The sequence below is a fragment of the Triplophysa rosa genome, linkage group LG22 (genome assembly GCF_024868665.1).
Source record: "Triplophysa rosa linkage group LG22, Trosa_1v2, whole genome shotgun sequence".
Taxonomy (NCBI): domain Eukaryota; kingdom Metazoa; phylum Chordata; class Actinopteri; order Cypriniformes; family Nemacheilidae; genus Triplophysa; species Triplophysa rosa.
Genome location: NC_079911.1, coordinates 3,138,991 through 3,209,270, shown reverse-complemented (window position 1 = coordinate 3,209,270; position 70,280 = coordinate 3,138,991). Strand labels below are relative to the sequence as shown.

General features: G+C 40.2%; 6 protein-coding genes across 17 annotated transcripts in view; 4 read left to right on the top strand and 2 right to left on the bottom strand.

The window, feature by feature from the left end:
* Positions 1 to 28,782: 28,782 nt before the first annotated feature.
* Positions 28,783 to 39,960, top strand: skor2 (SKI family transcriptional corepressor 2). 3 transcript variants are annotated; one of them, XM_057320301.1, is made up of 10 exons: positions 28,783 to 29,003; positions 29,754 to 29,826; positions 33,247 to 35,089; positions 35,655 to 35,718; positions 35,931 to 36,008; positions 37,376 to 37,441; positions 37,595 to 37,693; positions 38,109 to 38,176; positions 38,885 to 38,947; positions 39,209 to 39,960. In XM_057320301.1, the coding sequence occupies exons 3-9, from the start codon at positions 33,278 to 33,280 to the stop codon at positions 38,942 to 38,944; spliced, it is 2,247 nt and encodes a 748-aa protein (XP_057176284.1). In that variant the 5' UTR covers positions 28,783 to 29,003; positions 29,754 to 29,826; positions 33,247 to 33,277; the 3' UTR covers positions 38,945 to 38,947; positions 39,209 to 39,960. The 3 variants fall into 3 exon arrangements, with proteins under 3 accessions (XP_057176284.1, XP_057176282.1, XP_057176283.1); XM_057320299.1 differs by having other exon boundaries at positions 37,373 to 37,441; XM_057320300.1 differs by lacking the exons at positions 28,783 to 29,003; positions 29,754 to 29,826 and adding an exon at positions 32,225 to 32,459 and having other exon boundaries at positions 37,373 to 37,441.
* Positions 39,961 to 40,687: 727 nt separating this feature from the next.
* ier3ip1 (immediate early response 3 interacting protein 1) lies at positions 40,688 to 43,177 on the top strand. Its single transcript, XM_057321759.1, has 3 exons — positions 40,688 to 40,809; positions 42,222 to 42,323; positions 42,519 to 43,177. The coding sequence occupies exons 1-3, from the start codon at positions 40,719 to 40,721 to the stop codon at positions 42,572 to 42,574; spliced, it is 249 nt and encodes an 82-aa protein (XP_057177742.1). The 5' UTR covers positions 40,688 to 40,718; the 3' UTR covers positions 42,575 to 43,177.
* Positions 43,178 to 44,621: 1,444 nt separating this feature from the next.
* hdhd2 (haloacid dehalogenase-like hydrolase domain containing 2) lies at positions 44,622 to 50,294 on the top strand. Its single transcript, XM_057321758.1, has 7 exons — positions 44,622 to 44,689; positions 48,103 to 48,216; positions 49,008 to 49,216; positions 49,363 to 49,447; positions 49,564 to 49,780; positions 49,921 to 49,984; positions 50,063 to 50,294. Exons 2-7 carry the CDS (start codon positions 48,116 to 48,118, stop codon positions 50,173 to 50,175), a joined length of 789 nt encoding a protein of 262 aa, XP_057177741.1. The 5' UTR covers positions 44,622 to 44,689; positions 48,103 to 48,115; the 3' UTR covers positions 50,176 to 50,294.
* A 640-nt stretch (positions 50,295 to 50,934) lies between these two features.
* Positions 50,935 to 57,127, bottom strand: katnal2 (katanin p60 subunit A-like 2). 5 transcript variants are annotated; one of them, XM_057321914.1, is made up of 17 exons: positions 56,985 to 57,127; positions 56,643 to 56,759; positions 56,382 to 56,452; positions 56,130 to 56,296; positions 55,977 to 56,013; positions 55,724 to 55,883; positions 55,536 to 55,634; positions 55,353 to 55,448; positions 55,198 to 55,275; positions 53,829 to 53,927; positions 52,810 to 52,873; positions 52,606 to 52,724; positions 52,423 to 52,514; positions 51,888 to 51,998; positions 51,635 to 51,797; positions 51,362 to 51,464; positions 50,935 to 51,254 (listed from the first exon to the last, which is right to left on the bottom strand). In XM_057321914.1, exons 1-17 carry the CDS (start codon positions 57,033 to 57,035, stop codon positions 51,115 to 51,117), a joined length of 1,767 nt encoding a protein of 588 aa, XP_057177897.1. In that variant the 5' UTR covers positions 57,036 to 57,127; the 3' UTR covers positions 50,935 to 51,114. The 5 variants fall into 5 exon arrangements, with proteins under 5 accessions (XP_057177897.1, XP_057177898.1, XP_057177899.1 ...); XM_057321915.1 differs by having other exon boundaries at positions 55,760 to 55,883; positions 56,985 to 57,125; XM_057321916.1 differs by lacking the exon at positions 56,643 to 56,759 and having other exon boundaries at positions 56,985 to 57,125.
* Positions 57,128 to 57,804: 677 nt separating this feature from the next.
* Positions 57,805 to 59,892, bottom strand: sigmar1 (sigma non-opioid intracellular receptor 1). The gene is made up of 4 exons (XM_057320547.1): positions 59,645 to 59,892; positions 58,992 to 59,192; positions 58,529 to 58,621; positions 57,805 to 58,439 (listed from the first exon to the last, which is right to left on the bottom strand). Exons 1-4 carry the CDS (start codon positions 59,787 to 59,789, stop codon positions 58,210 to 58,212), a joined length of 669 nt encoding a protein of 222 aa, XP_057176530.1. The 5' UTR covers positions 59,790 to 59,892; the 3' UTR covers positions 57,805 to 58,209.
* A 79-nt stretch (positions 59,893 to 59,971) lies between these two features.
* The window catches only part of galt (galactose-1-phosphate uridylyltransferase), a 161,480-nt gene continuing 151,171 nt past the window's right edge, over positions 59,972 to 70,280 (top strand). Inside the window, exons 1-4 of one of the 6 annotated variants that reach the window (XM_057320543.1) lie at positions 59,972 to 60,049; positions 61,294 to 61,463; positions 65,395 to 65,470; positions 67,010 to 67,058. In XM_057320543.1, the coding sequence (XP_057176526.1) occupies positions 61,356 to 61,463; positions 65,395 to 65,470; positions 67,010 to 67,058 (233 nt within the window). In that variant the 5' untranslated portion in view covers positions 59,972 to 60,049; positions 61,294 to 61,355. The other 5 variants (XM_057320546.1, XM_057320541.1, XM_057320544.1 and 2 more) reach the window with 5 other exon arrangements.

The following is a 70,280-nucleotide window of genomic DNA, read 5'->3' as shown; positions in this document are numbered from 1 at the left end:
AGTGGTGCGAGAGCCCGTCATCATTGCTTGCAGCTATATTAACTTATTGCCGGTGTCATTGGCTATGAATTGTCATTTGTCATGTTTTTTAAGCATACAGTATTTGTTACATAGTGGTAGTCCTAGATATATATACATATATATATTATGCAGACACAAGTATTAATTGGCAGGACTGTTAAAGGTTTAAGTGCCAGATTTACTAACAGGGCAAAATAGCACGAGAGAGCAATTTTAAAAAAGTGCAGATTGGAGTGGAAATTTCTGCGGGTGATTTACTAACAAGGCGCACATTAATCATGGAGGGTTTGTATTATATTTATATGATGTTGATTGTGTGAAGCGTTACACGGGCCGCGTGCACATATCATAAAGCTGCTGTATTATTAGCTGGCCATTAATCTTATAAAAACTACAGTATATTAAAAATCATGTGCAAAAGCTGTCTTTTTACATTTTTTTAATTCTCTCTAGGTTAAAGTTGGTAATTGGAAGAAATACATACTTTCCAACAAGCATATCAGCTGAGAAATGTAGTCCACATGATGTGATATATTCCAAACAGATTGACAACACGTCGGTAAAATAAAAAAACCCATGTGCAGCGGTCGAGGGATGCTCAGGCTCCTCAGACCAAAAGGTGAATGAATGCAGCGTGCCGTCTCCCTTTTATACCCGGATATCCGGGTGCGGAGTCCGGCATGCAAATTTCATTTGCCAAGTTCATTGGCCTTTTCTAGACTAGTCAGAAGTTGATAGGTTCTCAAGAGCGAACCCCATCTGTCGGCTCGACACAACGTCTCGTTCCCTCCATCAGGGAACTGAGGTTACATCCGTAACCAAGACGTTAACAGTAACACGGTAACAACTGCAAAATATAGGAGATCAGCAACTAGGTAACAGTGAGCTGTCCGTACTCACAGAGAGGACATGCGAGGCTAAGGAGGATACATCCAGCCTGTAGAATCTGGCGAAGGTGTTCTGTGAAGCCGCACAAAAGATGTCCTCAATAGAAACGCCTCTAGCCCAAGCCCACGAACAGCCCTAGTTGAGTGAGCCCTGACGCCGAACGGGCAGGCCTGAACAGCCGAAACCCGGCCGTACGATCAATGTAAGCCCTCAAAGCCCTAGCCGGACACACAGCCCTCTGAGTGTCAGCATCACACAAGGCAGACGACTCGGAAGACAAAGCAGGCAACGAAATAACCTGCTCTCTGAACGGGGTGGACAGGAATTTAGGCACATAATCCGCTTTCGGCCGGAGAGGGACACTGCAGTCTCCGGCCCCAAAACGAATGAAATCCACGCCGATAGAAAGTGCACGTAAATCCCCTATGCGTTTTGCCGAAGCAAGAGCGAGAAGGAGAACAGCTCCCTTATAGAAACAGCTTCCAACGGCTCGAACGGGTGGAGAGAGAGAGCCCTCAGCACCAGAGACAAAGCCCACGGAGGTACTGAAGGAGATCGCGGGGAAAACAGCCTCCGAGCTCCTCTCAAAAATCTGACCACCAATGCATGCCCACCGATCGATTGCCCGTCAACTGGGGAACGAAATGAGGCGATAGCAGGCACAAAAATCTTCAGCGTGGACGGGAGGCCACCATTATCCATCCTGTATTGTAGAAAATGTAAAACATCAGACACGGGACATGACACCGGGTCTATACCGCACTCAATGCACCACTTCTTAAATACATCCCATTTCAGAGCATATAAGCGTCTAGTGGAAGGCGCCCGAGACTCCGCAATAGTGTCAAGCACCCTCTGAGGGAGGGGTTCTAAGACCCCTGAAGCGGCCAGGCATGGAGGCTCCACAAATCTGGGTTGGGGTGCCAAATCGAGCCGTTCCTGAGGGGAATCCGCCACGGAGAGGACACCAGTAACTCTCTCAGGTCCGGGAACCATGGCTGATTCGGCCAAAACGGAGCAACGAGGATCACCGACGCTCTCTCCTCCCTGATCTTGCACAGCACAAGGGAAAGAATCTTCACTGGAGGAAAAGCCTAAAGCCGGGTGTCTCCCTGGGGGAGCGCGGCAGCGAGAAGAACAGCGGACAGTGTGCGTTCTCGCTCGTCGCGAAAAGATCCACCTCCGCCTTCCCGAAGCGATCCCAGATCATCCGTATTGAGTCGGGGTGAAGTCTCCATTCCCCTTGGGAAAGACCTCCCCTCGAGAGCATGTCCGGTCCGCAGTTCAAATGACCTGGGATATGCTCTGCCCTGATGGAAAGCAGGTGCGGGTTTGCCCACAGCAGTAGCCTCGCAGCCAACTCGAAAAGGACTCTGGAGTGGACCCCTCCTTGGCGATTGATGTACGAAATCACGGACGTGTTGTCGGTGCGAATCAGTACATGACGCTGCATCGGCTGTGGCCGAAAAGTCTGCAGAGCTAAGAACACCGCCATCAGCTCCAGCAGATTTATGTGCCAACTGCTCAGAGACGGCGACCACAGACCCGATGCCGGCCTGCCTTCGCACACTGCACCCCAGCCTGAGGAAGACATTACGCCGCCGTTACCACCGTGCGCGTTGTCACAAGCCCCAGGGGAACGCCCTGGCTGAACATGCTCAAGTCACGCCAAGGTTTCAAAGCACTGAGGCATCTGTGAGTTATCCGCATGTGCACACGACCCGAGGACCATGCTCTCCGCAGAACTTGAGTCTTTAGCCACAGCTGTAGAGGATGCATGTGCAAAAGACCCAGGTGGCAGAATGGTGATGCTGACACCATCAGTCCCAGAAGTCTCTGAAATACCCTCAGCGGAACGGATCGGTCCAGGCTGAAGGCGCGCAGTGCAAAGGAGATGCACTGAGTCAAAACATACCCCTAGATATGTTATGGACCGACTCAGCAGAAGCTTGCTCTTCGGCACATTCACCCGCAGTCCCAGGGATGACAAGTGATGAAGCAGCATCTGCGTATTACTGACAAGCACATCTTGTGAATGGGCTAGAAGCAGCCAGTCGTCCAGATAGTTCAGAATGCGCATAACACTCGCTCTGAGAGGGGAAAGCGCTGCGTCCACGATTTTCGAGAACGTGTGTGGAGCCATTGCCAGTCTGAACGGCAGCACAGCAAACTGGTACACAGCTTCGTCGAACGTGAACCGCAGGAAGAGCCGGTGGCTCTGGACTATCTGAACATGAAAATATGCATCCTTCAGATCCATGGACGCAAACCAGTCCCCGGGACAAACTTGCACCAGGATCTGTTTTAGCGTAATCATTCTGAATGCCCTCTTGTGAAGCGCTCGGTTGATGGGTCTCAAATCCAAAATAGGACGGAGTCCACCATCTCTCTTGGGCACCACAAATTACCGGCTGTAGAAACCGCACTCCACCTCGCTTGGAGGAACTCGCTCTATCGCTCTTTTTCCGAGCAGGCTGTGAATCTCCCATCTCAGCACCGGAGCGTTGCACGGCAATGTGAGTGATGGGACAACGCCGCTGAAGCGGGGGGCCTGCATCTGAACTGAAGGGAATACTTGTGTTCTATCACATATAGCAGCCACAGAGAGATACCTGGAATGGCTTTGCACACCAGAAAATTACCAGAAATCGAGCTTACTTTTAGCCGGCTCCTCCGGGGCGCTCCAGCTAAGGTCGAGCTCCTTAACGGCCTTTTCCAGCACCCTCACGAACTCCTCCTGGAGGTCTGGGGTGCTCTCCGAGTCAGTGCGGTCCCGCTCCGACTCCGCCCAGTCCTTCACTGAGGCCGAGATGGACATAGAGTCGTCGTCTTCCTTGTCGAGGCCGAAGGAAATGGCATCCACAACGGCGGGAGGGGACGAAGGCTCTCCTCAGTGAAAATGACCAGGGAACGAGGCGATGGCAGAGGACGGCAGCCCTGAGCCGGGTCGTCGTCGCTGCCGCAGCCGCCGGCCCACCAGCGGCTCTTTGGCGGCAGTGGGCCTCGACCCAAATAATCCTCGAGCAACGTTCCTGCGAGTCCTCAAGACACGCGCCAGCAGGTCAGCACAGTGTGCGCAATCAGACTCTCCGAATGCCGCCTCAGCGTGGGCCAGGCCCAGGCAGGCGATGCAATGCATCGTGCGTATCCTGCGGGTCAATGGGACCCGCGCAAAGACAACAGAAGGTGGCCATCGGATGAAGAAGCTTCTGATGATATCAACGATGGCTGCGTGAAAGAGAAGATTCTGAGGTATTGGCGCTGTGCACTGTATTTATACTGTCTCGGGTCGCCAGTAATTACATTCAGTTGCGAGCGCGACAATTGGCCAGTTTTCACTGGCGTTATCCAATAAGACTTCTGGAGAGGTGAGAAGGGAGCAGTTCCCATATGCGGAAGCTTCCGCAATGTCGAGAGACCGCTCTCGATAGGGAACAGTCATTTGCTACCACCTGCTAGCTTCATAATTAAAATAATCATTTCATACTTTATATTCAAAGTGCTGTATTTAAAATATTATTATTTTAAATGTATAATTAAGTTCATTTCTGAGGAAAAAAAAAGTTGTGGTAAATAAAATATGATTTTATTCTGTTTGGTACTGTGACTTGACTCGATTTGACTTGATCTTTAGCAGGACTCAACTTGACTGGCTTGGGGTAAGCAGCTTGGTTTGTTTGCACTGTGACTTGAGACTTGCTTGAGACTTGATGGTAGGGACTTGAGACTTACTTGAGACTTGAACATGTGTGACCTGCCCCCATCTCTGATATGTGAGCAGGAAACCGCACACCCAGAGGCAGTGTTTATTGTAACAGGGGACATCAACAAAGCTAACTTGAGAACAATAGCTCCAAAATACTTTCAACATATCACCACAAACACACGTGGGGACCGTGTTTTGGATCACTGCTTCTCTGCCTTCCAGGATGGCTACAAATCCCTCCCCCGCTCACCTTTCGGCAAATCAGATCGTGCTTCGGTTCTGCTCCTGCCCACTTACAGGCAGAGGCTAAAACAGGAAGCGCCAGCCCTAAGGACGATTCACTGCTGGTTGGACCAATCGGACTATATACTACAAGACTGTTCTGATCACATTGACTGGGAAATGTTCCGGTGCTGCTTCTGATGACGACATCGAGGCTTACTTGGATACCGTAACGTGCTTTATCAGGAAGTGTATAGAAGACGTGGTGCCGTCAAAAACAATCCGTATCTACCCCAATCAAAAACCTTGGATTAATGGCGATGTTCGAACAGTGGAATGGGCATCGGTAACATCACAGACTTCAGGGGGAACACAACAACCACTGCGAACATTGCTGCCTCTCTACCGGACAAGCTCAACTCATTTTACGCTCGTTTCGAAGCGCACAACACCCACTACATAGAGAGTGCACCCGCTGCTGATACAAATGAGGTCAATAAAGTTACACTCTCTATCTCCATAGCGGATGTAACCCGATCATTCCAATGGGTGATCATTCGCAAAGCTGCTGGTCCAGATGGCATCCCAGGCTGTGTACTAAGAGCGTGTGCTGACCAGTTAATCTCCCCCTCTCTCTGTCTGTGGTCCCCTCATGCTTTAAAACGTCCACCATTGTGCCCATCCCAAAGCAGGCTAAAATCATATGCTTGAATGACTGGCACCTTGTAGCTTCAACACCTATCTTCAGCAAGTGTTTTGAGAAGCTTATCAGAAACTACATCTGCTCTGTGCTGCCTGCCTCATTAGACCCTCTACAGTTTGCATATCGCAGCAACCGCTCTACCGATGATGCCATTGCCTTGACCCTACACACTGCTCTCTCCATCCTTGACAACAAATTCACATATGTGAGAATGCTGTTTGTAGACTACAGCTCAGCATTCAATACCATAGTGCCGACCAAACTTGGTTTGAAGCTCCAGGATCTGGATTTAAACAGATCCCTGTGTGACTGGATTCTGGACTTCCTGTCAGGCAGATGTCAAGTTGTCAGAATAGTTTCAGTTTATTGTTTATATAGCACACATACACACAACAAAAGTTGACCACAGTGCTTTACACAGTCTAAAACAAAACTCCAAGAAAAAGAAAGACAAATAACTAGATGTTAAAGGTACGGGACAACAGATAGACCTTTAGCTTAGATTTAAATAGCGGGACAGAGCACAGGGATCTCAAGTAAGACAGAAGCGAATTCCAGAGCCTAGCGTATGCCCGGTCGCCTCTAGATTTAAGGCGAGTCCGTGGCTGAGCCAGTGAGTGGCTATCAGAAGACCTCAGACACCTGCCCGAGGTGTTTCAATGCACTAGTTCAGCCAGTTAGGAGGGAGAAAGAACATTTAAGGAATTAAAAAGAAACATCAGTATCTTAAAATCAACTCTCAGACGAATCGGCAACCAGTTAAGAGCCATTAAAATAGGGGTAATATGTTGAGATTTACGGCCTCCTGTTACAAATCTGGCTGCTCCATTTTGCACCATTTGAAGCCTAGTAAAAGAGGACTGAGAGATCCCGGCATATAAAGAGTTACAGTAGTCCAGCCGAGATAAAACAAAAGCATGTGTGACTCTCTCCAGGTCTTTGGAGGACAGAAAAGGTTTAACTCTCGCTAGCAGTTTCAGATGAAAAAAAAAGGATTTAACTACTGTATTGATATGCTTATAGAACTCCATCTCTGAAATAATGACATCTTCTTTCTGGCTTCCGACATCTCTCCTCCAGAAGCCAGCTTCATTGCAGCAACTGCCTCCACAGGAGCCTGTGCTTCCATCTTCTCTCTGCCTCAGCAGACACCACTACCCCTAAAGTCAGTATCACTGCAGTTACTGCCCCCGCAGGGGCCCATGCTTCCCTCTTGTGCTCTGCCGCAGCAGACACCACTCCTCCAGAAGCCAGTATCACCACAGTGAAACACCCCCCCCCACATGGGCCCGCACCTCTACTCTCCGTTGCCTCAGCAGCCACCGCTCCAGCAGGAGCTCGCACCTCTACTCTCTAATGCATCAGCAATCACCGCTCCACCAGGAGCCCACATATCTACTCTAAGCTGCCTCAGCAGCCACCGCTCAAGAAGGAGCCCGCAATCCTTACTCCCCATTGCCTCAGCAAGCACCACTCCCTCAGGAGCCCACATCTCTATTATCGCAGCCACGACCGCCCCTGGGGGGGCTCGCATCTCTATACTCCGCTGCCGCAGCATACACCCCTCTTGAGGGACCCTACCCCTTCTTCCCGCTACCACAGCAGCGCGCGCACCCTCAGGGCCTAAATCCTCCTTCTCACACCCTACTCCGAATGCAGGCTACCACCACTGCAGCCTCAAGCCTTGCGTCTTTTGGGGGTATTCATCTCCCGGCTGCTGTCCCGAATGAGTTTTGGCCGTTCTGAGCTTGGTGCAGTTGTCCAGTCAGGGAGGAGTGCTCCGGGTTCGGTAGGAACCGGCAAGCTCAAAGCCTGCTCCCCGGACAGCAGGCCAAATACGCATACCATTTTCTACCCTTGCTGTATTGTTATTATCTGCATAGGCAAACTCATGAAATGAATGAGAAAAGTCTTATTGTAAAAATCATGCAGTGGGATGTAAATACAAAATTTTTGATCCAAATGTTAATTTCTTTTCTCTTTTCTCATCTTTCCAAACTCTGCTCACAGGTTAATAGTTTTGTTGCTATTGATTTTGGTCAAATAATTCTGTTTGTACTTCTCAAATCTAGTTTTAGTTCAATATGTTCCAGGCTCATTTTTTTGATAATGAATAATTGACAATAAATAGTATTGATTATAATAAATAATAATATTAGGCCTGTTGTGGGCTTATTGTTGTAAATGCTTATTTGTCTGGAGCTGGTTTAAACCTACAAACAGGAAGTGCGTGTAGAAGGAATGGAGAGAGATCAATATCAGAGACATGATTCCTTCTGTTGATTGGATTTATGCGTCTCTGGCTTACAGCCTGATTACACTTTGTTTTACTAATGTAGTTAAAATATATTTTTCTCTACAGATTACTGTTTATAACAAAAACAAGAGTTAACAATTATTTTCCTTATTGAAAAACTATGAAAGTGCACTGCTATTTACATATATATAATTAAATGGGCTTATGTAGATCTTTTATGTATCCACTTTTTCTGTACATACATACAGTATGTGACCTTGGACCACAAAACCAATCATAAGGGTCAATTTTTTTATTGAGATTTATACATTGTCTGAATGCTAAATAGGCTTTCCATTCGTGTATGGTTTGTTAGGACAATATTTGGCCAGGATACAACTATTTGAAACTCTGAGGGTGCGAAAACATCAAAATGTTGAGAAAATCACCTTTAAACGTTTCCATCAGAGGCACTGTAGCAGACCGTTGCTAAAAAGAAACAGGTTTGTTTTAAGACTCTTTATTGGCGTATTGCTGTTGTGGAGAGTAGATAACCCCCCAAAATTGGAAATTCTAAGCTTTACATAGATACCAAACTTCAGTGGGTAATTTCGAAAGAGCAGGCAGCTGTGAGCAAAGTTTGTAGGCGTGTTTATATTCATTTTTGTTCACGATTTTGCTGCATTTATTCACAAACAGAAGTTTTTATATATATTATATATTAACAGTAGGAAATTTACAATATGTCTTAATGGAACATGATCTTATTCTTTACTTAATATACTAATGATTTTGGCATAAAAGAAAATGGAACATTTTGACACATAAAATGTTTTGATGGCTATTGCCACAAATTTACCCTTGCTACTTAGGACTGGTTTTGTGATCCAGGGTCACGTATATAATTTCCTCTTCGACAAGGATAGGTTCATATCTTATCACTAATACAACATGAAACATTTTGGTCTAAATTAAACAAATTAAAAAAAAGGTTGTGTTTGAACAAATTTGACCCAAACAGATGAGTGGAGAAGAATGTTTCAAGCAGAGAGGGAAATGCTCTGATGCTCCACTCTGCTGACAATATGATCTAGTCCATCTTTCAGTTGTTTCATGTTTTCACTGCTTTTGAAACTATCAAAACAGTTCTGATATTTTTCTTTTGCGTAAATATTTAATAATTCAATTATAATTGTTTACAATTTGTGTCTTTGAGAGTCGTCTGTTATAGAATCTGTTATTAAAAGTAATCCACTTTTTTCTATACCTTTGTTTTGTCTTGTTTTATATCATTTAATTGCTGAAGAAGGCATTAACTCAACTGTTCTGTGGGCAGTGGACATATTCAGATTTATTTACATGGAACAACATTACTTAGAGCTGTAAGCTTTTAAGGCAACATCAAGCCAGCTCTCCTTATTTCCGCTTCTTTAAAGCCATAAACACCCTAGTTGTTTTATCATGTTTAAAACCCATCCCAAATGTTCAGGAGATGTTCTCCCAGTAGAGTTGCGGTCAGCTAGGCTGCACAAGTCTATCTCGCTTTTATGTTCTTAAATATTCATAAGTAGCTTTGCAACATTAATGTCTTAGATGGCTTACAAGAACACTTAAATAATGTCCAGTATGCACACACTGTGTAATGCACTGGATTGTTTTCGAGATGGTCTTGGGTATTAATGGAGCGTTTTAGTTTAGCTGTACAGAGAGTGATAAGAATGTAAGGGATGCTCTTAGCTGTGCCTGATCCCATGTGACTAACAATAAGCAAAACAAATGGGAGGGAAACGTCTCGGTTACGGATGTAACCTCGGATCCCTGATGGAGGGAACGAGACGTTGTGTCGAACCGACAGATGGGGTTCGTCCCTGAGAACCAATCGCTTCCGACTTTTTAGAAAAGGCCAATGAAAATTGGCGAATGAAATTTGCATGCCAGACTCTGCGTGCAGTCCAAGCAGAGGCGCAATGCGCGTACTGGACACAACACGGATGGGGTTGGGTCTTCCTCCCCGGTGGGGAGCGCCTGTAAGTTCACCACCTGGTGTCTTGGGGGAGTGGTGGGAACTTTGGGCACGTAGCCGGGCCGGGGTCTCAAGATAGCGTGAGAATAACCGGGCCCGAGTTCTAGGCAATCTGTGGACACGGAGAATGCTTGTAGGTCCGCTACCCTCTTGAGCATCCTCCCGAGAGCCGTCTTCATCGTGAAGTGAGAAAGAGCGGCATCTCCGAGGGGCTCCAGGACCGCATCAAGGTCGTAAGAGGGTGCGGAGCGTGGGTGAGGTGGTAGCCTTCCCGCACCTCTTAGGAACCAAATGATCAGGTTGTGCTGTCCTAGAGACTACCAGCAACTGGGTCCTGATGAGCGGCAACAGCGGCTACATACACGTTCAGTGTGGAAGGGGAGAGATTATTCTCGAGTCTCTGGAAGGACCGCACCCACTTGATCAAGCAACTCCGCCGGTCTTCTCTTCGAGAAGAGCATCAGGATGAGAAGAGGCACCACTATAGGCGTATAGTCGCCTAGTGGCCAGGGCCCTAGCCTGAGTAGCGGTCTTAACCGCCACAGGGGGTAGGCCACTCAGGTTCTCCTCGTTCAGTCCAGGGGCAAGACATGCAGGTTCCAGAGGTCTAGCCCGTGATGCCATAACGTGCCCTTCCCCTGGGAAAGCAGGTCCTTCGTCAGGGGAATCGGCCAGGGGGGAGCTGTCGTCAAGAGCATTAGCTCCGAGAACCAAGTCCGGTTGGGCCAGTATGGCGCAACTAGTACACTTGATGCTCCTCTTCCCTGACCTTGCACAGGGTCTGTGCAATGAGGCTCACTGGGGGGGAGACGTACTACCGCTTGTCCCACGGCCAGCTGTGCGCTAGAGCATCCGTGCCGAGGGGGGTCTCAGGCAGGGAGTACCTTAGCGGGCAATGGGTAGTGTCCAGGGAGGCGAAGGGGTCTACCTGAGCCCACCCGGACTGTACCCAATGAGTACAGGGGTGGAGTCGCCACTCTCCGCGAGGTGTCAACACATCCCACAACTCTAGGCAATTTGATATGCCTGCGCAAGCAGGGGCCCGTCCATCGCCCCGACACTGCGTGCCCATTGCACACGGCACCCCAACCCTGCACGGAGGCGTCTGCGACACTGACGCATCTCGACCTGCCCGAGAGGGACCCCCGTCCGAAGGTCATTGAAGACCAAGGGGTTAGGGTGCGTCGGCAGAAAAACGTAATCACCATCCGCCTGCTGCCGGTGTGCCACGCTCTCCAGGGAACTCGACTCTGTAGCCAGTGTTGGAGCGGTCTCATGTGCATCAACCCGAGGGGTATCACCACCGTCGAGGATGCCATGTGCCCAGGAGCCTCTTCCCGCTGACTGCTTGAACCCAAGCAATTCAACACTGACTAAGCGCAGTCGCGCTGTAATGGAGACAGAGTTGAGTTCCATACCAAAAAAGAGGATGCTCCGCACAGAGGAGAGCTTGCTCTTTCTCGGTTGACCTGTGGTCCCAATCGATCTAGGTGCCGAAGCACTAGGTCCCTGTGTGTACATAACAGATCTCGCGAGTGTGTAAAATGAGTCAGTCGTCGAGATAGTTTAGTACCCACACACCTCTCTCCCTGAGGGGAGTGAGGGCGGCTTCCACGATCTTCGTGAAGACTCGTGGGGACAGGGACAGACCGAAGGGGAGGACTCTGTACTAATATGCCTGACCCTCGAAAGCGAACCGTAGGAACGGGCGATGACGAGGGAGAATTGAGACATGAGAGTAAGCGTCCTTCAGGTCGATTGCCATGAATCCATCTTGACATCTGATAGATGCCAGGATGCGCTTCTGCTTGTGCATCCTGAACGGCAGCTTGAGTAGGTGCCTATTCAGGGTACGCAGATCTAGCGACCCCCGCTCTTTTGGGGACGATGAAGTACGGGCTGTAAAACCCGTTGAACATCTCGGCTAGAGGGACGAGCACGATCGCTTCCTCACTAGAGGGGTGGCGACCTCGGCCCGAAGCACGGGGCATCCTCTTAACCTCAGCAGAGGCAAGGATGCCCCGTGCTTCGGGCCGAGGAAACTTGGGCGGGCGTCCGGGGAGTTGGATCGCGTAGCCGAGACGGACCGTATCCCGTAGTCACCGTGACGGTTTGGGAAGCTCTTGTCAGGCTCCCAGGGACCGACAGGGAGGCTAGGGGTACGTTCTGCTTCATCGACCTCCCGGGGGTGGTTCGATGGCTGGCAGTGCGGATCCCTCGCCGTGGGGGGGACCCCCGGAGAGGAGATTGGCTCTGCAGTTTTACCTGCCTGGCGATGATGTCTGATGATTATCCTCGACATTGGGTCTTGCCGCAACGTCGAGTTGCCGAACACCGTCGTGTAGAGGGTGAGAGCGGCTGTGATAATACCCAGACGATGATGTGGCACAACGCACCGTCGATTGAGAGTGCTTAGGCTGCTGATTATCCTCGACATTGGGTTTCGCCATGACGCAACGTCGAGTTGCCGAACACCGTCGTGTAGAGGGTGAGAGCGGCTGTATAATACCCAGACGATGATGTGGCACAACGCACCGTCGATTGAGAGTGCTTAGGCTGCTGATTATCCTCGACATTGGGTTTCGCCATGACGCAACGTCGAGTTGCCGAACACCGTCGTGTAGAGGGTGAGAGCGGCTGTGATAAACGCCCAGAGAGGGAGAAAACTTTTAGAATGGGCTGTTGGGACGGGGCAGGAACCGTCCCGGATCGACCACCAGCAATGGAATGGCTGGGGTCGGGCCCGAAGGTATTCTCGATCTCCCTGGGGTCTTCCCATGAGGGCCGCTTTGGCTTTCGCCGCGGCTGCTGACGGGGTGGTGGTCTCCTCTTCGATGTCTCGAAGAGGACCAGGGCTGCTGGGAAGCAGACGGTGCACGGGATCTCGGCGGCCAGAGGGCGGTCTAGTCGCGGCTGGGGAGGACATACTTGATATCCTCTGTCTGCTCCCTAACTGTTGGACTTGACAGTATCACCAAACAGCCCCCCCTTGCGAGATGGGTGCATCGAGAAAGCGGACTTTCTCAGTATTACTCACCTGTGCAAGGTTCAGCCAGAGGTGTCTCTCCTGGACCACAAGTGTGGACATCGCCCGACCCAGGGCCCGCGCGATCACCTTGGTCGCCCGAGAGTGAGGTCGGTGAAGCCGCGGAGTTCCTGCATAAGCGCTGGGTCGGTCTTACCCTCATGGAGCTCTCTCCGCGCATTGGCCTGCAGGAAGGCCATAGCGTGGAGAGAGGGGACAGCTTGGCCCGCAGCAGAGTAAGCTCTCGACACCTCAGATGCCGAAAAGCCTACGTGCTTTGGACGGGAGTCTAGGTCGAGCCCCTGGGGGACATCGACGTATCCTCTAGCTGCCCCACCATCGAGGGAAGAAAGGGTGATGGAACTAGTTGACGTGTACACGCCGAAGGGGGTGTTCCAGGTCGTACTAGGTTCATCATGCACTTCCGGGGGAACACGGCACTGGGGGCGAGAGCGGCTTGGAGCCGCTCTCAAGCCCGATGTACCGTGTATCCAGCCGCGAGCGTTGGGAGAGGCGGTGCGGTGCGGTGCACCGCAACCCAATGCCGGCGGCCCGGGAAAGCATGGCTGACATTTCGACGTCTGCTTCTTCCTGATCTCGACCCCCCGAGGTAGGGAGCTTCAAGGAATCCTCGGAGTCTGATGCCAGTAAGTCACCCTCCGATACTGCAACAAACATCTCATCATCATGTACCGTGTCCGATACGTGATTGTGGAATAACACGGCGGACCGTCTCATGGGGAACGGTCAGACGAGCAAGACGAGGTGCGAACGGTCCGCGAGCCAGTGGCTGACGGATTAGCGCTCACAATAATCCTCATATCACCCTCGCTGCTCACCGTAGCGGGCGGCAGGGCCGTAGTCCTGCCGTCACGGAACGGGAAGCAGACGAGGTGGTGGCCCGTATGAACACAGCCACCCGTGACGCAACGTCTGAATCGTCAACCGCCCGCAGTGCGGGCAGGACGTATCCACAACATCTGCCCCAGCGTACTGGAAGCAGACATCGTGTCCGTCCCCCTCTTCGATGAGTGTGTTGCACCCACGAGAACAGCGGGACATGCCACGCTGGAGAAATTTGCTCTTTTAGAGAAAAAACTCGAACACTCCTGGAACCGCCGAGACGCCCAGGGGAAGTCGCTGCAGGAAGGGACAGTCCGCTGCACCATGTCGTAGAGCCGGCAGTCTTGTAGCGAAGTCTGTTGATCATGAGCGAAGGCTCCGAATAACAAAAGGTGAATGAATGAGGCACGCCGTCTCCCTTTTATACCCGGATATCCGGGGGCGGAGTCCGTCATGCAAATTTCATTGGCCAATTTTCATTGGCCTTTTCTAAGAAGTCGGAAGCGATTGGTTCTCAGGGACGAACCCCATCTGTCGGTTCGACACAACGTCGAGAGACCGACAGAAAGGGAACCTCACTTACTCAGGAAATCACAGATATCTAAGTAAAACTAAACAATACCTATTCTATCCTGTCCTTATTAAAATATATTAAAGAGTATGTGAGAGAGTCTTTTCGTCATATGATTTTTGAATCTGTCTGACAAGTGATCGATGGACCAAATAATGAGTCCAGAATAGGTGAGAACTCCTTTAAGCACCTTAGGGTGAAGTCTAAACAAACTGGTTGATAATATTAAAGATATACGTAAACAATATATAAATATTTTAGCCAATAACATGCTTCTTATCCACCTAATCTAACACTGCTAAATTCTCTACCTGTCTTTTATTGTGATATAATTACAGAAGCTTTTGCTGACGATGCAAGACTGAAGAGTGATGCATGATTTCTCATTGAGCAAGGTTATGACTTTCACCGCTTGAGCTGGTAAAAGAGCAGCGGGCTTAGATCAACTGCTTCTTAGCTGGATTAAAAGACTTTTATTGAGTTTAATCCAGTCCCTGTTGGAGATCACTGCATCTTAATCACATGCTGCCTTTCCCTCTGTCTGCTCACTAGCCTTTACATGTCTATCTTACACACAAGATGTTAATGGTCTGTTCCTGGGGAAATAATGTTTTCATTAATTCAGCTGAAATTACAGTGTCATATCTATATATGTGCTGTATGTGCCAGGTGGCTTGTGATGGTTGGGGTGCATGTGGGGGGAACTCCCACCCCATACATTTAAGTAATAGCTCTGAATAGGTCAAGATATGTACGGATTTGTATTTGTATGTCTGTTATTCAATGTTTTCCAAAATTGTGTTTTTTATTTTTCTACATAATGATTATGTTACCACAACTATCATTGTGCTATTACAGAGCAAAAAGCAAAAACTTTTGTTTAAAGGAGACATTTAATTTTTTGTAATGATTACTTTTCTAATTTTGAAGACACAGCTGTAGATATCCCAAGATTATCTGATAAATTGTTTGCGTTTTGACCTTTATGAATGTTGGTAAGAAATCTGCTATTCTTATTTAAATGATCACGTTCCAATCAAAACTCCATAAACAAACAGGCCAAAATAACGCAACCTTGTTTAACACACCACGCACCAACAACCCAAAGGACGAACGGTGTGCCGTCACGCTTGGCTTTGGCAGCACGAGGGGCGGGTAAGTGAACTCTAAGCTGCTGTTCATTAGTTGGCTCGGAGTCGGCGGGAATCGGTGCGCGGCTTCACTTCAATAAGACAAATTTCCAGCACATTGTCCGCATGGCAGCCGGGGAAGCCAGACGGAAAAGAATGATAGGGCCGGGAGTGGCTAGGTTCATCAAAGTCACCTCGCACTTTACCAGTCATTTTTCAGCCACTGAGGGGCCGCATACCTGGAGCCCACCTGTGAGGTATATTGGACAAATTGAACGACAACGTGTCTCTTTCATATTTCACAGACCAATGCTTTTGGAGGGGTGGGGGGCAGAAGAGTGGGTGTATGGGGACGTTGCTCAAGGGGGGGATATTTGGTCGGTGCATTCCAAGATGTTATACATTTACAACGTTTGCCCTCAGCATGGTCCATACACCCCTAACAATGCATGCAATATTAACCAAAGCCACTATCGGCGGTCTAATAAACCCCCAAAAGGATCCCAAGTGTTAACATGACTATAGCAAACTGTCAGTAGTCTATATCTATCTCTATCTTATAATTCACATAAAAGCATTAGGGTGAGCAAAAAAAAACAGCAGACAGTTCTAGATTAAAAAGTTACTTTTCAGTTTGCTTCTGTGCTGATATTGGCACCAAATAAATGGTAAAGTGTGTTAAATTGACCTCTCTTATGTTCAGTCGTATAGACCTAATGAAATTAATTTAAAAGATTAAAATGCTAAAGGCATGAACATGATGGTGTTTTTATTCTGCAGAAAGTCGTGCGTACAGATTAGGCATGTGCCCAGTTATTACTAGTTTTTGTGTCATCATCTTGTATTTGCCGCACTACTTCGATTCATTTAGTTTACACATTGGTGTTGTTGTATTTCATGGCAATTTTCCCAGTACAAACAGGAAACCCAAAAATGCTAATTCATTTACATTATCTCTCGAAATGCCCTCACACAGCACCATGGAGCTCATAAAGACCCCCACCAATGCTTAAATACACCCATCAATCAGAAGGTGAACGTATTTAACCCACCTGGACAGCTCCAACTCAATCTCTACACTGAGAAAGTTTTCCACTAACATAACTGCTATCACTTTCATGGCATTACCTGAAGGTAGTCAGGTTATCATCAAGCTGTGATGATTCTCAGCAGTGTCAGAGGACCTTTGATTGTAGTCTGCACCTCCGGGTCACCCCGGGCTTTTTCCAGCCGTCATCAAGAGAAAATGCCACAGAGACAATGGAACGTACAGACGAAACACACACATACACGCAGACATCCAAGCATCAGCCATCACTCGCTAGCTGTCAACACGCCGCATGCCGGATATGCTCTGTGACACAAAGATATCACTTACACGTTTCTCCCAGCTTGGGTTTAAACCCACATAGACCACATGGTGAGGGCAGCCTCAGATGTGCTTTACTTTGGAAATGTCACTAATCCATCAAATGCTGCGAGTTCATATCCTCGCCCCACATTAACAGAGGATGTTTACATGTAGCGAATATTAACTTAGCTGGTGATGAGATCTGGTGGAGTTAGAAACTTCAGCTTGTCCCTGTAATTTGATAAATTCTGTGACTTTAGCCCAACTCCTGAAAAAGTATACTTCCACAGAGTTTGTTTTAATCGTTTGACTTGGAAAATTGCATATAAGACAGATTAGCGAGAATCAAACAGGGAAAGTCATAATAACTCAGGAATAGTTCACCCAGAAATGAAAATTCTGTCATCATTTATGAACCCTCATGTCATTCCAGTCTCCTTAATTCGAAATATTGTGCCAAATCTCCTGGTGGCGTACGATAGCTGAAAGTCAGGAACTGAAACTGACATTTCAGTCGGTATTCTTCCTCTCTAGTCCTCACAACGTTCTTACCGGTGTTCAGTTTGTTAATGTCGCACATTATTGGTTTTCACCTTGGTGCTCTATAAATTCATTTAAAAAATAGCTTTTGCAAGAGTAATATTTCAGACCACATGAACCTCATCAATGATTTTATTTGTTTTTCTTTATTTTTTTATGTTCTCGCTCAACAATTATATAAGCTGGCAAACTATTCTTTGCCCGAGTCAAAGTTGTGTTTATATCTCTGTTTAAACATCAGCCTCTATTGAACCTGCATTAGCAGCTCAATATCTCAGCAACTTGAGGAGGAGGTGCTGACATTTGAGGTTAATGACTCCATTCCCAAAAATCAATTACAGTGATCTTGTTAGCATTGCAACGATGTACCTGAACCAATGAGAAGTTATGATTACCTTATACAAAATGGCAGCTTTTGTCAATACTTGTATAAATTTGTTTTGATATGGTTTTTATTTTGCAATTACTCTTTGCGGACCAATTCTATTCTATTTCTTTATTTTTGGTTAATAAAATGCCTGGTTTGTAATAGAAATGTAGAAAAATTGCAGTGATTTCAACTTTCAGAACCCCCATGGAATTCACATAGTGGCAATGTCTCCAAAAATAAAAAATAAAATCACCATAACAGTCCATAGTCATGCTCTCTTTTTCAAAAGCTTTAAGGAACAGTTGTATGGACTACTTTTAAAGAGCTTAAACAGAGTTAAAAAAAATTGTTGTTATAAAGGAAAAAGGTTTCTTAAAAAATGACTTTGGTGTTTCACGAAAAAAATGACACCATGCAGCTTTGGAACCATTAGAGGATAAATACATTTTAATTTTTGGGTGAGCAATATCTTTAATGATCCTGCTTTTCACACACATATGCAAGCACAGATAACCTCACTACTTTTCTATTGTCTTTTATATACACACCTACAACGGCAAAACAAAAGGCAAAACAAAATCTATTATTGTCTTCCAATGGCACCTGAAGGCATATGTGACATGTACAAACTGTTGCTGGGGGGCGACGTTGGGTGCTCTGTTTTTGTTCTTTTTTTCTGTGGCGTGAAGGTTGAGTTGAGTCATTTTGCACCCAATTACACTGCCGTAAATTTGTCGGATGGCTCTTGTCGTGCTGTATTGATCCACCATGTCACCTTGAACTTGTTTATTGACACATCGAAAGTGGGCCTCACGATTTAGTGCCGCTCAATTATGACATTCATATGATGTCACGGTGCCCATCTTCCATCGCTGTGCATTTTACTTGTTTTTCCCCTCCTCCCCATTTTCACGTTCCCTCTCACTCTCCATCACCTGCCACGCGCCTGCCATCTCTAGCTGACCTTTCTCTCAGACAGATGGCAGTTGTACAAACTGTGCTATTAGCACACATGTCATATTATTTGTCCAAACAGATCCCCTGCTCTTTTTTTTTGTAAGTGAGATGTACTTGTTCAACAAATGGATTTTCAATTTGCCAGTCATAGACCGTTGTTTTTCTTAGGGTCGATGTTAAAAAAATCACGCCAAGAGAGACAAACAGATGCCGTGAAAGAGTGGAAAAGTTCCCGTCCTGTTTTGTTCTTTGATCTCTGAACTATTAATGTTTATGTTAAAGTTTGAGACAAGACCCTCTCAAGAAAAGTTTTTCGTCTACAAAATACAATTTCATGCTTTTGTGTATAAAACTCTTTTCTGTAGTGCAAAAGTGTTGATTGTCCTAATGTCAGACCAATTCATTTGTAATAACCAAACACAACTTTGTCTTTAATTACTAAAAGACACATCAATGTTGTCATACGTGCTGTTCTGTGATATAAAATTAATTATACCATGATCGGAGGGGCATACACATCATCCCTAAAAAGTCAAATTTACCTCTCAGGAGACTGTACTTAGTCATTCGGTGAGGTCATAAAAGTGTCCAGGGTTTCATCAGGGCCCGGTAAGTGTTTTGAGTCTCCATAAGCCCCGCACTCAAAAGTGACAAGAGAGGGCAGTGCGTTTACTGCACGAGCACAGATGCTGCGATCCATTTGCTGTTGGTTGGGGTCAGAGATCACCTGTGAATTTTTGATTTCTCTCCATCCATCAGCTTTATGGCACACATGTGTCAGTGTATGCAGACAGGACGGGTAAGGGGGTCACAGGGCCTGTCTTACTAACCTTTCTATTCAGGTTGGTCAGAGAATAAATCAGTAAATAAAAGGCTTACATTATAGATACATATACATACTGACTTTATAATTTACATTTGTCAGTAGCAGAGACTGTGTGAATTTTTCTCAGGTTAGGTTTTTTAAAATATGAACTATGAAAGCCATCGATCACAAATTTGTATTTATAATAAATAAAAGACTTTTCAGCATTATTAACAGCGTAAGAATTATGTTTAGTTAAAGAAATACGTTTTAAGATACATTATAACTAAATGGGGTTACTCTAACAAATAAATTGATCAATTAAACTGATCTTGCTTTTAATAGCACAAAAAACATTATTCAACTGATTAGAAACCATATTTCACAACTGAGAATGTTCAAAAAATAAACATTCTGGTCTAAGAGGTACAATATTTGAAAAGATACAATTAATTTTTGCATATCGTGGTTTACACACAATTTACACTCTTGAAAGTGATTTTATTATATTTAACTATAATATAGTTTTGGTTTAAACAAATGGACCCCAGAGAGAAACAGCATCATTATTAAACACTAAATCACTTAAAAAGTTTATGTGTACTCTGTTCTTAAACAACAACAAAGAGCTTCCAAAATAAGTCTAAGAGAATTTTGACACGTACATTCAATTTTTGTGAGTACAATCATTTTTAAAATACATCGTCTTTATGACACCAGCAATGCTTTCGCCTAAATTCATAAGTGTAACTACAGCAGGTCTCAAGGGACACAAAACACGCCTGCCTCCTGTCACATCATCTGGCTATCACCCACTTAAATAATGACAATTTAATTTCCCATCTAATTGGACCTGTAAGTTATTTAAATGAAGCTCTTGGTGTATAAAAAGAGGGAGGAAGCATTAGCAGCTTAGTGCTCTCTCTGATTTTAATGAGAGAGGTCAAAGCAATAAGACGGTGTTAAACAAACATCTCTTTCTGTTTAAATGCAAGTGAAAAGAGGAGAGTCCATCCCCACCCCTTGCAGAAATTATTTCATCTTCTCTTGTCCCTTCTTTAAATAATATGTAATCATTTCATCTATCCTTCATATTGCTAATGGTGCTCCGTTTGACATCTGGAGTTAGACTTAGGGCTCTCCCTGATTAAAATGACCCACTCACTTGTGTTTGATTTGCTGACTAAAATCTCCAGCAACCGTTGTTGTCTGTTTTAATACGGGGTGATAGTAAGCAAAAATAACCCTGCTTAATATCTTAAGATTAAATACATCTTTTTGAGAACTAAGCTGTTCTGAGCCCTTGTCCTTGCCTGTCTGAATATGGGATTTTTTTGAAGTCCTGGTCAAAGAGAGCAGAAGGGCATTCATTTAAATGATGATTTAAATACTTTTGGTTATTTGATGGCATGGATTCATTAAACTGCACACACTTACTGTTTTGTGGTTTAAGGAAAATTTCATCATGAAATTAAAAGAAAGACTGTAGACAGGGGAAACGCCGTAGATGCAGGGACATTAAAGGGTAAGTGAAAGGTAAAAAGAATAAAGTCCTGGTATGACAGCTGTTTTGTTATGTTATTTCAAGTACAGTGTTTACCAAAGAATGTGAAATTCTTTTGATTTTGGTAACTATTTACATTCAAAAGGGTATAGTTATTCTGCACTCCACTTAGAATCGTATGTTTTGTCATTTTGTTTGACCATTTTCCACTCTATCTTCAAGTCTTGAACTGGATGCTTTTGTTGCTATCCCTTTAAAATGTTATGTAAATGATCTCTGTTACGATTCGCGTATTACCAATAAATGTAGTCAGTAACGTGTAACTACTATAACTGATCATAAATTTCCACTGATCATAAATATTTTAGAATGACTCATTTTAGTTCATAATATGGTCCGGGTGAGGACATTTTACAGTGTGAACATTACAGTATTTTCTTATAGGCCCTGAACATTTTCTGTTTGTTAATTGTATTTTAAATAAGAAAGGAAAATCCAGTTTTTCATTACATTTTTTCCCTTTGAATGTGTGCAACACTAGAGCGAAGAAACAATGCTTGATTAAAAGGCTTCTTTTATAAATTACTGGTGTTAATGCAACTATCAGTTATGGCTTGGACTTCGATACTAAGATACGTTTTTTTGTGTTTGTAGCTTGCTCAGAACCATTTGGACATTAATGGTCACTAAATTTGAGAGGCTTATTGAGGAGAGGTGTGCTATTACTTAGTGCTATAGGCAACATTTGCGTATTCGTCAGAAGATATAAATATAGCTATCACTAAATGTTAGTGTTCTTTGCCAAACTGAGACTAAAACTACTGTGATTTGACCAAGAGAACTGCACAAAATATAATCATTGACTTTACCTAAATGGATGTTAGCATGTGAGTGCTTCGATCCATGTGGTTTACACTGCTAGTGTACTGCAGTATTATTTTTCATAGTGCAACCCAAGATAAAAAGCCATGTGATTTTTGATTGGCTTTGTTTTGGCAAATGCTTTTGCAAACCACCTGGGTAAACCAAGCAAACAGATATTGAATGTTCACTTCACATTAGCATTTCTAGGCTGCGAGAGGCACAACTGACCTCTGTTTGCTGATGTGGAGTAAACAGTGCTGTAATTGAGCAAGGGAATTCAATTTTACTTATGCCCAATTATCCACTGAATCTGCTGTCTGCTAAATGAGATTATTGCAACAGTATAAGTCTCTCCCATTGGGTTCCATTAACTTTGATTACTGCAAATGATTTACTTACAGCTCTGGTCCATATTGTACTGATGTGCCATAGACAAGACATTTAGTGTTTCAGATGCAAACATACAATCAAAAACAAGAAGAAGATGCTATGGATCCATCTGGCTTTGTTTCAGTCCAGGTTGTTTTGACCATGTCTATTGCTTTATGACCACAGTGAACACATCTTCTAATGGCTACCTCCAGCAGGCTCGGCTCAGAAAGGATTCATGACAATGAGTTCACTGTATTAAAGAAGCCTCCACAATCCACAGAGCTCAATCCAATAGAACACCTTTGGGTGTGGTGGAACCAGCGACTCAACATCATAATTGTGCAGCCATTAAATGTGCAACAACATTCAATATATGAACCAACTATGGATTTACTTCTAAGTATATCATGGATACAGGTGAGCTCTCACCCTGTAAGGCTTTTTAAAGAGTATTGAAGGGGTTCCCGTCTATTCAGGGCTCTTACTGGCTGCCTTTTCTTCATTATTTGGTCCAAGTAATCCATTTAAAAAAAAATATTTTCTAATGAAAGAAATTGATATGTTGGCATATTTTGTCGACACATAAATTTGTAAGATTATTAGAAACATTTCAATCTTTCCAAACTTTTGATATGTCTGTTAAATGCGGCAAAGAACCATACATGAAAGAACTTTCAATATTAGGATTAAGGGTGTAATTTCTCGAATTTTTGAAGTTCCACACCTGATATATCTTTGTAGGTTTTTCTGACAATGTGCCCTGCAGATTGATTTACTCCATTCCAATTGGCATTCCCACACATTACATCAGGACAAAGTCCAATCCATCGGAAGAGAGTGAAGGCAAGCAACTGAGCCATTAGTTGACAGGAACCCAGCTGTTTGGAGGCCAACGCCGCACACTTTAATGACAAATGCAAAGCGGGGGAAAACCTCTAAGGCCTAATTTCATGACATTGTCCCGCATCTAATTGAGAAAATGTTTCCTATGTCTTTCCCTCTCTTTCTGTGCGTGCCAGCTTCTTTCTGCAAAATGCAAGCCTAATTTCATTCTAGTTTGTCTTTGGACAACCCTTTTAGATGTTTAATTCAATCCCAATTCCGTGTAATCAGGCGAAAGGCTTCCCCTGAGGTAGAGCAAAGCTACGAGGACCTGCCGCTGACAATTTGCAAGTGTAATTGGTCCACATATCTCTCTTTTTCTCACACGTTCTCTCTCTTTCTCCACCCTGTGGTTCTACCACAGGCATTATTAACTAATATCACTTTTGAATGTTTTTCATCTATTTTATCACTCTGCTTTTCAATTGGTACCTCCGCTGACATAGCCAGACTCATCTTGCTGCCCCACAGCCGAGCGCGGGAGGGGAAGGGAGAAGAAACGGAATGTTACAGGAACATCGTCCCACGTTTACCTTTAGGCAGCTGTGTTGTTATTGTAATATTCATATTTCTTTGGATTTACAGCCGCTGGATATTGAGTACAAAATCCATTATCATTTGTATATTTTAATTATGCAAATGAGGCTGCTCAGCTGGCTGGCCGATCCTGCAGGGAAGCCTAACTTCATTTCGGGTGATTACAATTTATCCAGTCGAGTCACTTTAATTGTAACAAGCTAATTACCTTGTTTCATTTAGTTTTAACAATGCCAAAAGAAAAGCGTATGGTGATAGTGAGCTTTTTCACTGGGGGCTCTGACAAATCACCCCCAATAACAAGAGTGAAAGAGAGAATAAAAAGGAAAGGAGACGGGAGAGATAGAGACAATCTTCTTTTAGCTCATATCTCCATGGCTGCATTCGCATGCAAATCTGGCTGCCAGTTACCTTCAGATCGCATAACATCTGCAGATGGTATGCTTTACTTACTACTCCACCACATTCATGCTTTTATTTATTCATTCATTCATCAGTAAAAGTCACAGAATATAGTTGTCACACTTTTTACTTCAGTGAATATTTGCTATAGGTTCACAAACACGTCAGTAGTTGTTAGCTATATACAGTATGTGAAGTTGCCATAATGCAAACCTGCCATTAAACAGTCTATAGACCACTGAGCAAAAATTTAAAGTAAGCTTATTTTACTATTTTAGCAGAAAATAGTAAAAAAAAACATTCAGAAATATTAAACCGTTGTCTTATTTTAGAAATCCTAATCGATAAATTGTGCAACAATTATGATGAGTGCATAATAAGATAACTTACAGTACATATTACAGCCTGCCTTAGTTTATGAAATACCCTTGTCCCGAGTATATGGTTCAACGTTTTATATACATTTTTCTTTTGCTTGCATCAAAGTTATAGGTTTCATTCACACTGTAATATGGCTAATGTTTTACATAAACATAAGCAGCATATCTGGTCAACTTCAGTGACACTAAAAGGGCTGGTCTTCTAGACATGCCTGTCACTCTGAGAATTACCTTGGTGGATTTATTGATCAAGGACATATTGTAACTTGCGTCTAATGTGTTTAATTCTCCTTGGGGATCCATTTGGCAGCCCTTATGTCATAGATGACTCAAACGGGCCCAGACTGAGCAGCTTTAGAAAGCTGCTTGTTCTGCGATCTTTACAAAAATTTAAATACAATCTTCACAGTGTGGTTTTCATTTCAAGAAACTACCCCTGTCCTTGGTGCTGAAAACCTTTTCCATAATGCTTCCTGTGTCCATAATCTTATTTAGAAAACATGTGATTGATGAGAGTAAAAAAGCATTTGATGTTTAATTCACATAATCGCAAAACAAGTGGCAGCTATTTTAATGATATTAGATGCTCAGGGGAACTGACTTCATCCAATTATTAAAAATCACCTAGATACAAATTTACAGTTAAAGGTGTTGTAAAAAAAAGGCCCAGAAACGTTTTGGTGAATGCCAAAATTCTACACTTGCATCTTTGCCCTGTATAGACACAACATGACACCAAAAAACATATTTACCTCAAAACTGTGCATTTAAAAGTAATTCGATAGGACGACAGATTACATCATGCTGAATATCAAAGCCGTTTAATCTATTTAAGAAGCCTGACATTTTATTTTTCGGTCAGAGTGAAAACATTTTTATTAGTCTAACAGTTTGCTGATATTTTTAATGATTACAACTTTTTGACCAGTCAGAGCACATGACATCAGATTACCACCACAACATCTGGATGACCACTAATGTGCCACATATGTTTTCCACTGGTAATGTGTAAACATGTTTTTTCTCCTGTTCTCCAGCACACTTTCACTTAAGAGTGATAAACTGATATTTTGCACAATTTAGCAAGAGTTCAGTAATCCTAAATCACAAAGGTCACTAAGCAAATGCTAGTGATAACATGAAAATACCCAGAAGCACTTAAAAAGCATCTGTGAAGTGAGCATTTTCTCTTGCACTGAACATACAAACAGTGTTTTGGAATATTTAAAAACAAAACATATTTACATAAACGCAAATGTTAAATTTATATATTAATAAAGTACGTGTTTCATGTTGACAAGATTAATATAAACACTGTTCCAGGCATGTTTTCACTGGTGTACATTGATAAAAAAGAAGTATTAGTTATTTTGACATGCACTTAATGTAAATTATTTATTGTATTTTGCTTGCATCAACTTATTCTTTAAAAGTATATTATTTCTATATTACTCATCAGTAATGTAGTACTGTACCTGCTAATATCACAGTTCCACTCACTGGGTATTTGCCTAATCAACTTCATGAGGCGCCTCTGCTTTTCAAAGCATTCTCCAGTATGCTGTCTGCTTTTCCTTCATTTGGCCATAAGATCCAACTTCTGTTAGGAAAAGAGAAAAATCTATAAATATTTGTTTTGTAAAGAAATTGATCTATGTAACCATTGTCCAGAAAATTGCAGTAATTTCAGTGTAGTGTCCTACAAATTGGTAGTGTTTAGTTAAACTACTTAAGGAAAATAAATGCAAATGAAACTGTTGCTCTGTTCTTTTGAGAATATTAGCATATTGCTTGTAATAAAGGTTGCGTTCACACACAACTTCATCTAAGACTACATAAAAATTCTCACAGATGCTTTTGATTTTTTTTACTGCTGGCCACGTAGGCTCCTAAATTGTCAGAACTGTAAGTGGTTTATTTCAAACTAATTCATAATAGAAAAAAGTTAAGGCTTTATAACTCATTTGACTTTACATATTGCATATTTCAAGCTTAATATGTATTGTGCTTATAAACAGTTTTTTTTCTACTAAATTGTAACTCAGTAATATGCATTCCAGTGTTAAACTGACATACATGTAAACATACACATATCAGATAAAAATTAAGGATATGTAATTTAGACTTGAGCTACATTTCTGATACGCATGTAATCTTAATGCCAAGAAAATATGAAAAACAATGTAAGTTGATTATCTGAACACGTAACAACAGCTTGTTTATGTGAATATCAACAATAACAGCTACTGTTTTTATGACTGATACAGCTTTAATCCTCTCTGTCATTGCATGATACTCCGGACGTCATCATTGGATGAAGGCATCATGTGTTTTACGTTGTCATATTTATCCTTACAGAGGTCCATATGCTGCCTCTAGTGATAAAGTGTTGTTGTAGTGAGCAACAGTTCAGGACTTTAAATCACATTAATGCAGATTAATTTCATGTGTTTGTTATTGCTTTCACAATGGACATGAAAAGGCAATGGTTACTATAAAAACAGAAATATGTCTAAGTGTTGTTTTGCTGGAAAAATAATGTGTGCTAATTGTTTGACTGCCAAGCATTGCCTATTTTTTAAGTATAGAAGTATTATAATCATATTTATGTAACACTGTTTTACGAAAAATTTATAACTTTTTTATACACATTGTATACAAATGGCATATTAGCATTTATATGTATCTGTCTGTCTGTCTGTCTGTAACGGCCGTCTGACAAACAGGAATTTGTCTGTTTCCCTCATCAGTCTAGATGATTTGTTATTGTCAGTTAACAATGAGTTGTAAACAAATTAATGTTTCCCTATCTGCGACTAAGTGTCACTCTTGAATAAAGATGGATTAGGGGATTACACAATTAATGCAACTCGACAGACAACAGAGGGATCATCACAACATCATGACATGTACAGTATCTCACAGTAAGTCTGAAGTTAGGCTTTTTTAACATAGAACGTCGAACCTCATATTTGAATACTTGACTGTTGAACATTTGTATCTATGTGTGTAGTACGAATATATGCTGGAAATAAGGTACTTTCATTATTTAATGTTAACGAAAAGATAACTCAATGACATATGTGTTGATTTTGAAAATACGACCAAAGTTGACATCAAGTGGAACAGTTCACTGTGTCAATATGCAGATTCGTAAAAGCACCAATCAATTCATTGACCTCCTAAGCCTCACTTTGCTAAACTAACGGCAAATCTACTTTGCGCAAACAATGGTGATTAAGCGATAGATTAAACCTCCTTATAAATAATAAAGGGCTCTGTTTTCAACACGCTTCCTGTTCCCTTGCCCTAACAGCCACATTAAAAGCTCTTTACAAGTCAGTGGTGAGAGGAAAAGAAAAAGAAGAGCACTTAACGAGCCAGAGAGAGACAGGCCGAGATTCGGGCCATTCACATGCTGCAGGCCAGTTGAAACTGATGCCTGCTGATAAATGAGTCAATGAGGTTGTTAAAGGAAGCCTTTCCTAGACTGCTGGAAAGAGCTAATGATGAAGGCAATGAAAGGCCTGGCTCTCAACCTGCATAGTAATTAAGGAAGTGAAAGTTAGGTGTGTTTGTTTAACTGAGATCCTAATTCCCCCCGCGTTGTCTCCTTGACCTTTGCATCCTATCTGTCCAACATGTATCCTTATAATTTAATGGACAATGCCCATTTAGAGGCTAAGCAATAGTTAGTTTCGGTCAATCTTTTCACTCAGTCATAATAAATTACATTTTAAATAGAATAAAACGTTTTTTAACTGTGGTTTGCACAGTGATAAGGTGGGTTGCACAAAGTCACTTGGTTGTGAATGACAAAGAAAACAATTCAGTCCAATCAATGACTAGAAAAAGGTCTTACCCTAAGGTGTTTTTGGCATCGCAATTAAACTTCTATTTCCTTTTTGAAGAAAGTTTATGTTTAAAGGTAAAAAAATGCATTATCATTTATGATTATATGATGATGCAAAGATTCGCTCTTTACTTTATATTTCATTTATTCTTTAAATTGTGAAGTACATGAGATTAGACTCACTGGTGCAAGTTAGAGTCACAAGTGTATCTCTTATTGGTATAAGCAAACCGACATCAATTAATAACCCACCTGACACTGAGTAAACAAATGTTCACTCTTTTAGTATGTGAAACCAGCAAGTATATGTTCTCACTAACCCACCCACCCCAAAGACAAAAAAACCTAACCCTAAACTTTTAACTCTATTTTTATTTGCATAATGTTTTTTATAAAAAGTCTAAAGTTTTAAAACTTCTTTTTGTCTAAAGTATGAAGGTCTGTACCTTATAAAGATTCCATAATCAGCAAATACAAAATAAAAAACTTTCCCTTGCAAAGCCGTTTAGAAAGGAAAGATCAGACATGATTTGCCATTATCCATTTGATCATCCCGTAAAAGCCCCTCCTCTCCCGGATTCCTTGGGATGTGAAGTTCAGTGATAGCATGTGCTTCAATGAGCGCATCTCACAAGCAATGCGTAGCACTTTCGTTTACGCCTCGAGCAGCTGATTCAAAGGAGCAACGCCAGTTCATTGTCACCCACAGAACTGCATTTCCTAAACTTTGACTTGGATTATCCTGCGGAAGACAAGTCGACAAGAAGACGAGGAGCGCATCAGCGTGAGACGCGTCGCTTTTGCCTGGTGCGAATAAGGTAAGCGTACATGTGATCTTTCAGAGATCAGTAGCCTAGTAACCTTATGTACAAAGTTGGAAAAATTCTGTCAAATGGAACATAAAGTATTTTATTGCTGGCTTGCCCGACTCAGTAATGAAGCATTTAAATTCAAGTTGCTTGATCTCCATAAAACACAGCAGATCGACAGTGGTTGTTTGATTAAAACAATATGATGAAATGCCATTCTAACTTCCCAAGATATCTCTCATGTTTTGTCGCTTAAATATTAATGCTTTTAATTATTATCATTTTTTCAACAAAATTAAAACGTTTGTGGAAACTTTTTGGCCTCGACTTCACTTGGGAAGTTGAGGGTTTTTAAGGGTGTAAAGTAAGATAACACGTTAGACAAACTTCTAAATCTACTTGTAAATTGTTTTTGTTACAACAGTATTAACCACAGTTATGTATAAATGTGCAGTTAGATGTAACAATTAAAGACTGTATAAATTAAAAGCAGAACATTGCTCTTCGTGAAAATAAACTGAGCCCGTGAATTCTTATTTACATTATCTCAGATTAAATGAATGGAGCTTGCAACACCACAACTTCTATGAAACCAACGGTTCAAGGTTATCAAGCAGACGTATTCGAAAATATATTTCGTTGTAAAAAAGGGAATGTTACCAGGGTTACAATGAATTTTATTTCAGCACGTACAAACAAAATTGTTGATTGTATAATTTATGACTGTTAAACATAAAATTATATTGGTGACCATTTTAGGGTTGGACTGGTTTTGGAGAGCGTGAACTGAATTGTGCAAGAAAAAAGACGATTCTCCTAAGCATCGAATAAGGTATGTGCCAGCGTACAGTAACATCTATACACACCACAATGGTAATAAAATAAATTACCTTTCTGATCACAGAATCACTTGTAATACTCTTGATTGATTAAGTTATGTTAAAAATGTTTAAATAACTCAGTTATTTCCATGTTACGTTTTCTCCTGGCATTTAACTATTTCTGTGGTTTCTGATTATTCGTTTTAAAAATGCAAATAGAAATATTGAAAAGCAATTAATTATGCATGTGTTACAACTAATAGCGTATTGTTGAGCATAAAGACTTAGGACTCCTGTAAAGTTATGGATGGCACCACACTATCGATTCATAACCCTATTTACCCAGTCGATGTCCTCTACATCATCATTCAATCAAGAGATGCATCTGATTACCTTGTAAAATAATAAATATGTTGTGCCCTTTACAGTCTACTGGAAGTCAGTATCCTTTAAAGGATGTCGTACCACCAGAGTCATTTCCATTTCTCTGTCAATATGTAATCAAAGCCGAATAATAAGTATGATGCTTATAGAAACCCCCCATATATACTTTTAAAGTTAAAAGCCTGATGGGATGGGATGGTTTGGATTTAAATTATATTGCTTGATAAATCTTTACAGATGAAGTGGTATTTAGTCTTGCAATTTTCTGATAGACCTCCAGCATTAAATAAGGATTATATGTTGGACAGTGTACTCAGGCCTGTTTAGAAAGCAGAGTAGTGTGGGACTTTCTGTTCTTGATAATTATAGGTCATATAGGAGTCTTCACTGGTTTTATCGTAAGGATTTTTTAGTAAACCTGCTTTAGAAATTAAAGACTTTTTATTTGTTTAAAAATGTAACTGTTTGCCTGGGGTATTTATTTATGATGGATTTGGTGTGTAATGGTCTGTTCATAGCTATTAGGTTTCCTCCGTTTTTCTTCAGTATTGACCCTGACAGGTCACATATGTAATTTTTTAAACGCATGATTAATTTCACAGTATGGTAAACATACATATAGATGACGTTTAATGCATCAAGCAGTCATGGACCATGATTTAGCAAAGGCCTAAATGTTTAGGCTGTTAACTGTTCCGCATGAATAGCTACTGATAATCACTATGATGTAACATAAACATAAACCTGTGAAATGATCATTTTATAGTTTATAAATAATAACATTTATATTATTATTAGTAGTAGAATTATTATTATTTTATTATATACACATACCTGCATATGGGAAGAGAGGAGGTGCGAGAGGTGGGAGACAAAAGCCAGCGATGGGATCTAAATGAGGTTTAGAGGGCTGCAGATGGGACCCTCTCTTTCCTGTCAATTTCATTTCGCTTTCACAAAACACTTGACCTTAAATATTAATTTTATTACTACGACAAAGAAAAAAAAGTGGTCACAATTAAGCCTAATATTCTTATAATTAAAGCCACCTGCACCGCTAAATTGGAATAATGCTGATATTTAACGAAACTTGCACCTCGAGTCTTTTGAAACAAAACAAAACAAAAAGATATAATTGTTATTGTAACAGTCATTTTACTAGAATTAATTTTTAATTCCATTTTAGCATAATTTTTTTTGTATTCGGTTCAATCGGCCAGTAGAATAGGCCCTGTATAGAAATTGTATTGATGAGACAGTTTGACGGACAACAATTCATCGCTATTACTAGTTCTGGTCGATTCATGTACAGCATGTATTACCCTTATAATGATGAAAAAATGACGTGCCGACGTGTTCCCTTTCTCTTGATTTATGATATGGAAAATCGGCTCAATGACAGTTTCAATGTGTGTAATGCAGAATGATATTGCTAACAATATGACCAATCATTAAAATAATCTGCTTGATTTGACACAGTATAGGCCTAAACTGGTAGCCTATAGTTGGTTCATACTTTTTTGATTTCAACCCGTTATATTTAAAACAATTAACTAAAAACAAGAGCATCTCTTCAAATGTTGTTTGAATAAACTTTTTTATTTTGTTTGTTTTATGTCTGTATTTATACTGTCAGATTTTTCGTTTGTTTAATTTCATAATCTAAATGTGAAAACGTCATTTATAATATATGTGGACTGCTGCACCGGACTTTATCTTTTAAAATTTGCTAAAGACTTTTTGCTATAGACTAAATTAAAACAAAATATAAAGTAAAATTGTGCTAATTTTATGACGCAAACAATATTTATTCATTCGCATTATCCCATAGCATGCATGCAGTCACATCTCTTTTTATCCATGTGTTTAAACCGATTCCACATGGGTGCTTTACGGGTGGTTTTCCCCCTCGTTCAGATTTCAGCCCTGCAGCTCCTGTTTGAGCTTCTCTTTAGTGTGTTTGAGTGGCAGTTAGTGAAACGTCATTGGCTCTTCTGAGGGGCAGAGCCACGCCAATCACTCTCACCCATAGCCGGGAATAAGAGCTCGTGCAAGAGATGCTTGGTTATTCGCTCTTTCACTGGTATTTCTCTATTACTGGTAACCCGGCGGTATAGAGGAGGCTGCCGTTATATCGGCCATTATCGTGCTTGTGTAACTTTTCTACAGTTTGCAGTTATGTTGATCATTTGCATTTGTGCATGCGGATTACGGGCATGGTTTATATTCTGTATTTGAACGTCTCTTAAAACGCGCGGAGGTAAGAAAATTAAAAACTTTATTATCAAACAGGTTGCGTCATAAAAGGACTCTTTTTTTGTTTATGCTTTGGTAGCCTACTGACCTTTTTGCTATATGTGAAAACAGTAAAAATGTAGCGACTGTATTTATTATTATGTTATTGTTGTTGTTGTTTAAATTTCTGCATTGGTGTATTCTGTTTGTTAAGAAACGAAACTGTAAGGCTGACATTTGTTTTTGTTATTTTTAGTTGTTGAAATAATAATAAATAATAAACGATTAAGTGGTCAAATAATGTAAAAAATTACATTATTGCGTTTTGATGTTTTTTTTTCCGAAACAACAAATAGTGATTATGCCACAGAGGGCTGTAATGCTCAACGAATGAACTTTATAATTTTACTTTGATGGGGTTCTCATTAAATCTTTAAATGGATGTTTAAGGCAGTAGCCATAGTTTCGTTTTCTTAAAAATACATTATATTAATTTGGCCTTCGTAATTGTATCGTTTTTTAAGAGTTCACTTTTTGTCCAATAAATTGGGAAGTTTAAACATTCTCTTATATCAGTGATAAAAGTGGGAGAAGCTGTTTAATTCTTGATTGTTTCTCACCGCTTAATTTTGGTTTATTTAACAAACTGTGGACTAAACTAAACATAATCAAAAGATTGTGTCAGACATGTATTCTCTCTACACATCGGATATTTCGAAGAGATGCTGGTGATGGTTTAAATTTGTTTATCTTTCTATTTTGTGTTTAAATTTTAAATTTCACAAAGTAACTTTTTAAAAATGTATTTACAGACTAATATCTCCAGTCAGTGGTCTCCAAAGAATGGAAAAGAGTCTTCCACCTGGAACAGACGACATTGTGATGGCCACCCCACCAAGTTCATTTCAACCGGAGCCCCTGACACCCCCAAGGTCAAACCACTCTTCCTCCCTCAAGCCCAATCAAGTTGGGCAAGTCCTCCTCTATGGTGTGCCTATCGTCTCACTGGTCATTGACAACCAAGAGCGGTTATGCCTGGCTCAAATTTCCAACACCCTCTTGAAGAACTACAGCTACAACGAGATACATAACCGCCGTGTGGCTCTAGGCATCACTTGCGTACAGTGTACACCGGTGCAGCTGGAGATCCTTCGCCGGGCTGGTGCCATGCCCATCTCATCACGGCGCTGTGGCATGATCACCAAACGAGAAGCAGAGCGACTCTGCAAGTCTTTCCTGGGTGAGAATGCGCCACCCAAGCTGCCAGACAACTTTGCCTTTGACGTGATGCATGAATGCGCTTGGGGCAGTCGAGGAAGTTTCATCCCGGCACGCTACAACAGCTCAAGGGCTAAATGCATCAAGTGCTCCTACTGTAATATGTACTTCTCCCCTAACAAATTCATCTTCCACTCACACCGCACACCTGAGGCCAAGTACACGCAGCCAGACGCCGCCAATTTCAACTCCTGGCGTCGGCACCTTAAATTGACGGACAAAACCCCACAAGAGGATCTGATGTTTGCCTGGGAGGATGTAAAAGCCATGTTCAATGGAGGAAGTCGCAAAAGGGCACTTCCTTCCTCTAACTGCCCGCCCATGGGCCTGGGAAAGTCTGTCAGCTCAGTCCTACCCCACATGATAAACCCAGACCTCACCCAGAAGAGAGGCAGGTATGAGGATGATGATGATTTGGACACCAGCAGCCTCCCGCCCCGTAAAGCCCCCCGTAGTTACCCAGTAATTCCTGTCCCCAGCAAAGGTTTCGGCATGTTGCAGAAATTCCCAACAACATCCCTTTTCCCCAGCCCCTATACTTTTCCTGCATTTGGCCTGTGCCCACAAAAGAAGGACGACAGCGAGGCCACCAACGGACAGAAAAACAGTGGCCTCTCTGGGCTTCTTTGGCCCGGACGCAAGGACGCTTTTTACCCACCTTTCTGCATGTTCTGGCCCCCAAGGGCAACAGGGGGCATTCCAGTACCCACTTACCTTCAACCTCAGCCCAACGCCCTTACCTCCCTCACAGAAAGCCCCTCTCTCAGACAAGCATTTTTAGACTTGTCTGAACAGAGCGATGCAGGGCCTGGCCTGGACAACAACCCCAGATCCAGCCTGTTCGAGACCGACTGCCCACCCTCTGTCACCTCTGACTTGCGACCTGCCTCAGAGGGCTGGCTAAAGCTGCTGGACGCTCCATCACTGCAAACGCGCAAGGCTAGTTACCATTCCGCCTTCCGTCCGGTGGTCAAAGACACGGAAAGCATTGCCAAGCTCCACGGCAGCCTTGAGGACTTTGGCCCAGAGAGGCACCTTTCCCCCGGCACCAGCTGCAGCTACCAGAGTGACAGCGGCGAGAGCGATGAGGAACAAGAGGTGGACGTGGAGACGAAACAGGATGAAGAACAGACGGACCTCAGTGGCCGCACAGCACAGACGTCGCCACAGACACTGCAGCAGCCGTGCGGACTGCACATACGTGGACTCTCTGACAGCAGCGCACGGGAGCAGGTCAAAGATCAAGCCTCATTCCCAGCCATTCCCACCGAGACTTCGGCAGAGGACAAACCCAGCCTCGCTGTCAGTCCGCCCGCCATTCTCAAAGTCCCCAGCCCTGTTCACGGTTCACTGGAGGAAAGCACTGCGTACAAAAATGTAAATATTCCCTCCAGGCACTTTAACTAATTATTTAAATGCAGGCCATAGGATGGCAGGGTTCGTATGCATTACAAGATTGATAGTCTGCGTTCCCTGCAGAAATGAAACATTCGCAGCTCTTTGATCCCTCCTAATAAGCCCAGTCGTGTTTTGTTTAATGGCGACATTATGTTTGCTCCCCTTTGTCACTTCTGCCTATTAGCCTTTTTAATCTTTAACCCTTTGACGCTATGCTAACAGAGGAAACAGACAGTCACTCTTGGTGATGGAAAGGCAAATGGGGGTTCTGTAGCAATTAGCCTTAGCGCACAAAGACACGCATACACACAAGATCCGGCTAACACGTAGGGGGCGTGTTGATTTATCTAAAGAAACTCAGAAGCACGCCACAGCAAAACAAGCATCAGGATCATATATAAAACATAACAGCATTGTCATTTTCAAGGCTAATCAATTCTGTGCTTTTGGCTGACTGATATATTTTGTTGCTCTATGTTCAACCTTTAGCCTGGTGTTATGAATCAGTTCTAATCAGACATTGTGTGATGTTTTATGGTTTCAGGCTCACAAGAGCAGAGATGATGGGCTGCCGGCCTATGCAACCAAAAACAAAACAGCCATCTCAGGTGAGAAATGGACCACATTCTGTAATGTCAAACAACTGTTATACAAATAACTGTAATGTGATTATTGCCTGCGCTGCTTAAGTATTTGCATTCCCTTCCTGAAAAGTTCACACACAAATCACACATATTTAATAATAATAATAATGCACCTAATTAGATGCATCCTTTGCATTTGAAATCATAATTGATATCTTGTTTCAATTTTCTTTCAGATGACAACAAAGAACAAGGCAGTTTTTTCATCCCAGAGACAGAAACATCCACTCCAGAATACTGGCGAGAGAATCCAAGTAAGAGCACACATCACTTTATCTCCATTTTACGTCCAACACTTACAGCAAGAGGGCTACAAAATAATTTGCGCAACACAGATGGCACACCCTTGCAAGGATATTAGGATTAATCTAAATATAAAAGATGCAGAATGGAATATACGCCTGCTGAACTCTTAAAATGGAGCAGTTCTCTCCACAATGACATTGGGAAAATGTGTTCTGTAGGGAGCCATAACAGTTCAGGAAGACAATCAGCTCAACGCTGGGAAGGTGACAATCACCATTTGAACAATATCAAATAGAAATAATTGTCTTTTGCTTGGCAAAATATTCCATTAGAAAGATCATAGCTTATTGCCTTTTATCTGTCAGAAGGACATTAAAAGTGTTTTACAACATCTATGCTGACATTTATATTATCTAGCTGATAATGATCTCCTCATATAAGGTATAATATATTTGAAAAAATTACATGAAACAAATTAAATGAAACCACCTTTGCCTGATTGCTAAATGTCTCCAAGGGGCTACAGAGAAACGTGATTAGAACTTCTGATTTTCCAAATAGTCTAAAGGCAGTGTCTTAAAGATGGTTCTGTTTCTTGGGAGAGTAGGAAAAAAATAATCTAATTTTCCATTTATATAATGCAAACTGCCTTGGCTTTGACTATTCACGGTTAATTGACTGTCAAACGAGGTTGTTATCCTCAGGCACTGTCTGCAAATTTGCTTGTCAAATGAGACAGAGAGGAGGAGAGCGAGAACAAGACCGCTTTCCAAATGAGGAAATGAGAAGAGAGAGAGACAGCCGAATGAGGGGAAGATTATACAGACGTGCTGGATCACTTCATTTGAGCCATTTGCAATATAGACACAAAAACACATGTCGTGCAATACTAACGTAGCTCCTTAGGAATCCAATCAAAACTGTTTATAATGATTTCATGAATCAGTATTGCAACTGCAAAATAACAATTTGCTGAATAATTTCACGATATTGGTATATTGTAAGGGCTGCTCCAATGACTTAATTTAGCTGATGTTAAATGCCCGAATCAGATACTTGAAAATGTTCAGGTAGCCTATATTTTTGGTTGATATAGTGGAGGCAAAATTATATTATTTGTAAAGAAAACGATCACGTGTGTAGGCTACAGTAAGTATAGTTTAGCTGATCACATTAATAGCACCTCCATCCTTGAACTACGTTTTCTATTTCTTATTATAAATACGACCAACGGGAAATTCTTTGTAATAGTAAAATGTTTTACTGTTATCATACTGACATCTACTGGCCGCAGATGGTACTACAATGGCACTATGGCACACGTATTACAATTTATTTATTTTACATAGCTTTTTCACTTTTTTTTGCTCAGCAGATCGTCAAAGTCAAGACCCAAACGCACCTGTTACTCTTAAGAAGGATGTTGAGAACATGGAAAAAGGTATCTACCTTTTTAAACTAATTACAAGGTATTGCAAATATGACAAATCTATTGCATTAATATTTTTTATTAAAAGTGTGCAGCAAAAAAAATTAAAAGTGCACATCTCAAATAAGAGACTAATCTTGATTTACTGTGTAATTTGTCTTTCAGAGGAACTCCAGAAAGTTCTCCTTGAGCAGATAGATTTACGGAGGAGACTGGAGCAAGAGTTTCACGCTCTGAAAGGCAGCTCTCCATTCCCAGTTTTCCGTAAGTTTACGCTCTTCAAATTCTGCCATCATATCTGTGCATGTAAAATTTTTTTTGACAAAACAACCAAGAAATCACAATACAACTCCATAATGTCTAAATAGAAAACCAAAACTATATAAAATTAATTGTGAAAGATTTTATTAGAAATCAAATGTATGACAATAATTAGTAATGGGTTTATACTGTACAGTCCAGAAAAGTCTGTAATGGACAGCGTCACAAATTTGAATACATTTTAGTGACCTGAAATATTTCTTCTTCATTGTTTTGTATATCATTTCTTTGGTTTAAGATTTTTAGCTGTTTCAGAATTTTTCAGAGTTTCATAAAAATAATATAATCTAAAATAGAACGACAAAACGTTTAAACCTATAGCAAATTAAATGTGTTAATGAAACTTGCTGTCTTACAGATAACTTTCAGGACCAAATGAAAAGAGAACTGGCTTACAGGGAAGAGATGGTGCAACAGTTACAAATGGTAAGAGTATGTAGAATAATGGCAGAATTTCTCATCTATTTAAATCTGCTAACCAATCAGAAAGCAAACAAATAAATGGAAACCTCACATGTGCAGGAGTCCCACTATATTTAAAATATCAGTTGACATTTTAACACAAATCAGATCCAGGTTACAAAAACATAACAAAACAAAAATAATGAAATGCAAGATATAAACAGACAACCAGCAGGATCTCAGTATTCTCAGCCTTTTGTTGTCTAGAACTGGTTCAACATTGTATTGCGGTATGACATAAATCACATGTGCATCTGTGGTTTAACACATGGATGATGCTGACAGACTGCTCTTGTGTGTTATTTCATTTCAACATCATCAGTCAAGCCAGACAGATATCATATATGAGAGAATATAACATGACAGATTGAAGGCTAAACTATTAGGATACAAACACAGTAGATTTCAGGTGGCACGGATCTCATTTTCCTGAAACAAAGGATTTCTTGTTTTTGTCAGCATACTGTACTATATATTAACGCAATAAGGTAAAAAAAAACTGTGCAGTAATTATACTGTTTAGTCCCTGACGTGTAAATTAAAGGTGACCTCTGTTGGTGCTGCCTATACAGTATATACTTTTGGGCTTTGTGTCAAGCATAGTATTGTTTTACAGTGTATATTGTGTATATATTGTGGACTGTTAATGAATCCTATAATGTTCATTTGTAGATTCCCTATGCAAACATCATTAGAAAAGAAAAGGTTGGGACACATCTAAACAAAAGCTAAATGGTAAGTATACTAATTTCAACCATGATTAATATCCCGTTGACTTTATTATGTTTTGTTAAATGTTTTGCATTTATAAAAATTAAACAAGCACTATAAACAACAACAAAATAAAATTGAACTGAATGGATTTTAAATGTTATGAAGCACATTGTATTTTTTCAATAACGTTTTTGATATCTGCATGTTTAAATACTTTGTAAAAACTCATTACAGCTACTAACCATATTTCTATGGTACTTAACATGTTACGTATTACTGCAGGTTACATCGTGTGAAATGAAATCAACAATTCTGGCCCCACAGAGGTTAAAATCATCCAGCTCTTTATGATTCATTAAGCACAACAGAAGAGACCTGTTAGTGCACCACAAGCTGCGGCCACATCAAGCAATCTCCATCTCGGCAAATAAACCAAATGACACATCAATCTACTGATATACAGTACAATTTTATGCATCTACCAATGATTTATAATTTATTTGTCATATGCCCTGTACAGTAACCCCATTTTGGTTATTTATTCATTTGAGTGTTATTTGTTGTTTATTTAAGTTTATTTATTGTTAATATATTTGCATTTGTTTAAGTCATTGTTTATATACTCATGAATTCACTTATTTATTGATAACAAAAACTGTACAATAATATTAGCTATAGGTTGTAAATGTACAAAAATGAGGTTGTGGGGGGAGGGGATGCATAAGAGCAATCTGACAGAGTGTAAACCTATCTTGTTTTGCTCGTTTAAACACATCATTGATATTGACATTTACAAGATAAAAAAAATAAAAGTAATTAACTGTTAATGCAAATGTATTTAAATATGTTCTTGTAGTTTCTCTACTATTTATGTGGATAATTAAAGTCTATAATATAAAACCTATTTATTGGCTGATTATTATTATCATTTTAAGAAAGTGTCAAATATAATTTTTCAAATTGGAAAAACAAATTAGGTAAATAGACTGTTGGCCATGAATAGGCTGCTGTATATGAATAGCTTAAAAATAAAAATGAACACTGATATAATAAACATTGATTGAATGTTCTTTCTAATACGTCAACGCTTTGTAAACGATTTTGTAGAACTAAACATATATTGCGCATAAGTACACGTCAAACAGTATTACATCAAAATAGGACAATTTACAGAAACGTATGTCTAACAGCGGTATCGTCCTCTCATATTTTTAAATAAGTTATGTTTTTAATATCAACTATAAAATGTGACCCTGGATTACAAAACCAGTCTTAAGTAGCACGGGAACATTTTTAGTAAAAGACAAAAATACATTGTGTGGGTCAAAATTATCGATTTTTCTTTTATGCCAAAAATCATTAGGATATTAAGTAAAGATCATGTTCCATGAAGATATTTTGTAAATTTCCTACCTTAAATATATAAAAACTTTATTTTTGTGAGTGGATGGTCTGCCACAGTGCCCCTTATTAACAACTTCAAAGGCAATTTTCTCAATATTTTGATTTTTTGCGCTCTCAGATTCCAGAGTTTTAAACGGTTGTATCTCAGCCAGATATTGTCCTATTCTAACAACTCATATATCTATAGAAAGTTATTATTTATTCAGCTTTCAGATTATGTAAAAATCTCAATTTCAAAAACTGACCCATAAGACTGGTTTTGTTGTCCAGGGTCACAAATGTCCAAACTCCCCATCAAAAACGTCAATCAAACCTCTAGGCGGCGCGCCTGTGACGTCCCTACCACGTGACCCAGACTCCACTAGTACGTCACCGCAGTAGTGCCAACATGGCGTTCACACTGTACGCACTGATACAAACAGTGATATTATTCACCAATGCCATCGCTGTTCTCCACGAAGAGAGGTTTCTTAGTAAAAGTAAGTTCGTATCAGTTAATTTTACTTCGATTTTGAAGACAGAGGCAGCTCTATCGCGCGCGCACCAATGGCAGTGTTTACCTCTAACGTTAGCTGTGCATAAAACTGTGGAAATAAATGATACTTAACTGTAGTTATTTTGTTAATTATTATATAGGTTATTACCAGCAAAACACGCAAGTCTGATGTTAGTAAAATGAGCTGGTTGTTTGTCATTGGTTTAAAAAAAAAGAATTGAAATATATTCGAAAGGTTCTTAATGTGTTTTATAGACACATTAATAAATGTGTTCTTTAAAAGCATACTCTCTTGTAACGTTAGTTGAAAATATCTTTGTAAATTGGAGTTGGACAGTGGAGGAGTCCAAGTCAACAGTTGACAGTCTGGGAAAAGGCTAACGTTAGCCAATTTGAAGCTAAAGTATGTGTTGTAATGTTATGTAATGTTTATGGTAATGTTATTATTATTATTTTAGTATCCACATAATCCCTTACTTCCATTTCATAGTTTTGAATGTTTGCAATGTGTAATCGTACAAAAAAAACAATCAGTAGGTGTTTTAACTTTTCGCTGGTAAATAATTCATTTATTAGTAATACAAAAACAGACCAGATTAGGCATGGGCCGGTATGAGATTTGACGGTATGGTAACGGTAAGCAAATCTATCACGGTCTCACGGTATTGTGGTTGCAGCTTTAAAATGTGTTATTTTAAATGTCTTGAGTAAAAAACATTGAACACAATAGATTTGATTTTTAAGCAACACAAAATATTTGGAACAGTAGTAAACATGAACAGTATGTCAGGTTAAATCATTGCTTCCCCAACATTTTGAAAGCATGGCACCCCTTTCTAGTCTTCTTTTAAATGCATTTCCAGTAATTAAACTTAACATGCATTCATCCATGCATATATACATATACATAAATTAATTAAATGCAGATGAGCAAACAACTAACTAAGCATAAACAAAATATAGCACAGAACCTGATGGATTCCTGCACAAAACGGCTCATACCTTTGAAACGGTATAACAGAAACTTTTAGTGGTTTTTAAACAGCAACTTTCTCAAACCACGGTATACCATGGAACCAGTATTCAGCCAATGCCTAGTCCAGAAACATTCTAGTGGCATATACACTCTTGAAATAGGGTAGTAAAAAGCACAGTCCTTTTTGGCTCCCCAAAAAACTTTTTCTTTCTTACCTTTCTATAGTCTGTGTGTAGAACCCTTGTCCACTACAAAGACCCTTATGTGTAACAGAAAATTTCTTTGGATGGTAATGTGGATGTTCTTTATAGAATAATACAGCCTGACAAAGAAAGACTTTTATCAGTAAGACTGTAGCAATTGTTGCATGAGTCATTATCTCAGAGGGCTCTTTAACTAACGCATACACAATTTTCCAGTTGGTTGGGGAGCAGAGCAAGGTATTGGAGGGTTTGGAGATGAACCTGGGATTAAAGCACAACTTCTTAACCTTATCCGTTCTGTTAGGACTGTCATGAGAGGTATGTTCACAATGGTCCTGTCACCAAGGCTCTATGATTGATTTCCCATTTCTAGGTCATGGCTAATGAATAATAATGTTCTGTCCTTCATTTTTTGCCCTGCATTACTCTTTATGCAGTTTCTTGGTGCAATTTGTTTTGCTTGTTAACACAAGTATTCTGAGCAGTAACATGTTTTCTGGTTTCCTTCCACAGTGCCTTTGATTGCAGTAAATTCAGTGTGTATGGTCTTACTATTGTTGTTTGGATGAAGATGGATTGAACTGCAATGGAACAAGATCTAACGTGGAATGCTATGCACATGGTCAATAGAAAACTGGACTGTTTTTTGTTAACTGGTTATGTTTGATGCTCTCAATTTCTGTAAGGTCCCTGGATTTTTTAAAAAAAATTAAAAGTACCTCTTATTTGCATGTCGTAACATGAATTGCTGTTATAAACGATGTCATAAAAGCACCTGTGTTTTTCAGAATGCGGTAATTTTGTCTAGCATTCATGTATTTCATGTACTAAGCAACATTCATATCAGTCAAATTACATCTGTTCTGATCTGGTTTTGGCATTTAAAAATGTAAAGATTTTCCAACATTCTGTGTGAAAAACATCTTAAAACGTCAAAGTTCAAGTTAAAGTATAACAAGCTCAAATATAACTAGAAGTAAACTAGATCAACTTGACCAACACTGCTCTTTTAGCATAGACAAAAAAGATCTTAAATTGTGTCTAAAAAACGTTTACGTATGTTTGACCAAAGCAGCAAAACCTTGTGAGCCAGTCAACACATTTAACATTAATTTTTTTTCTGATTTTAATAAAGTCAATGTGTTTTTCCAATAATGTCTTCAACTTTTCTTGTGTTTTTAATACTATATTTTGCCCTGTGTAGTTGGTCAACAGTTAAAGGAGCAATGTGGAGATTTTAGCGACATCTAAAAATTGCAACCAACGGCCCACTCCACCCCCTACTTTCGAAGCACTACAGCAGCTGACACAGAACAAACGAGTCATTACGTTTTGGCTTCTTTGCCGAAGGAAATAACATATGAAGAGTTTGGTTCCAAAATGAGATAACTCCATTTTTAATCATGTTTTTATTATGTTCTCATGTTTTTATTGTGATTTAGTGTGTTAGCTGTATTTTTTTAGTTATCATAGCTCAAATCAAAACAAACCAACTGCAGTTTGATTGATATTAATTGGAATGCACAATAAAAAAAACTTTAAAGACATTTTTTAAAACAGAGTTATCTCATTTTGGAACCAAACTCTTCATGTAGATAGAAATCTATCTACATACTTCATTCTTTGGTAAAAAAAAATATAACGCTTGATTATGTAAGGTCTTTATACAAATTTAAAGACAGTTATGTCCATTTTTCTCAAAAGATACTCCTAGATACTACACATAGCACCTTTATAGCAGGGGTCCCCAAACTCAGTGCTGGAGGGCTGCTGTCTTGCAGAGTTTAGCTAATGCAGGTAATGAAGATCCTAGGCATAGTAGAAACTTGCAGGCATGTGTGTAGAGGCAGGTTGGAGCTAAACTCTGAAGGACAGGGGCCTCCAGGACCGGGTTTGGGGCCCCTCTAAGTTAAAGCAAGCAAAACATTCAACATGTTTTGTAGAGATCATTTGAAACTTGACATGATGTATTTGGTTCAGTGATCACAACCATATGGAGTCCATTAACAATAGATTAATGCATTGGGGTTAGACCTTTTTATTAACAGTAGACCACAGACCACAGATAATACGCGGAATTACAACCATATGTTTAGTATCGAGATTACGAACTAACCCTTTTATAATCTACGCTTAATGGTTATTACAGTAGCTGGTGTGTCTTTATATTTTAGGCTATATAATCTCATGATTATCCCATGGCAGAGAAGAATCATGACTTGAGTTGTTGCCATTTTTCAAATTTTTACATTCTTATTACTCAAATATTACATTCGTCATAACCCAATATTTAGTGATTGTATTATATGAAGTGATTGAAGAAATAATATCAGTGAGCTCATTTCTAGCCAGATCTCTGACTTTGGTAGAACTGTGAGATAATGCTGTAAATGTAATTTAATCTGCTATTAACATTATGGCATGTTTTTTTTCGCCTAGTGAATAATCTGTGTCATAGACAAACCTCTTAAATGATTATAAACTTTTAGAGTGAGCAAAAGCACTTGTCATCTTTAATAATCTTGCCTCAAAAATAATCTTGCCTCAAATGGAATATAAAATGCTTAAGGTTAAAAGAATAATGTATAGACTCTTATTTTAACGTCCCAAGAAAATGCATTTTCGACAGGCATTGTTGGGACATCAAAATGCAAGACAGATCCACCGAAAGACCCCAGCAGGAAGTAAGTGTAGCTGGAGCTTTTTTTAGACTGTGGATAAATTAGTTTTATGTTTCAATATTTCTCGTTCAGTCAAATTTATAATGCACACGTGTATTTAATATGCAAATGTATTAATCGTTTGAAACGAAAAACAAAGTCATGCTTTATATGCTTGTAGTTTTGACAGAACAGCACAATTCAGATAAAGCCTAAACCCTGATATCCGTGTACGGTGATCATTTTCTAAAATCCCTTTCCATTTATATGATGTTTTTTAAACAGCTGATCATTGTATTATGGGGTGATTTTAGTCGAATTGATTTATGTTATCCGAAGACCTTTTTCTTTGGCAGCTTGTTTAAATAAATGTGGTGTTTTCAAATCCTTAAAATTGTGTCACATACAGATGATGAGATAAAGTGTTTTTTTTTTGGAAGCCAGTCATTGTGTTTAATCCGGATTTAACGGTAAAAAAAGAGCATTAATTGCACATAACTATAGCGTTTTCCCTTTGCCTCGTTGCCTTCATTTTCAGCTTCAGATCTGTAGATCAAGTATTGTTCTGTCTGACAAACATTACAACTCCATTTCTCACCGCTTCATTGATTAACTTAGTAGGTTTGGGAATTGAAAATCAATTCCAGTTCGGAATCGGAAGGTTAGGAATCGGATCGGAATAGGAATCGGATACTTGAAATAGGGCTGCAGCTATCGATTATTTTAGTATCGAGTATTCTACTGATTTTCTATCGATTAATCGGGTATTCGGATAATAAGTACGTTTTCTTTATTAAAGAGCAATACTAAATATACAAGAGAAAATAAGACGGGTCTCTTAAAATGCACAACTAATTTGTTTCCTTTTTAGAAAAATTTACATATTGCTGAAATTGCATAAATTCATATCTGTGAAAACTAAACCCATTTACTACATTCCATTGCCATATTACATTCAAAATGCAATATAGGCCTAATACAAATGTATATATATGAAACATTAATAAAAATAGAAAGAATAATTTCAAAGGTAAACAACTAACTTCAGTTTATGCATCATGCATTTAGTTTATCTAAATTAGTTTTAGTTTCTTTTTTTAATATTAAATAGTAATATATTTTTCCACATAAAAATACCGAGTTAATCTGACTTTTATTTTGGCAGGTCGTCGGAAAACGCTTATTTTTTTAGGGCGTTAGCTTCACTCAGTAAAATGTTCTGAAATAGAACTCTCAGAGAGCAACTCTGGAGATTAAGTTCATGTCCTCATTCAGCGCAGACGCAGAGAAATTCATGAGCATCACGCGTGTAGCACATTAAACTGTGCAGTTCATTCACTCAGACACGCAGAACAGACAGATGACATTTGTAAATAACAGGATTCGGCGTCCACAAGTCCGCGTGTAGTTGTATGGACTCAATGCAGCCGGAAAACAAGTTTCACTCGCAAAATAGACTAAAACCAAGTAAAATAGCAGTTCACCATTTCAATAAGCGATCACTTATTTATCAGCATGAGACATGCGTGTGAACAGACTAAAATGCGTGTGTCTCGCGGTGAATGCGTGAGACTTGAGAGCCCGCAGCGCTCCGTGTGTACTGTAGTTAAATGGATTAAACGAGGCTTCAAGGCAACACAAATTGCCTCGATGATTTTTTGTATTCGAATAACTCGAGTTACTCGAGGAATCGTTTCAGCCCTAACTTGAAATTAAAATTTCAATTCCTCTTATCAATTCCCGTGTGCATATTTTAAGAAATGTGCTTGTGTTAACTTGGGATAAAGCACAGGAACCACAAATTTACCGTAGTTTCATTATATTAACTACAGTTTAACCATGATGTAGTTAAACTATGGTAATACAAATTGTAATAAATCAGACAAAACATGGTTGCTAGGTCTATACTGAATATACCCAAAATGGTGCTCATATATATTAAATATATATATATACACTCACCTAAAGGATTATTAGGAACACCTGTTCAATTTCTCATTAATGCAATTATCTAATCAACCAATCACATGGCAGTTGCTTCAATGCATTTAGGGGTGTGGTCCTGGTCAAGACAATCTCCTGAACTCCAAACTGAATGTCAGAATGGGAAAGAAAGGTGATTTAAGCAATTTTGAGCGTGGCATGGTTGTTGGTGCCAGACGGGCCGGTCTGAGTATTTCACAATCTGCTCAGTTACTGGGATTTTCACGCACAACCATTTCTAGGGTTTACAAAGAATGGTGTGAAAAGGGAAAAACATCCAGTATGCGGCAGTCCTGTGGGCGAAAATGCCTTGTTGATGCTAGAGGTCAGAGGAGAATGGGCCGACTGATTCAAGCTGATAGAAGAGCAACTTTGACTGAAATAACCACTCGTTACAACCGAGGTATGCAGCAAAGCATTTGTGAAGCCACAACACGCACAACCTTGAGGCAGATGGGCTACAACAGCAGAAGACCCCACCGGGTACCACTCATCTCCACTACAAATAGGAAAAAGAGGCTACAATTTGCACGAGCTCACCAAAATTGGACAGTTGAAGACTGGAAAAATGTTGCCTGGTCTGATGAGTCTCGATTTCTGTTGAGACATTCAAATGGTAGAGTCAGAATTTGGCGTAAACAGAATGAGAACATGGATCCATCATGCCTTGTTACCACTGTGCAGGCTGGTGGTGGTGGTGTAATGGTGTGGGGGATGTTTTCTTGGCACACTTTAGGCCCCTTAGTGCCAATTGGGCATCGTTTAAATGCCACGGCCTACCTGAGCATTGTTTCTGACCATGTCCATCCCTTTATGACCACCATGTACCCATCCTCTAATGGCTACTTCCAGCAGGATAATGCACCATGTCACAAAGCTCGAATCATTTCAAATTGGTTTCTTGAACATGACAATGAGTTCACTGTACTAGAATGGCCCCCACAGTCACCAGATCTCAACCCGATAGAACATCTTTGGGATGTGGTGGAACGGGAGCTTCGTGCCCTGGATGTGCATCCCACAAATCTCCATCAACTGCAAGATGCTATCCTATCAATATGGGCCAACATTTCTAAAGAATGCTTTCAGCACCTTGTTGAATCAATGCCACGTAGAATTAAGGCAGTTCTGAAGGCGAAAGGGGGTCAAACACCGTATTAGTATGGTGTTCCTAATAATCCTTTAGGTGAGTGTATATTTAGCAAACCAGTCAATAAGCAGACTAAATGATCATACAGGTTGATATCTAAATGTTTTATTTCAACTGTGGAATCGATAAGAATCGAAACTGATAAGCAGAACCGGGAATCGATAAAATTCAAACGATAACCAACGCTACTTATTAGTGTATAATTTATAGCTTATAATATGCTAGCTAAAAAAAGTCTGGCACAGCAAATTTTAAAGTCATTGTTTTAAAGTCGTTTCATGTAATTTGTTTCTTTTTTTCATAGAGTTTATGAAGTGATGGCGACTCGCCGCAGACTAAAGGCAGTTCTCATTGACCTGAGCGGTACTCTGCACATTGAGGATGCTGCAGTTCCCGGGGCGCAGGAGGCTTTAGCCCGGTCCCTATACTTTTTAACAGCATACATAAACATTTCCTTATTTTGCACCATTCACATTAAGTAAAAACAAGTTTAGGGTCACTTGAAAGCTCTTTGATAAAATGGCAAGAGAACATTTTTGTGAATTCTAGGCAAAGGGCGACTAGACTGGGCTATAGACTACATTTGTTTTGTTGCACAGTTTTGATGACTATACAATTATTCTAAATGCAGTGAAATTATAATAAGAATAAATAATGAGTTAGTGACACTAAACTTTTGACCATGATGTAAATAATCATGCTACTTAAATTGATAATGTTATTGTTAATGATGCTATTGTGAATTCCTTTAGCCACAACATTATTTTTTTTTAAATTAATTGCATAGAGATTAAATTCACAAAAATCGATTAAGTCTACTCCTTAATTCCACTACATTTTGTGACTGTTTTAGATTCAATTTTTTTCTGCGAAATCAGAAAAGTCCATGTCATGTTTGCTGTGTGGGACAGGGTAATAATAGCCACTGAAATAGACCACCCCACCCCTTCAACCACTGCCAAAATGTGCAAATTGACTACCAGACAGAGATGACTGCTGATTATTTTAGAAAAAGAGGCAGTCAGACCCCTGAATCTTTTTGCCATTTACAGAAGGCAGTCAGAGATAGTTCAGGTAGTTGGGACATTTTATATGTGGGTGTTCCGCACCTATATATACATTTATATGAGGCACCTATTTTTACATGTACAAATAATTTGTATTTGTATAATTTGTATATTTGTCTAATTTGTATAAATTGTAATTCAGATTAAGACAGGCTCCAGTCACTGTGAAATTTGTAACCAACACCACAAAGGAATGCAAGAGGACCCTTTTTGAGCGACTGCGCCAGTTGAACTTTGACCTCCAAGAGCAGGAGATTTTTACATCACTCACTGCAGCCCGTAATCTGCTGGAGCAGAGAGCAGTGCGTCCCCTACTGCTGGTGGAAGATAGTGCTTTAGAGGATTTCACAGGTGAGCTGAATACTTAGGACTTTTCTGCTGTTATTTTGTTGTAGTTTCTCTGACAAATATTATCAGTAGAGTTTATAAAGAAATTCCTTCCAAAGTGATGTTACGGGCATGTGTATCTCATCTAGTATGTTGCTTTCATGCTGCAGGTTTGGAAACGTCGGATCCTAATGCAGTCGTGATAGGTTTAGCACCTAACCACTTCAACTACCAGACACTCAACAAAGCTTTCCAGTAAACCAAAAACTCCCACATACCACATGCCTTGTTTTAAATGATAGACTTACAAATTCAAATAGTTGAATGCACTAATAAACTGGTCCAAAGATTGTTCATGTTTTTTTAATCAGGTTAATTTTAGATGGTGCTCCTCTCATTGCGATCCATAAAGCACGGTACTACAAAAGGAAAGACGGGTTGGCTTTAGGGCCGGGCCCATTTGTGACGGGTCTTGAGTATGCCACTGACACCAGGGCTACAGTGGTGGGTAAACCAAAGAAAGCTTTTTTCCTGGAGGCTTTACGAGATCTGAACTGCTCACCAGATGAGGCTGTGATGATAGGAGACGTGAGTATGATGTCGACCTAAAATGGCTGTAACAAGATTAAATGCGGGTCATGTTTCACTCTTCAATGTGAAAGAAAATGAAGGACCAAGATTTTTTCTTTTGATACCTGCCAAAACACACATAAAATGTTTTTGTACAGGATGCCAGAGATGATGTTGGTGGGGCACAGAACACAGGGATGCTGGGAATTTTAGTGAAAACTGGTAGGCGATAGAATAGAAATTTGTTGGATATAGTTTTTACTTTTGATAAATAATAGTAATTATCTTCACTTTTTTCAGGTAAATATAGACATGGTGATGAAGATAAAATTAAACCTCCACCTCACCTGACTTGTGACACCTTTCCAGACGCTGTCAATCATATACTGGAGCATCTCGTAGAATCAAAATAATCTAAAAATGTCATTAAAGTGCTGTATAGTTGAATCATTGTTTGACTGTCAGTTGTCTACATTACAGTTGGCTGATAATCGTCATCTGAAAATAAGTAAATACATAATAAAGTTGCTACAGTCTATTCTTCTGTTATTATTCTGCCATGTTCATCTTTATAGATATGAATTAAGTCTCTGCATGATAAGAAAAAAGTGGAGGGTCATTATTTAGGCCTATGTCCCCATTAGTCTCAATGTATTGGATGCAATAGTATAATTAATATTTGGGGGCTTTTTTGCTTTTATTATTATTAAGACCAGAGTTAGGTGGTAAGAAAGAGAGTGGTGCAGGATCGGGACCTCAACCCTAGTCGCTTATGTGCCTAGAGCAAGTGCACAGACCACTGTGCTACAGCTTGGACTATAATTTTAAATTTAAATATATAATTTAAAAAAGTAGTAATAGCTTTCATATGTCAAAATATCACATTTCCATTATTGGCTCGCCTTGGGGTCTTATTTATTAACCTATATTATATATTTAAAAAAATCACCCTATTTTTTTGTTTCACTCTTTTTCTAATCAACATGTTATTCTTTTAACTGGTAATTCATTCATGTTTATGGATAAACAGCAGCACACATAAAATAATTAGAAAGGGAACAAGACAAAGCATAAAATTAGAAATCAAATACAAAAGTAAAAGATTGACATGAACTTAGATCCCAAAGCTATACATAAATGTGCCATAATAATACCAGAGCCTTGAGCTGTGTATTTAATATTTAATATAGCCTTTTATTGAGATTGATATACAGCATAACCAAATCGACTCTAGTGCATTTTTACATATAAAAAATCTCTTAGGAATCCAAAAACACCTAAAGTATTGGATTTACAGTAAAACTGAGAAAAAAATGATGTAATAGCCTATGTCTGGTTGGGATGAATGCATCTCAAACGGACTCATACTCTCTCTCCCAGGCTGAATATCTATCTGTCAGGCATCTGGCCGAGGGTTTTGTGTGGGCAATAACATCCTGGAAATCTGCTGTGGTCACAGTTTCTAGTTCAATAACCGGCATGTTGGACTGACCTGTGAAGATACATGGCGTAACAGAGAGCGTGAATTATGGCCAAAACAGGATTTTGTGATGAGAGCAGTTTGATGTTGTTTCGAGCTGGACGTGAAACATTTCTTACCTTCAATATGATTTTCAAGAGCGTCAAAGATTTTTCGCACGGGTCTCATTGCGGCCTCCTTACAAACTAACCTGATATCTGACCCCGAGTAGCCTTCAGTCTCCTGAAATATTGGGAAATAAAAATCTGTTTACTCAATGCAATGGCTAATCATATAGTAGCTCATGCAGGTGGATTTGAATGATTCCACGAATCTGGTCTGAGATCTGTGCAACAGCCCAGTGAGGTTTACAAAGTACACAGCTTTCACACCCTTCCATCAGTCCATTTTACCTGTGCCAGCATGTTGTAATCCAGCTCTGTCCGCAGTTCCACCGCAGACGTGTTGCTAACTGGAGGAAGCCAGTGACTGATCATGGCTTGTCTGGCAGGTGCGGACGGGAGACCCACCAGGATCCGCTTCTCTAGTCTTCTCAGCATGGCGTGGTCCAACTCCCTGAAGAGAAGAAAAAACAAAGATTAGATTCAGAGCCACAAGTTATCAGAAGATAATGATACACTTTACTCATAATCGTGCATGCCTCACCAGGGTAAATTGGAGGCAGCCAGCACAAAGACGAGATCGTTGGATCGTGCCAGTCCATCCATCTGAACCAGTAACTCCGTCTTCATTCTCCTGCTGCCCTCATGTTCACTCCTTGAAGACCAGATTATAAAATGATTAGCCTCATTTAAATGATCCTATTGCTGCAAAGCAGAAAACCACCACAGTTAATAAATACTTAATAACTACTACTAAATTATTAGAGGTGTTTGCTAAGGCAAAAGCATCACTATTACTACTGCTCATACAAGCAAAAAAAAAACATTCAAGGTCGTTCATTACAGATATTTTGTGTGGGTAACAGTGAGTAACGTGAAGTGGTATATTGCTCTACATGTATATTGCTTTATGTAAACTGTATATGCCGTTTGAGTACTCAGGGGGTTACACTATATTATTTCAGTAAGAGTTTATTTAAATTGTATTGCCAAAGCAATTGCAGATGGGCTGCACACAAGTAGTGCAAATATACAAACAGAGAAAAAAGTCAGATGGAGTTACTGTCTCTCTCTCTTACCCCTGGCCAACCCCGCGCTGGCTCATCACAGACTCCAGCTCATCCAGGAAGATGGTGGACGGGGCATGAAATCTTGCCAGCTCAAACAAAACCTGCAGAGAATTGTAATGGTAAAACTTACTGCTGCAAAGTTGAGAAAATAACCTATTCCTGCTGATTACTGGCACAATTCTTCTCACTGACCCGAACCAGCTTCTCAGAATCTCCTCTCCACTTGCTTACAATGCTGGATGCAGAGATGTTGAAAAATGTTGTGTTACACTCTGTGGCTACAGCTTTGGCCAGCATGGTCTTCCCTGTACCTGTTGTGGGGGAACAGGCCTCACATTAGGATCGAACAAATGAAATACAGAACATGAACGTAGTTAGAAAATAAAAAGGACCCACCAGGTGGTCCATATAGGAGCAACCCTTTCCATGGTGACAGAATTCCTGTGAAGAGTTGAGGGTACTGAAAAGAAAGGATTATTATTATAATTATTATACATAATTAATTATACATGCACACTGTGGTGATATAATGAAAATGTCCATGTGAAACATGAAGTTGATGTGTAAATTTAAAAAGAAAACGTGAGTGGTGCTTGCCCATGTTCTGTGGCTGGAAGAGTGTTGCTTGGCAGTTGAAATGACGCTCTGGATGTTTTCTAGGGCATTGCTGGCTAAGGTGTTGCTAGGCGGTTCAGTGGTGATCTGTGTGGTTGCTAGTGTACTAGAGGTTGTCAGATAACTGCTGGGAAATTGGTGTATGGTAGGTTGTTTCTTGGGTGTTCTGGGTGGCCTACTAGGTGGTTGCTAACTGTCCCTGTGATATACCGATCCATAAATATGGCTGGGGTCCCAAAGTTTATTACAGAGGTTTGTTCAAATCCCTGTCCCAAAATATAAACAATATTGACAGGAAAATAGCAAACCCCCAAATAGATGATGAGAATTGTGTTTTCTTCACCTCAGGCTGGGGTAAATATCAGCAGTTAATGTTTTCCCTTATTGTCGAACACCACCTTAATAACCTGTCTTTTAACTTTTTTTATGTAAAAATTGCCCAGAATTGACTGAACAGAACCACGAAACCTCTCTTCAGTCTAAAAAAGCACACAAGCAGAAATTCAAAATCATTCTACACGATGACCTCCTTCATGCACACGACTGAGTTAGGGAAGACAAATAATGTTTACATTTCCTGTTTGTCAGGAGCGTGTTGTGGATTTGTAGTCATCGCCACAGAAGCCAGAGATGAGCCAGATACGCTAGCACTTGGATTGGATGGTATTCAGGTATAGATTTCATGTCATCTTAAGAAATAACCCAGTGCTTTGCTTTCCTCTAGCCTTTAGTGGAGATGTATTCAGAATCGAAGGCAGGCGGCAGCTTGAGAAATACCAAAGTGTTTAGCAGCCAAGCACCTTAATGGGATAGACGACAGCTTCTTTGACTAATCGCTTGGCAGCCTCCAGGCCTATAATGTCGTCCCAGCACACATTGGGGTTGTGTAAATAGATATCCTTTATGGAGAGACAGGAGAAAAAGATGAAATGGAGTGCTACAATAATACACGTTCCACCTTGTGTGTGTGTGTGTGTACTTTAATATTGAGATATTGAGTGACACAGAATTCTATTACAAAATGAACAAGATTTCAGCATTAAAATATCCAAAAACCACTTGCACAGTGTTATATATTTTGTTCACTTGTTCTATTTCAATAGTTTACAACAATGTAAATCCAGAGAAATGAGTGCTTTTATTCAGTGTAATGTCTCTCCTTATTGCATTATCCCCAGTTTCATTCAAAACTCCTTCACAGTGTAATCAAGCTACACCTTTGTTATTGTTTTGACTAAGCGACCTCTAGTGGCAACAAATTATATACCGTGGCTTTCATATTGTCATAACTGCACAATATTTTGCAATACCATTTCTTTGGCAATGTAATGCATTTTTACATCATGAAAATATTTGTTGCACTCCCTTTAATTTATTCTAATTGTAATTTTAAAAGTTTCCAAACAATATGATTTTATTACTGTATTATACAGTGTCTACACTAGATGCGACACAAAGAAAAAAGCAACCGATGCAAAGATAGAATCCTTGCGAATTGTTGTGTATTGCTGATGTGGCTGGTGTGAACAAAAACTCAAAATAACATGGAAAAGGTACTTTCTGACTTGGTCGCATTTGGTGTTGAAAAAAATAACTGTTGCGTTTTATTCCCCAGTTTTTTCAACACCAAATGCGACCAAGTCAGAAAGTACCTTTTCCATGTTATTTTGAGTATATACATTTTGGGGAAAAATATGATCAGAACATCTTGATCTTGATAAGTATTTGTGAGAGTCACCCAAATACCAGAGTTATTATAGTTTTGATTTTAGTTTTAGTTCATTTCATTAATATTTTTAATTAGCTTTTATTTTTAGATTTTTATGTTAATTTTAGTTAAAGTTTTAGTAATATTGGTATATGCTTTTGTCATTTTATAATTCATTTGTTTATTTTTTATGTTGCTGTATAAGATTAATTAATATTTATTTTTGTTTTATTTTAGTTTTTGTTTATTATTATAATTTTAGTGCTTTAAACTGATTTCCGTTTATTTTTAAGACAACATTTACATTTTTCCTTTAGTTACGTTTTTCCAATAACTTTAAGGTCAGTATTTTATTTGATTACAATGAACAGAAACATTTTCAAAGTTTTAATTTCAGTATAAAATAATCTTGCCTAATACAGCTTTAAATTGCTACAAAAGAGAGAGAAACATTTACTTACTCTACTAATAACAGCTGCAAGCTCTCTCATTTCATTATTCATGCCAAAGAAGGCAGTTATTGGTTTCAGCAGCCGCTCCTGTGGACAGTCAAATATAAGAGACATTACATTTACTGGTTTGTAGAAAGTGAGTAGTATAATTGAAACGGACCTACCGAGAAATCGGAAGCACAGGGCAAGATGTTTATAGAGTCACTTGCAGACCCTTTCACAGCATCTTGAATTAGATTTCTGTAATCAATGATATGACCCTGAAAAAAAAACAATAAATACATTTTACAACCCATTACATTTTTTAAAATATATTTTCATTTTTAACGAATCTCACAAAGAATGACCTTTCTCATGTGTGTCCCCTCGCCTGTTCCATTTCTGTGGATAGGTGACACATTCAGGCCAAACTCAGACGTCTCAGCTGGGGACAGGTACTCAATTTCCTGAAAAGATCAAGTGATTGTTTATCGTTTATTAGATGATAGGATTGCTTGCTTAAAAATGTTTTTTTTTTTTTTTTTGAGCTCTTTACATGGTTCGTGGTTGTGATGGATGTTTGGAGTCTTACACTGCTGTGTTTACTGGGGTCTCTCCCTAATAGTTTTGATTCCAAAGTTTTTCCAGTGTTTCTGGATGGAGGTCGTCGGGTAGAGTTGATTCTTGGGAGTGTCTGACTGCTCAATGAAGATGTCCTTTTAGAAACACATTTACACAGCATTGATGCACAATGAGAAAAGGACAATAATATGGAGTCTTTGAATGCCCTTGTAGTAAAAGTATTGTACCTTCTTTTGCCACCACTTTTTACAAGTCGATTCACTTCTATTTCGAAGACAAGACTTTGATTATTAAACAATATTTTATAATTAATGCTCATCAAATTATAACTAGCTAGAAGTATAAACATACTTATAACTATATCAGTCCGTATGTTATACCTTGTTCTGGCAGCTTCTTTGTCAGTTTAGGATATTTCTGAAACTTAATATAATAATAACTCTCATATTCCATAAGAACTGTGTCCAGGTCTACATTATCACAGACTTCGAAACGACATAAACTAACACTACTTTCTTTTTCTAAGGCTTTTGCTGCATCTGTATACCTGTGCAAACAAAAACAGAAATTAAATTACACAAATGCACCTTTAAGAAGATATCAATAATAAATAACACTTATAAAAATCTAACCCCTCTTCCAGTAAATGATGATGAATCAAAACCAGCAAATTTCTCCTCCTTGTCTCTGTTCTCAGTTCTTCCTAAGATAATATTGCATTTAAATGATCAAATTAAAAATAATTAACAAACTACATCTTTTGTGCAATTCAGAAACTGTGCATAGTTATTCTAGATGTTTCGTCCTAATGTATAAAAGGGTACAAATACTTTATTCTTACATAATTAAACTCGTATTTTCTAAAATGATTTTGATTGTAACATGACTATTACCGTGTGTGTGCGTTGCGTGTTGATTCGATAGATGGCACCACACTCATTCAGCGACGCAAAACGTGCCAAGTTGCTACGACAACCTGTGACTCGCGCATTTAGCCGATTAGCCTTCCGCTAATTAACAAATAAATGTGGCGTTTAAGGAAATTAAAAAACGATTCATAACATCAGTTCCATTCAGTGTGTGTGGCATGTCTGTTCGCCGGCCATATTGTGTTTTTATAGACTCCTGTAGTTAAACGCCGTTATAGATACATATTAGCATACTAACGTTAGCAGTCAAAATTATTTATCTATTAACTTGTTACAGTTAAACGTTAAAGACATTGCAGCACTCACCGCCTCTCTGGCCTGGTTAGCAGTCTTTATGGCTTTATAAGAAAAATCCATAGTGAGACGAACATACACATCTGACCCGAGCCCTTGTGCGCGAGTGCGTCCTGATACAATGATATCCAGCAGGAAAGGTAGCCTAGTGTATTGTATACGTATATTGTAATATGCATTTCGTAATATCGATAAGCTTTTTTAACGAGAAAAATGCATTAATGCAATAACATACAATTATGTGCAGTAAATAAGTAAAACTTGAACTATCAAATTTTTATATAATTTTTACTTTATTGTAATAGTACCCCTTGCCTTACGAAAATCTACCATGGTTTTACTAGTTAAAATCGAAAAACCACGGTTTTACTACAGTAAAAAAAACATGGTTACTATAGTAAAACAATGGTTATCACAAAATAACCATGGTTTTGAAAACCATGTTTTTTGTAAAAACCATAGTAAACTATGGTTACTGTAGTAAAACCATGCTTTTGCCCTAAGTAATCAATCCACCAAAAAACATGGTTACAACACTTCTACCACAAAAAAACCATGGTTAATTTTCGTAAGGGTTAAACTACAAGTCAACATTACTGAAAGATCGCCATAAACCCTAAATAATAACAACAGTAATTTTTTAGGGCAACTTTTCCACAGTTCTGCTAAAAATCTGCCACTACAATTAAAACTTGTTAACAGCTTTAGTTACAAGAAAACATTGAACACTTCTACAGTATATTACAGATTTGGTTAGATACAGTGATTTCTATGGTAGCTTACCTTTAAGGGTATGTTCACATTTTAAAAAAGACAAAACCAAAAAACTTAATATATTTTTTTATTTTGGAGGGACTGCAGGCTGAATAGAGACACAATTCGATTAACAAATTTGGACGGTAATAAATGTATCTGTTATGAAAGCATGTACAAATAAAACAGGTACAAAGAGTGGAATCTCAAAATACATTCATTTTAACAGTTTCAGAATAGTATTGAGCTGTTAAAACAATATATGTGCTATGCACACAAACAAGTTTTGTCTTTACCAAGAAACAGCCACAGTATTTTAGATTTTTCACGTTTACAAATGGCATCAGTTTGTTGTACAGTAGGAAAAAATAAAATTCTTAATTGATAGTAGTTACAGTAAGTGATTTCCATACACGTCAGTTGTACCGTTGTGATCAATTATCCACATAACAAAGATAAATGACCAAAAATCTAGTGTGATTTTTCAGAGGACGCCGGCTTCAGTTAATGAAGTGCTAGCCTCAAGTAGCATACCCTTCAAGTAAACACGAACAGTATAAAATAGGGTTACAAAGTCCTGTGTACTAAAGACTGTGTCAGCCAAAGCAAAGCCTAGCGTGGAAGGAATAAATCCTCTGCCGTATTCCACCATCCACGTTCCTGCGCTCCATTGCACTGAGGTAGCCTCGCCCACTGCGTGCACTATAGAGTCACCTGCCCCCAAAACCCCACAGGTCATTGTTGAAATTCATGAGTCAGAACATAGAACAATGTTTAAGGTGCTTAACTTGAACTTGTCATACCTGGGTAGTAAGTCTCACTTTTCGTCGTTCCCTCTTTCCATTGCCTGAACGTTCCAGAAATGATAGTGTCTGATATTTCTGCCCAGTAACGGCCTGCAAGAGATACAAAGCAGAACATAAGTGGAACATACCAGCAATCCTTAAGGGCCACTATAGTCATGTCTAATGTCTGTGTGGTATATACTACAGAAACACAAATATGAAGGCCCAAGAATGCTGTCTGTCTCTGTGGGTGGATTTCACCAATATTCTCAGTGGTGATTCTTATCACTCCTAGTACTATATTTTAAAGGAATAATCAACATTACAACAAAGACTACCATGATATAGAAATAATTTTCAATTTTGAAATGCTCTACCACCTGAGCTAAAGGAACACTGCATTTATGAAATAGAACCAGAATATGTTCTTGAAAAGATTCTTCAGAGTAGGCAGTTCTTTTTTTGTCTTTGAGCAGGTTACCTGAATGTCCACCTGTGTCCACAGCAGTTCCAAACAGCAGTACATACTCTGTAAGAGATGCGTGCAGCAGACACATGGACCCCATCCACCCGCCAGCATTTACAAACACCCACTGTAAGTCTTCATCAGGCAGAATGTGACCTGGATACTTCTTCCGCAGCTCCACGACTACTTTAGAGAAAGCCTGTTCATGATCTTGGCCTTACAAACAGATGGGTTGGGTAAAATGAAGAACAAGACGGAATGCTTGCATCAAATGTTTCTTACACAAAGCTAATTTACAGGCTTTGAGAGACTTTTAAAGAATTTTTTTGCAGTAGTAGATTACAACATCTTTTTTATGCAAACAGCAAAATTATGAGGTCAATCTGTATTGTTATTGGACGCAAAAGTAAGAGCTGAATATAAAAAAAACTTCTTGCAACACTTTTACAGTCCATCATTAGTACACAATGAAAGCTATTATACTTAATATAAAGCCTCTAAAATGTAACGTTACAGTATTAAACCTTTAGCAATATAGCGGTTTGTTCCACCAGTTCTTAAGACATTTGCAACACACTGAACTCCAATACGCCATGCTGTGTTAGCCAACATATATGACAATTAAATCCTTGCTGTTCACCAAAAAACAGGTTTAAATTATTACTCACCTGCATACTGTCTGGCTATCTTGGCAACATCTTCTTTTGTAAAAATATACTGTTTTTTTGCCATCCAATATCTCAGGAAATTAACTGTCAACACGAAACTACCCAAAAGCATCACCAGTTTTAGGACACTTCTTATTGAAGACATCTTGATCGGAAATCAAATGTCTGATTAAAACTAAAAATACGTTTAATAAAACACATTCATACACACAGCATGTCAAACACGAAAGGTCACTGACGCCATGTGACGTTGGTCGATGACATTTTTTGACCAATCGGTTGCACCGACGGCTGACGTTCATCCAATCGCGTCAAAACCACAACAAGGAAGACAGCACGAAAGGAGCCTTATTACCATCATTACGCCATCACAAGAACGCATAAAACGAAAACCCTTTTAAAAACGTAAGACACAATGAAAACGCATATTTATTCGAGTCATATTTATGTTTTGTGTGCAATTATAAACACCGACCATATCGCTCATTTAAGTCGTAGAGCTGTTTCTGCTTTGGGACTTGCTGCGTTTTTTATGCGCAATCTATTGCACTTCATTATACATTTAGAGAGAGCAGCACACGAAACCAAACTGAACAGATTCAGCTATTATTGTTTGGATGATCGGATAAACTCCGAATTTGAAGGACTTTTCTATATCTGTGTGTAGTAAGATGGACAGTAACAGCAAATCCACGTTTGACCCTAAAGGTAAAGAATGGTTGTTTTGTGAAAACAAAATACCTAACCTTTGAACTGTGCACTGAAATACTGGCAAAAGAGATCAAACTGAGTTAATATCTTTAAAGTATAATGGTATCTGATTTCTCTTGGCTCAAGAAACGTTAACTCAAAGCTTGTAATATTAGAGCTCCGTTGTAGTAAGATACTTTATCTTTTGACACTTATCTGAAGACGCGCACTAGATGCATCACGTGACGGCTGTCTGTTTAGTTGATCACGTGATCTTAGTTACCCGAAGTCCGAATCATTTTAAAGATTCGATTCGTTCAAATGAATCGTTTAAAAATGGATTTTTCTTACGATAGTGTGTTTAAGTGCGTGGTGCTTAAAACCTGTCTGTAAAATACATATTTAAATATTAATTAAATACATATGTCATTTAATACTAGTGTTTAGTGTTGTTTTAAAAAAATCTGCATATTAGCCTATTTCAAAAATAGCCTGTAAGGGATAATCCACGGCTACGACGTGGAGGCGAAGAGCGGCGGGAGGTTGCTTCCGCGAAGTGCATTAACATCCTTTTGCTAGCAACGCCAAGGTTAGGGGTTTGATCCCAGGGATTGCACATAGAAAACTTAGAAACATGTATAGTACAATGAAATGTAAGTAGCTTTGGATAAAAGCGTATGCCAAAATGCGTAATTGTAAATTTAGCTGAACTTTATGACATCATATGTATTGAAAATACAACGTTTACAGATTGTTACAGGTTATACTCAATGAATCATTTTTCAGATATTTTGTGGAATATTTTTCTTTGTTACCTAAAGAGTGAATTTTTTGTCAAATGATTACACAATTGTGTTGAACAGTTTTTCTATGGCTTATTGAGTCATGAGTTGCTTTTGTATTTTGTGGCTTTTATCATTATTTTCCAATTGTTTTTGCAATCTTGTTCTATTTCTAAGATCATCAGCATTTAAGATACAATCCCCTGCGGAACTCCTGGGTTTTGGTCTCGGCCCATCGGATGAAGCGTCCATGGAAAGGACAGGTGGAGAAACCTCCGGAAGACAATGTCCCACGTCATGACCCAAACAACCCCCTCTGTCCTGGTAGTGTGAGAGCAAATGGAGAGGTGAGGAGTTGGACTTCCTTTTTTAATTTCATTCTTTTCCTTCGCTGAGATCCTCTCGGGATGGCACTCCATTCACATGTAATATTGGATCCAAGATGGCGCCGCAGATGGCTGCCTCAGTGTGGAGCTCTCCAGTTGTTTTAGTGTTTTTGTTAGTTTGTCCTGTTTTATGTTTTTCACCATACAATCAGTTTCACAAGAGATGAACTGCTGAACATTCGGCATTGCACACCAACTGATCTTTTACCGGTTTTTGATTATTCAGATGTTTTACTTAACATCGTAATCGGAGACGCAGCGGCGCTGAAGCGTGGGTGAGTTTTCCTCGTTCATTCTCGTGTGTGTTTACATTCCACCGCAAGCGCGCATGGCGTTACAACAGCTCGCCGATCACATCACGGATACTGAGTAACAACATCCGGACTCTGTTATTATTATTCTTGGCGACTTTAATCAGGCAAAACTTACACTTGAGCTGCCAAAATACAGACAACACATCACATAAATAAACAAATAAACAAAACATAAACAAAAATATTTTGGACCATTGCTACACCACAATAAAGAATGCATATCGCTCTGTCCCTAGAGCAGCTGTAGGGCTGTCTGATCAATGCCTGGTTCACCTTATCCCAGCCTACAGGCAGAAACTAAAATCTGCCAAACCTATGGTAAGGACTGTTAAAAGATGGACCAACGAAACTGAGCGGGCCTTACAAGCCTGTTTCAAGTGCACCGATTGGATTGTTTTTGAAGCTGCTACCACCGATCTGGACGAGCTCACAGAGACTGTAACATCATGCATCAGTTTCTGTGAGGATTTGTGCATTCCTACTAGGACTTTCTTAAAATACAATAATGATAAACCATGGTTCTCAGCAAAACTCAGACAGATTCGCCAAGCGCAGGAGGATGCCTAAAGAAAAGGGGACAAAGTCTTGTACAGGCAGGCTGAACAAAGGAAAGGACAAAGGAAATCAGAGTGGCTAAGAGAAACTACTCTAAAAAGTTGGAAAACCGGTTTTCAGCCAACGACTGCGTCTGTGTGGAAAGGCCTGAAAGACATCACTAACTACAAGCCACCACCCCCAATTTTGCAGGCAATCAACACCTGGTCAGTGATCTGAATGACCAGGTGTTCCTGGTCAATGATCTGAATGACATCCTCCAATTTTGCAGGCAATCTACACCTGGTCAATGATCTGAATGACCAGGTGTTCCTGGTCAATGATCTGAATGACTTTTACTGCAGATTTGAAAATGCTAACTTTACACCTCACACCAACTCTGACATTCTCTCTACACAACACCTATCACCTTCAGTCACTCCACACTCATCCAGGATGGTGATGAGTCTGCGTACAGACAGGAGGTTGAGCAGCTGTCTGTCTGGTGCAGTCATAACAACTTGGAGCTGTACACGCTTAAAACAGTGGAGACGATTGTGGACTTCCGGAGAAACCCCCCTGCACTCCCCCCTCTCACCATCATGAACAGCACTGTGGCAGCAGTTGAGTCATTCAGGTTCCTGGGCACCACCATCTCTCAGTACCTGAAGTGGGACAATCACATTGGCTCCATTGCTAAAAAAGCCCAGCAGAGGTTGTACTTCTTACATCAGCAGAAGAAGTTCAACCTACCACAAACTCTGTTAAAAAAGTTTTACGCAGCAGTCATAGAGTCTGTCCTCTGCACATCCATCACTGTCTGGTTTGACTCCGACACAAAGTCAGACATCAGAAGACTACAGAGGACGGTTCGGACTGCTGAGAAGATCATTGGTGCTCCCCTGCCCACCCTCCAAGAACTGTATACATCCAGAGTGAGGAAAAGGGCTCAGAAAATCATCCTGGACCTCTCACATCCAAGCCATCATCTCTTCACAATGCTGCCGTCTATGGAAGCATATTGGTTGCTATTTTCAATTTGAAATGCAGTATGTAAAATGACAATGCAATTGTGTATTTAAATATACATTTGAAATAACATATGTGCAACATTAAGTACAAAATGAAAATTAAATTATATCAGTTACATTTGTCAGTTCCTACACTAGTTTTAATATGTTATTTAAATGGATATTTTTAAGGCTCTTTAAGTTGCAAAATTAAAATGAAAATTCATTCCCCGGATTGATTATATACGTTTAAGATAGTCAAGCAAAACTGTAGCAAAATGAAAATTCTAATGTTATTTTCCCTAAATGCATTAACATTAACAGGTTGAAAATTTGGGATTTAATGTTGCACATATGTTATTTCAAATGTATATTTAAATACACAATTGCATTGTCATTTTACACACTGCATTGCCATTTTGCGGATTGCATTTCAAATTGAAAATAGAAACCAATATGCTTCCATAGCGGTCTGGTCGGCGCTACAGAGCACGGAGCACCAAAACAACCAGACACTAAAACAGCTTCTTCCCTCAGGCCATCTACCTCTTGAACAGTTAAATGTTTTTTACCCACCATGCAATTAATAACTCTGTGCAATAATAATTAAGTGCAATATCAATTATATCCTCCAGATAATACACTATCTATTTTTATACAACTTTTTCTGTAAATTATATTTCATTCTGCTGTATATAGCACATACCTTGTACTACAATAGTCTATTCTTATTTTTTACTTACATATTTACATAGACACATAGCTTTACTCTCTATATCTTTATCTTATGTTTATTGTATTGTATTTCTTATTTTTTATACCCATAGGCCCATTCTATTGTGTTATGTTCTCTGTGTACTGTTGTTGCTGTTTCTGTGTACAGGATGCTCCTGTCACCATAGGCTCCCGTCAAAACAAATTCATTGTATGTGCAAACATACTTGGCAATAAAGCACTTTCTGATTCTGAATATACTATATAAATCTGCAGCATGCAAGCTTAGACTCAACATAACATTGTCATCCATTGGTGTGGATGCTAATATAGTTATTGTCCTTGATGTGAATGGGCATTTAACCCCTTCTGGCTTAGCCTAGAGCATCACAAAAGCTTTTAAAAAGTAAAAATGTTCTCAATCGCTTTGGCTCATTTTTTGAATGAGACTTTCACAAAACAAAAAGTTTGGGTCTCTGAACAGTTAGTTTCTTGTTCATATCAGAAATATTTCAGGCATGCATGTATATTCTGTGAATATCTATGACATGGGAAGTTGCTAAATTGGCAAATTGTCTGCCTATTGCAATAAACCACTAAATACAATCAAGCATTTAGAAGCATATATATGGAGTTTGCCCACAGAACAACTACTAGACTTCACTATTTACTGTAACATGTATAAAACATTTAAAAGTAAAAATGGATATATTTTTTAGTTTACATGTAAAATGGACTGATTATTCAGATGACTGCCATTGTGAAAAAATAATCTAAACGTTTTGGTTAGTACGGCTCACACAATGACAAAAACATGTTCTACTGTATTTTGGTGGCACTGGTTTTGACGTTCCAGCAAACAGTTGTGACCATTGAACTTACAGTTTAGAGAATATTAAGTCTGAAATGTGCCAAAGTGATTGAGAAAAACTGTAACTTGTTCTTGTGCAATCTGATGTTTCTGCTGTCATTATACACACTTTTATGACCCAGCAAAAGGATTGTTGAGATCTTATATTTATGTACATTTCTGCAGACGTTTTTTGATATTTAAGATTATTTAACATCATTTAGCATTATATATAATATATAATCATAGTATTCGTGTGTTTACACTGTTTGATGATACTGCTTTGATTAGATATGTACTTTTGGCTTCATTTTAAAAGAACCAAGCCCAGTACATGAATCACTTGGTTTGTTAACATAAGTTTGCTGAACTCATATGAGATCTTTTGAAGAGCTCAAATGGACTAAGTGTAAAAACAACCATGCAGTAGTTTACATTCATTACTGTATATTTTCCCATGTGCTTTGCAGGTGAATCCACAGTATGAAAGCACATTCATGTTTGAAAACGATTTTCCTGCTCTCCAGCCAGATGCTCCAGATCCCGGTATGATGAACATTCCCTAAATCCAGCATAAATTACAGCATGCTTTTACATCCAGTGCTTGAATTGAAGGAGTGCTGGGGGTCCGGGACCCCCCATAAGGCATTAGGGATCCCCCTTAAGAAGTAAAAAATTGACTTAGGGGGGTCCCTCAGATATTTTAATTTGAGTAAAAATGATAATGACAAATGTGATTAAATTCATGCAATGTATATGGTCAATTTCGTGAATTAATTATTTACAATAATTTATATTAAGTTTGTTTATGGGCTAGTCTCTTTAAATTTTAAACGCCCCGCCCCACGTCTAAAGACCGCTAAGCGCAGGACATCGTTGACATGACTGCTTGATTGGCGTCGCTCCGGTGAAGCTAACTTCAGCTAAAACATGGAGAATAATAAACCTCCACTCGCAGTCGGGAAGAGGAAGCTTCTAACTTTTTTGAAGGGTTATTTTCTCTCTCTATATATCTTTCCACTATTTTTATCAACTCCATGTCGGGGCTTTTGTATTCCTTACGTAAATTATTATTAGGCCTGGTTCTGGGGTGCTAGAGATGAGTGACACTCATCATTCAATTCGAGCACTGTTTACATCTAACATGTTACGTGGTTTTGGGCAGTGGTGGAAATGGCCAAGATTCACTGGGGGAATAGGAGACATTCACCCTATAGGAGACATCTTATAAAAAAAAATGCTATTACATAAATAAAAAAATTGAATCCTCTACATTTGAACTGAAACGCCATCTCTTTTAAAATTCACTCCCTGAATACAGCTCCCTCAAGTCCCTCCCTTTTCAGCACTGGTTTTACAGGTCATATCAATCTTGGACGTTTCGGAGACTTTTATGATTGTGGTTAGAATTTCAGAAATGTTCTCGTCATTTTATCCTGCAGATTTTTGGGGTCTCACCCTGCTTTTTAAACATTAACACAGGAGTTCCCATCTATGTTGAGTTTTTTTGTTAGCTGCATTTTCTTCTTATTATTATTATGAATGACAATTACATTTTGTCTGGTAAAATAATTATAAGCATACACCTTAAGGTTAACGAAAATAAAAACGTTTAATTTAAATTGTCTTTGACTGGTAATGAAGTTTTGTAGGCCTGTGAAAGTCAGGACTTTTGGAAGAGTTTTTAATTATTTTCTGCTCAAAATGATTTTATTTGCTAGATATTGTTCTTGCAAACAGTAAAACTTTAAAATTTCGACTTGAGTTGTGAGCAAACAGTTTCTTTGAAGTAGTTCTTCAAAAATACAATGGTCAAACTGATTTACATATTTGTCTGCATTTGGATTTCTTTGAAGTACCTTGTAAATTTCATAGTATATAAATATGGCAAATATTGAGTAGCACATTATAAAACCATTGTATTTATACCATCACCGTATAATGGTAGCACTAAACCATTTCTTTTGTAGTTTCATGTAGTTATAATAGAGTTAGAGGGTTAATATTCTGATCCGTGTTTTTACAAACATATGATATTACTAATACATGATTAATACGTTTTTGTAATCATTTGTAATGTTCTAGGTTCAGATCATCACCCACTTTTCCGAAGCAAAGCAGCCAGAGGCGTCTGGTGAGTGCACTTTTTCTTCTCCTTAACAATTCATTTAATCATTATTATTAGTATATGATTATATTATTAACCATACTGTACACTAAGGCAAACTTCACTGCGTATTATCGCTCATATACTTTAAATTTAGATTAATTTAAACTTTAGTGTGTAACTCTTGCCACATTGTTGGTGTAATGGACAAGTTGCTGGTCAAGAACTATTACTAATATTTACTAAACATTTGGATGTACAATGTTTTGCTGGCACGACTCATAGCAACCACATGGAACACTCTAGCAACCCCCTTACAGTTACATAGTAATGCACTTAAAGCATTCCAAAACACCTTAGCAACCACATTGCAATGCCCTGACAACCACACACAACACTCTTGCATTGCAGCGGTGACTTTGCACTAGCGAGCATGAGGGCCACGAGACACGTATGGAGCAGGATCAACAAACCATGATAATGTTGTGTGGTGGGTTTATGCAGTTTTGTCATTAGGCGCATTTGCACAGATCGCCATAAATAGGAGTGACATTGAGGGACAATCACAACAAGCTCTGTTATTCTGGATCGTGGCCTCTCCAAAGCAGTGCTATTAAACTATTTCCCTGTGTTTAATCGTGCTCTGTGTGGAAATTGATTGTGCTGCTGGAACTGGGACACCTCAGGAGAGCAGACAGGAAAGAATTAAACGGTTTTATGTTCTAAGTCGTGGCGATGGGTGAAACCCAATTAGAGGTTTAGTCTGGTCGAGACCTTTGCCAGAATTAAGAGTATGCACAAGAGCATTGCTTGTGTTAGTGTATTAGGCCAATGTAAATTAGATAAGTAGTTTTAGGCCACTCCAGTGAATACTGCCATAACATTGTTTAGTTAAAATAAACATATTATTAGCTATACATAATACATATATAATTAACTTTAAACGTCTTGGTTACGGATGTAACCTCGGTTCCCTGATGGAGGGAACGAGACGTTGTGTCGAACCGACAGAATGGGGTTTGTCTTGAGAACCTATCATCTTCTGAGTATTTAGAAAAGGCCAATGAAAATTGGCGAATGAAATTTGCATGCCGGGCTCCTCCTCGGATGTCCGGGTATAAGAGGGAAGCCGGCGTGCTCATTCATTCACCTTTGGTCTGAGGAGCCTAAACATCCTCCCCCGACCGCTGGGGTGGGCGGCCAGTGTTGTGGCATGAGGGACACAACGTCTCGTTCCCTCCATCAGGGAACCGAGGTTACATCCGTAACCAAGACGTTCCCTTTCTGTCGGTCTCTCGACGTTGTGTCGAACCGACAGAATGGGGTTCCAATGGAAAACGTCACAGCACTGAGCCACGTCACAATCTCTGCGGAGCGACGTTGACTGGCCTGGGCGAGTCAGACGAACACGCTAGCGCGAAATTATGACCTTCCAGTGGAGAGGAAGGGGGACCCAGAGCTTTCCACAAAAAGTTGGGAAGCCCCCTAACGCCGGCCGTCACGGGCGGAGGCCTAATTCTCTAAATGGCGAGAAGCCGCCCGGCACCGTTCGGGCCACTGGGTAAGCATTATTCCCCCTGGGGGAAAAACGCTGCAGAGGCCACTACCTACCGTAGGGAGGAATAGTGGAGACACCACATGGTCTCAAAATCAGGGGAGAACTCATGGGAAGAAAGTGCAGACAGGAGTTAACCGCAAGGTGGGAGTCCACCTGGGGAGATCATGGGTTGCCAAGGTGGGAACCATTCATGAGGATACATCAGATGGAACAGCCCACGGAGTGGGTGTTACCACGTCTGGAGCACTAGGTCCGGTTAGAGCTATGTGGGAGATAACTCAACTGTTCCCCGGCCTAAGGGGGCAGGGCTGCTCTGCCCAGCCTGTCCCCTGGAAGGGTGCTTAGTGATGGATGGAATGCCTGTTCTTTACCCGAGGGGAAAGAAGTGAGGCGGGATCGCCACTGCTCCCCCGGAGCGGGAAGGGCTTCCGCAGGCGTACGCCCTACCGGCTGCCGGATCCACACCTTGCCAGGATGCGGGCTGAAACCGGTTCCGCGCAAGGTATTAGAACCTCACGGAGTTGTTAGGCATAGCCCAACCCACAGCTCTGCAGATGTCTGCCAGAGAGGCGCCCTGAGCCAGTGCCCACGAGGGGTGTGCCTCACCCCCAACGGGCAGGGGCGAAAAGAGATCGGTATGCCCTAACGAGGGCATCCACTATCCAGTGCGTCAGCTTCTGTTTGGAGACAGCCCTCCTGTTGACCTCCGAAACAGACAAAGAGCTGCTCAGAGCTTCTGGGCTCTGCGTGCGGTCCAAGTAGAGGCGCCGTGCGCGTACTGGACACAGCACGGATAGGTTGGGTTCTTCCTCCCCGGTGGGGAGCGCCTGCAGGTTCACCACCTGGTCTCTCGGGAGAGTGGTGGGAAACTTGGGCACGTAGCCGGGGCGGGGTCTCAAGATAACGGGAGAATCCCGGCCCCGAGTTCTAGGCAATCTGTGGACACGGAGGGTGCTTGTAGATCCCCTACCCTCTTGGAGGTGAGCGCCCTGCGGAAAGCCGTCTTTATCAATACTGAGAAAGAGCTGCAATCCTGAGAGGCTCGAAGGGGGCGGGGCCTCTTGAGGCCCGCCATCTAGGTCGCAAGAGGGTACTGAGCGCGGTTAAGGTGGTCACCCTCTTGCTCCCCTTAGGAACCTAATGACCAGGTCGTGCTGTCCCAGAGGCAACCCAGCACTTGGGTCATGATGAGCGGCCGTAGTGGCTACATACATTCCCAGTGTGGAGGGGGAGAGGTTACTCCCCCGTCTCTCTTGAGGAAGGGACAGCTCGTACTTGACCGAGCAACTCCGCAGGTCTTCTAGCCTAGAAGAGCACCAGGACGAGAAGAGGCGCCACCTATGGGCGTATAGCCGCCCAGTGACCGAAACCCTAGCCTGAGTGACGTCCCAACCGGACCGGGGGTGGGTCACTCAGGATCTCCTCGTCCCGTCCAGACATGGAGACCAGGTTTTGCCTGGGATGCCGTAACGTGCCCCTTCCCCTGGGGAAGCGGCCAGGGGGGAGGTGTTGTCAGAGCCTCAGCTCCGAGAACCAAGTCCTGGTTAGGCCGAAGGGGCGTAACTAGTACCACTTGATGCTCCTCTTCCCTGGCCTTGCACAGGACCTGTGCAATGAGGCTCACTGGGGGGAAGCGTACTTCTGCTTGTCCCGCGGCCAGCTGTGCGCAAGGGCATCCGTGCCGAGGGTAC

What these genes read in the sequence shown, in the direction of transcription:
- hdhd2 (XM_057321758.1), top strand. Translation starts at nt 48,116, where the DNA reads ATGGCGACTCGCCGCAGACTAAAGGCAGTTCTCATTGACCTGAGCGGT. An exon ending in GCGCAGGAGGCTTTAGCCCG is followed by an intron (nt 48,217 to 49,007) that starts GTCCCTATACTT and finishes ATTGTAATTCAG; the next exon opens with ATTAAGACAGGCTCCAGTCA. An exon ending in ACACTCAACAAAGCTTTCCA is followed by an intron (nt 49,448 to 49,563) that starts GTAAACCAAAAA and finishes TTTTTTAATCAG; the next exon opens with GTTAATTTTAGATGGTGCTC.
- ier3ip1 (XM_057321759.1), top strand. Translation starts at nt 40,719, where the DNA reads ATGGCGTTCACACTGTACGCACTGATACAAACAGTGATATTATTCACC. An exon ending in AGAGAGGTTTCTTAGTAAAA is followed by an intron (nt 40,810 to 42,221) that starts GTAAGTTCGTAT and finishes ACAATTTTCCAG; the next exon opens with TTGGTTGGGGAGCAGAGCAA. An exon ending in TGTTAGGACTGTCATGAGAG is followed by an intron (nt 42,324 to 42,518) that starts GTATGTTCACAA and finishes TTCCTTCCACAG; the next exon opens with TGCCTTTGATTGCAGTAAAT.
- skor2 (XM_057320299.1), top strand. Translation starts at nt 33,278, where the DNA reads ATGGAAAAGAGTCTTCCACCTGGAACAGACGACATTGTGATGGCCACC. An exon ending in AAACAAAACAGCCATCTCAG is followed by an intron (nt 35,719 to 35,930) that starts GTGAGAAATGGA and finishes ATTTTCTTTCAG; the next exon opens with ATGACAACAAAGAACAAGGC. An exon ending in TGGTGCAACAGTTACAAATG is followed by an intron (nt 38,177 to 38,884) that starts GTAAGAGTATGT and finishes GTTCATTTGTAG; the next exon opens with ATTCCCTATGCAAACATCAT.
- sigmar1 (XM_057320547.1), bottom strand. Translation starts at nt 59,789, where the DNA reads ATGTCTTCAATAAGAAGTGTCCTAAAACTGGTGATGCTTTTGGGTAGT. An exon ending in GATAGCCAGACAGTATGCAG is followed by an intron (nt 59,193 to 59,644) that starts GTGAGTAATAAT and finishes TCTGTTTGTAAG; the next exon opens with GCCAAGATCATGAACAGGCT. An exon ending in GGACACAGGTGGACATTCAG is followed by an intron (nt 58,622 to 58,991) that starts GTAACCTGCTCA and finishes TATCTCTTGCAG; the next exon opens with GCCGTTACTGGGCAGAAATA.
- katnal2 (XM_057321914.1), bottom strand. Translation starts at nt 57,035, where the DNA reads ATGGATTTTTCTTATAAAGCCATAAAGACTGCTAACCAGGCCAGAGAG. An exon ending in AAAAGTGGTGGCAAAAGAAG is followed by an intron (nt 55,884 to 55,976) that starts GTACAATACTTT and finishes TGTTTCTAAAAG; the next exon opens with GACATCTTCATTGAGCAGTC. An exon ending in CTGTCGTCTATCCCATTAAG is followed by an intron (nt 52,874 to 53,828) that starts GTGCTTGGCTGC and finishes CTTTCTTTTCAG; the next exon opens with TACCCTCAACTCTTCACAGG.